This window comes from Oratosquilla oratoria, chromosome 9 (assembly GCF_046742065.1).
Source record: "Oratosquilla oratoria isolate Oo_2021 chromosome 9, ASM4674206v1, whole genome shotgun sequence".
NCBI lineage: Eukaryota > Metazoa > Arthropoda > Malacostraca > Stomatopoda > Squillidae > Oratosquilla > Oratosquilla oratoria.
In genome coordinates, this window is record NC_134785.1 from 77,157,164 (window position 1) to 77,221,014 (window position 63,851).

At 42.2% G+C, this 63,851-nt stretch overlaps 3 protein-coding genes across 4 annotated transcripts; 2 read left to right on the plus strand and 1 right to left on the minus strand.

The window, feature by feature from the left end:
- The first annotated feature begins 24,811 nt into the window (after positions 1-24,811).
- LOC143028617 (uncharacterized) lies at positions 24,812-34,831 on the plus strand. The gene is made up of 5 exons (XM_076190994.1): positions 24,812-24,895; positions 30,680-30,748; positions 31,489-31,590; positions 32,529-32,767; positions 33,667-34,831. The coding sequence occupies exons 1-5, from the start codon at positions 24,869-24,871 to the stop codon at positions 34,262-34,264; spliced, it is 1,035 nt and encodes a 344-aa protein (XP_076047109.1). The 5' UTR covers positions 24,812-24,868; the 3' UTR covers positions 34,265-34,831.
- Positions 34,832-41,104: 6,273 nt separating this feature from the next.
- On the plus strand, positions 41,105-50,340 carry LOC143028618 (uncharacterized). Its single transcript, XM_076190995.1, has 5 exons — positions 41,105-41,158; positions 45,749-45,912; positions 46,774-46,881; positions 47,235-47,488; positions 49,509-50,340. The coding sequence occupies exons 2-5, from the start codon at positions 45,757-45,759 to the stop codon at positions 50,107-50,109; spliced, it is 1,119 nt and encodes a 372-aa protein (XP_076047110.1). The 5' UTR covers positions 41,105-41,158; positions 45,749-45,756; the 3' UTR covers positions 50,110-50,340.
- Positions 50,341-55,875: 5,535 nt separating this feature from the next.
- LOC143028619 (uncharacterized) lies at positions 55,876-60,574 on the minus strand. 2 transcript variants are annotated; one of them, XM_076190997.1, is made up of 5 exons: positions 60,405-60,574; positions 59,429-59,555; positions 58,815-58,922; positions 58,191-58,444; positions 55,876-56,902 (listed from the first exon to the last, which is right to left on the minus strand). In XM_076190997.1, the coding sequence occupies exons 1-5, from the start codon at positions 60,557-60,559 to the stop codon at positions 56,302-56,304; spliced, it is 1,245 nt and encodes a 414-aa protein (XP_076047112.1). In that variant the 5' UTR covers positions 60,560-60,574; the 3' UTR covers positions 55,876-56,301. The 2 variants fall into 2 exon arrangements, with proteins under 2 accessions (XP_076047112.1, XP_076047111.1); XM_076190996.1 differs by having other exon boundaries at positions 59,429-59,607; positions 60,405-60,543.
- Positions 60,575-63,851: the final 3,277 nt, after the last annotated feature.

Here is a 63,851-nt window from a genome sequence, read left to right on the forward strand (position 1 = left end):
AATCTTGTTTGTTTAATTTTGTGACTTATTTCTTGCATGTTCATCCTTTTATTTTTGTCTATTTTTTTTTACAATACAGTACCTGTCTTGCTACATATGTATATATTTTTGTTTGTTTGCTTTTGGGATTTTCCTTTGTTCTGTTAACATTTTTTGCTTTATTTTTGCTTAATCAATATGCATGTTATGTCTGCTTCTTCGTTTATTTTTGTTTCATATTATTGTTTTTGATTACTGATTTCCCTTTGTTTTGTTTGGTATTTAATATCTAATTGCATGTTTTGGTTGCCTGATGTATGTTTCATTTTTGAAGATGAATAATGTTATTTCTTTTAGTTTGTTTGGTATATGTTCTTTACAAGACAGTATTGCTTTGTTGCAAATAAAAGAATCTCATGTATACCAAACTTTTACTCTCCTTGTTTGTATAATTTGTGTACAGACACTTGAATAAGTATACAAAGTTCAAACATAAGCACAAGCACAAACAAAAAAACATATTACAGAAATAATAAAATAAATAAACTAAAATAACTTTTTAAATTTTAACTGTTTACTCAATTTCAAATATTTAGTAATGAATGATGCATTGTGTAGAAGTATTTTAACAACTTTTGATTTTATGAATATGATCATGTGTGTAAAGCATATATTAAATAGTCTTGTTTGCATGCAAAAGTCGTAAAATTACTACTCATTATTTTATAAAGAGAAAGTAAAACTTTTTCGAAATGTTGATCATTTTAGCGAAAGGGTCAGTTTTAAAATTTCCAAAAAACACTATATATAATACAAGTTTAGTATGATTTGAAAGCCGCGCTACGCCACTTCCGATTTATAGTTTGCGGCTCTGTCGATAGATGTCGTGCATTCACTCTGGATGGATGACGTTTTCTTATTAGTAGAAATAGAAGCTTTCCCATCTTTCCTATGTAGCCTTTGGTTGAGACCGTTTGCTGACGTAGTAAGGACCGACTCTAGTGTGACTGCACCTAAAAGAAGGATCATAAAAAAAAAAAAAAAAAAAAAAAAAAAAAAAATCGTGGATTCACCTAACGGGCACCTTATGGGCCTACCCGGGCACCTAACGTGTCCGCCCGGGCACCTATGACCTAACGGGCCCAAACGGGCACCTAAATGGTCCACCCAGGCACTTAATGGGCCCACCCGGGCCCTTAATGGCTCCACCCGGGCACCTAACGGGTCTACCCGGGCACTTAATGGCCCCACCCGAGCACTTAACAGGCCCACCCGGGCACTTAATGGGCCCACCCGAGCACCTAACGGGCCCACCCGGGCATTTAATGGGCCCAACCGGGCACCTTATGGATCCACCCGGACACCTAATGGGTTCACCCGAGCACTTAATGGGCCCACCCGGGCACCTAACGGGTCCACCCGGGCACCTGACGGGCCCACTCGGGCACCTAACGGGCCCACCCGGGCACCTAAAGGGCCCACCCGGGCACCTAACGGGCCCACCCGGGCACCTAACGGGCCCACCCGGGCACTTAATGGGCCCACTCGGGGACCTAACGGGCCCACCCAGGCACTTAATGGGCCCACTCGGACACCTAACGGGTCCACCCGGGCACTTAATGGCCCCAGCCGGGCACCAAACGGGCCCAACCGAGGACTTACTGCGCCCATACAGGGCTCACCTGGGCACCTACATCGGGCACTTAAGAGGTCCAACCGAGGACTTACTGGGCCAAGCTTAGGGCCTAACGGCCACCCTGGGATCTATCGGGTCTGGTCTGGGATCTCATTGGCCCACTCGCGGACGTATCGATACCAATCTGGTGCTTGATAACGGGGCCACATGAGGACCTCGCGGCTCCGTCCGGGGACTTCGAGAGATCCTTCGCGGGCCCTCGCGAGGCAGTGAGTCGCGTTCCTACCTCGAAGGCGGGAATCCTGGGCTCGATCCCCAGGAAGTGTTTTGCAATTGCTTAAGTCGCCTTTTCATGTTTTTCAAAACCCTCTCTGTATCGACAGACACCAGAGATCAAGGACAGAACCTTCAGAAGTGATCGGTCTAATTACACTGATTTCTGACTTTATTCACAACACAACACCTCTCATGCAAACAGGATCAAACGAACATTGTCAGGTACCGAAGCCAGAGTTCCTCTGTAGAAGAACGGCGCCAACGGGAACGTCCCTGACGTCCGCCTGAAGGATGAGTAGTTTCTTCATATCCAGGGACCCGATCATGGGAGTGTCTGCCGAGGTTTCTTTGAAGCCGTCAAACGGCCTTTGTCATTCGATGGGCCACTGGAGGTGCCCCGAGACGGAGGCGAAGAAGTTGTGGCAGGAGCTTCCGTTGTACCCGCAAAGCCACGTGCGACTTGACCTATCACGTGGCCTGGGCGTGACCTCTTTTGGCGAAGTCGACAGGGTAGGAGTGGCTCCAGATCACGATGTCGTCCAGGTCAAGTCCTTCGTCAGGTGGTTCCTTACTCCCTAGAAGGTTTTCGGTCCGTTGCGCTTTCAGAAGGGCACCACCTCGAACCCCCGACGCTTTCAGACAGGAGTGGCGAGGAGCTTACGCCAGGATGCGCTGAGTATCTGCGACCAAATCCGACTAAGCGAATACGAGTCGAGCAAGTATCCGATTATGCCACCTGAGCACTCTCAACTAAGGAGTTAACCCGACAAGTGGTCAAACTTGGAGATGAATATAGCGCCCCCCCCCCAAGTCCGTTGTTTCTTCGCGAGGTATAAGTCGGAGATAGTTCGTTGACTTTTTCGTAATCAACGCAGAGACAGAAGATTCCCCACCACGCCTTCGATACCAAAACTACTGCCGAAGTCCAAGAGCTCAGGCCTGTTGATTCCCTGTTGCAGAAGCCACTCAACCTCCTCCTTCAGGTAAGTCCTCTTCTCTACGTGAAGCCAATAGGCGACAGGTCGAACTCTCGTCTATTCCACCTCAGCCTCAAAGATGAGGTACCAACAAGGAGCGTCTCCGAAGGTTGATGTCCAAGCTTCTTCTGGAAGGTTTAGTAAGGAATCAGAAAGTCTAACTCTTCTAACTAGACACGGGAACAGATCGTTCTTCTCACCAGTAGTTTCTCTGCGCGTGGCTGCTGTGTTCTGACCAGGTTCCTTAATTAAGGACAGTTGACATAACTATACAGACCCCCCCCCCCAACACACACACACACCTTCTTGGACTTTTGCCTCATGAAGATGGTGTTGGGTCTGCGTCAAAAAGCGCGTAGCTACGTCCGGAGCCGTCACTTTTGCCCCATTTCACGCCTTAACCCTTTAAACTCCGATGACAAGATGTCTTGTCATTTGTTCAAATCTAACAAAAAATCATAAAACACCAAAATGTTTGATCAAACACCAGAAAAATATGACGTCAATCCTCGCGCGGTCAAGCCGCATTAGATGATATTCGGATGTACGGGCCGGCGCGAGGCCTACCATATACGGTTTTTCGTATCTACACCACAAGCGGCTGACATGAGTTGAATGGGTTAAGGACTATTGAGTCAGGTGGCAGTGACCTCAGGACCTTGGAAGCGCACTGGCCTCGCATTCACTTAGTTGTGGGTTCGAGTCGCGCACTCCTCTCCTATTCCCAGCAGAGACTGTGACCTGCCTCAACAGTCCCTCGAACGCACGAGGCAAAGGTGACGGCTTCGGACGCAGTTACTCAGCGTTTCCTGTCGTAGTCTTCTCACCAGATTTCCAACTCTCGGAAAGGATCGAGGAAGCTGTCTTTGCTGCCATTTGACCACATGTTTTGATATTTTCCATCTTGTGATCATATTTGTACAATAGCTATCCTGCCCCCCACTCTTCTTTATCGTGTCTCTGTGTTCTCACCTGATAGACTTGGAAGAAAAAAACTGGAACGTGTGACGGCAACACGTTTCTTGTTTTCTTTTCTTTCCAGGGCATGTGACACAACATCCGGTCCTTACTAGGTACCAGGTGCCTCGTCACAGAGGAGGTACCAGGTACCCCATACTGGACTAGGTGCCAAAGTAACAGTAGATCTGCAAATGGAATGGAATTTAGTCACATGAAACCAAGAAACCCGATATTGTGTTCAAGCCTTGGGTGGGACATTTTTTCTATTTACTCGAGTTAGATCGACTTCGGTAGGGCCTAGTAAGCGGTACCAAAACATTTTCGACTCATTTTTTTTACATGAAGAGTACAAGTGTTTTGATCCGCCTTCAAATGGGAAATGGCTACTATTACTACTGCTACTAATACTACTATTCCTACTACTGCTACTAATATTATCAAGATTCATACATACACTTAGGGCTTTTTCCCCCGTACCGTGGAGATAGCCAATGTCAAAAGGTACAGTATATACTTACTCCCACCCGTTTTATCCCCACATACTCCACTCCCATTCACCAGCCCTCCATCCCTTCCTCTCTCTCATCTTGGCACCTCATCAGGGTCATCCCTGCATTTCGCCCACGGACCTGGGTCAGAAGCAATGCAGCAAGACTCAGCACATCCACAGCAAGGCCGCTTCATTTAATAATAATAATAATAATAATAATAATGATAATAATAATAATAATAATAATAATAATAATAATAATAATAATAATAATAATAATAATAATAATAATAATAATAATAATAATAATAATAATAATAATAATAATAATAATAATAACAATGATAATAACAATAATAATAATAATAATAATAATAATAATGATAATAATGATAATGATAATAATAATAATAATAATAGTAATAATAATAATAATGTGGATAGGAGGTAAGGGAACACGGGCTGAGGGAAATACTTTTATTCCTGACTAATAATAATAATAATAATAATAATAATAATAATAATAATAATGATGACAATAATAATAATAATAATAATAATACATACATACATACATACATATACCAAAGGATTTTTCCCCCAAAAGAAAGAGGCACAGAAACCACTCCCACCCATTTCATTTCCCATATATTCCACTCCCCTCCACCTTCCTCCCTCCCTCCCATCTTGGCACCTCCTGGATGACGTGTCATCCCTGCATCCTGTCCACTGCCCTGGGTCAGAAGCAGTGTCGCAAGACACAGCACATCCACAACAAGGCCGCTTCATAATTCGGCGACCCCCCCTCTCCGTCCCCCCACGCAGAAAGAAGAAGACGGGCTGCGTCAATTTTTTTTCTCATACATACTTCCTCACCCCCCACCCCCCACCCACTCCCCCTCATGCATCACCCCTATCTTCTGTCCTCTCCCGTCCTTCCTCTACAGACATTCCTCTCTTTTGTAATGCCTCTTTCACCCCATCCATCCATCTCATCCTAGGACGTCCCCTCATGTTCACTCCTTCTACCCCCGCCTTCCAAACTTCTTTTACCAATCTTTCTTCACTTATTCTTTCCATGTGTCCAAACCATCCCAATACTCTTTCATCAACCCTATCTCCCAGCTCCCTTTCCACGCCTGTTCTCCACCTCCTCATTTCTCACTCTATCTAGTCTAGTAACCCCTATCGTACTTCTCAGACCTTTCATCTCAAACACATTCAAACTCCTTCTCTCTTCCTCTCTCATGTTCCATGTTTCTGCCCCGTACATTGCTGTTGGCACAATCACTCCTTCATATAACCTCCTCTTAGCATCCATTCCCAGATGTCTATTTCTCATTACACTTTTTAATCCACCAAGGCATTTACTTGCTTCTCTCAAACTACATTCTACCTCCACTTCTACTCCTCCCTTTCCTGCCACATTCGCACCGAAGTATCTAAAACTATCCACTTCCTCCAGTTTCTCACCCTTAATGCTCACTTCCAGCCTACTGTCACTCTCTCCCCTTGTACATCTCATCACCTTACTTTTGCCCACATTTATCTTCAGCTTCCTTCTTTCACACACCTCAAACTCTGTCACTAACTTCCTCAATCCCTCCTCTGATCCTGCTACAAGCGCAGTGTCGTCAGCAAACAACAACTGGCTCACCTCCCACTTTTCTCCATTTTCTTTAATCATCTCCAACCCCTGACCCACTACCCTTGCATTCACCTCTCGCACCACCCCATCCATGTATAAGTTGAACAGCCAGGGCGACATAACACACCCCTGACGAAGTCCCACCTTTACCTCAAACCATTCACTCTCTCCATTTCTAATCCTAACGCAAGCTCTACTACTCTCATAAAAACTCTTGACTGCTCTTAACAGCTTTCCTACTATCCCATATATCTGCAGTACCTCCCACAGTGCCTTCCTGTCTACCCTGTCATAAGCCTTTTCCAGATCCATAAAAGACCAAAAAACATCCCTACCTATTCCTATAGCTTTTTCACATATCTGTCTTACCACAAAAATCTGATCTACACATCCCCTACCTGTCCTAAACCCACACTGTTCCTCACCAATTACTCCCTCTGTTCCTCTCCTAATCCTCTCAATCAAGACCCTCCCATAAGCCTTCCCAACTACACTCAACAAGCTGATCCCTCTGTAACTACTACACTCACACTTGTCCCCCTTTCCTTTGTAAAGCGGAACTATACAGGCACTCCTCCAGTCCTCCAGCACTCTACCCTCTCTTAAACAAACATTAAATAACCTCACCAGCCAGTCCACCATAACTGTACCTCCTTTCTTCAGACATTCTGCATGGCATCCATCCAACCCAGGTGCCTTACCTGCTCTCATCATCTTAACAGCTGCTTTCACTTCATCCTTCCCTATTTCTCCTCAATTTTCCTCACTCATCACTCTCATTTTCTTAGCCACTGCAACTACCTTTCCCTCCCTATCCTCCTTCACATTTAGCAACTCCTTAAAATACTCTCCCCACCTTCCTCTCACTGCCTTCTCTTCCATTATCATCTCTCCATCTGCACCTTTTGCCTTTTCTTCTCTACTTGACTCGCCTCCTCTTCTTCTTTTAATTTCCTTCCAAAACATCTTTTTATTTCTTTCAAAATTTTCTGTCATACTCTTTCCGTATTTCACATCTGCTCTCCTCTTTGCTTCCTTTATCTTATGCTTAACTTCCTTTCTCTTTACTTTGTACCTCTCATACGATTCCCTCGTCCTAATTTGTAGCCAATCCATGAATGCCTGCTTCTTCTCTTTTACACCCTTCTTTGCTTCCTCATCCCACCTTCTATTTCCTCCCGCCCTCCTTGTTTCACACACCATCTTTGCACACCTTATGACTCCCTCCTTGAACCATCCCCATTCCTCCTCCACTCGTAGTTCTACTCTATCCTTTACTCTCTCCCACTCCTCTCTCAACTTCTTATTATACTCTGTGGGCTAGTTATATCCCGTATGGCGATATGTGGCAACTCGCATGCCCGGGGCCTTAGGCATGCATACGTGCTTATCGACAGTGTGTGAGTGAGAGATCGTAGAGGGACGCGGAGTTACACATGGGCGTTATATTTGACTATTTTATTCTAGTGTATCTTCTTGTAACTGTATTATCGTTAAGGCTGAATGTACTTAAGAACCTACAGTGTGTATTATTAGCCCTCGACCAACACACACATGGCGCAGTGATATGCCACATTGTCAGTGCATACAGGGCAGTGCAACGCAACGAACTCAGCATTATTCTGGCGTACCGTGACCCACATATCATAATTGCGTGCGACAAGGGCTCACGAAAGTGTGCAGTCCCAGTGACAGAGTTACACGCTCTTACGTAAAACATAAGTGTTCCAAACTAAAAACCGGCATCATATGCATGGGTTCGTTAGTGACTGGCCGTGCTCCGGCGCTTTATTGCGCTCATCCATGTGACGCATTATGCGTGGAGCCTCCTCGTATGGTGTCTAGTGCCTACACGTGTGGTTTATAGTGCCTCCCCGTATAGTGTCGCAGTGCATTGTGAGTGGTGTTTGTGAAAATCTTGCTGCCTCTTTGTCGGTAGGAGACGCTTGTATTTGAACATTGGCGGGACGCGAGCGTTACACTTTCCCTCGCTAACACGCCCGCAGGCCAACTGGGCCCCAGGTAACCGTTCGCTTACGGGTACTCACCCGCGCATTACGGGCCCACACTATTAGCTTTATTCTAGCGAAATGCCTAATACTCGTTCAGGAGCACCCGAGCAGGAGGAGGAAGAGATGCAGCCAGATTTTTCCAATGAGCAACAGGCCGCATCCTTCCCAACGACCACACCAACCGACATGCTTTCCCTTGTGCAATGGATTGAAGAGACGAGGTTAGCAGAAGACGCACGCAGACGACGAGAAGACCAGGCTAGATTTGACGCCCCGCTCAAATTGATAAACCCGCAACGGCAACCCACACACTCTCCCCGAGAGGACCACCCTGCGGCCTCCGATGACAGCCGTTATCGTCAGCCCCCGCTCCCTCCACCCACTCAAAAGGCCAATGCTCAGACGCCACCTCCGCTTAAACCAGATGCCACCTACCAATTGTTCCGCGAATGGAAGCGACGTTGGCAAGATTACGCTACCATGGTCGACCTGTATAGCTTACCCCATGAGAAGCAGCTCATACAATTACGCATGTGTCTCACCCTTGAAACACAACGTGTCCTAGAGCATACCCTGCAAATACCACCTACAACAGACAAGACCGTCGATGAGGTGGTCGCTGCTCTGGAAGTACACATCAAGGGCTTGCGGAACGAGGCAATACGCAGGAGGGGATTGCTTAGCTGCAGGCAGATGGAAGGCGAAACATTTGCAGATTTCCACGTAAGGTTGCGTCGCAGTGCCGAGGAGATCGACATATGCCCGGGTAAATCGCCAATTTGCGAAGAGACTCAGTTGAAGTCGGTGATTATTATGGGCGTTCGGGATGATGAGTTGATTAAGCGACTCATATCCCTGGACGACAAGTGCTCCCTGCAGGACATGGTCAATACATGCCGCTCCTATGAAGCAGCCAGGTGTGCTACGTCTGATATTCGTGCCCATCCTGCACAAGTAAGAACATTAACCCACCACCAAAGAAGGAAGAAGCAGAAAAATTTCCTCCGGCAAACCCCTAAGCAACCGACATCGAAGGCAACGGACCCATGCCAGTGCTGTGCTAGGCACCATGAGCCATGAGCCAGGAGCCAGGAGCATGCCCTGCCGCAACTGTGGTCGGCAGGGACACTTTCCTTCCACGATCAAATGTCCAACTAGCAAGACCCAGTGCCGCCTCTGTTCCCGTATCGGTCACTTCGACACTTATTGCAAGCAGGTGTTCCGGTCTCCGGCGGTGGACATGTTTCGGAACACCCGACAGCCCCACAGCCGTCCTGCCGTCGAGTGATGTCTCCTGGCCCCAGCCCTGCGGTGCCTCAGCACGTCAGCTCCTTATCACACACGGTGGTAAATCGTCATACTTGCAGATGATCCCAGACACCGGTGCGGATATCACTGTGATAGGACCACAGCACTTGAGAAACCTTTCCATTTCAACAAAGAAACTACACGCTTCCCCGCAGACCACCACACTCACAGCCGACGGATCTGAAATGACTCCTGCCCTTGGCACGCTCACGGCTACCTTACTTTAGGTAAGCGGTCGTGCTCTGCTCAGATCCGAGTACACAAGGACATCCAGACCCCACTCCTCTCCTTCAGCCCCTGCAAAGCATTGGCCATCATTCCCAAGGAATTCCCTAAGCCAATATTGGAAGTGAAGCACGTTAAGAAGTGTGTGGAACTCCCATTCTCTGCCTCCACACCACCCTCCGACAAAGGATTACAAAGGTTTACAAAGGCGGAGCATGCCGACAGGAGACCTTTTGATCCATATCTAGGTCGGATGCGAAAAAAAATCATATTAATAATAAAACAATAAATAAAAACTATAATAATGTAAATAACAAATAAGATACATAAATAAATGCATAGGTATAGTTGAATAATAAACAAACAGGTAAATAGTAAATAATTATAAATTGACATATAACTAATAATAAATAAAAATCAGACAGACAAATGATAACAAAACAAAAACAAAATAAATGAAAATCAGACAGACAAATGATAACAAAACAAAAACAAAATAAATGAAAATCAGACAGACAAATAATAACAAAACAAAAACAAATAATATAAGATAAATTATAATCATTACAGCATCTTACTTAGGTATTTATCTAACTGATTCTTAAAGCTTCGAACTGAACTACATTGCACTACCTGTGCAGGAAGTTTATTCCATTAATTTACTACACGGTTGGCAAAGTTGTTTCTACCTACTTCCAAATTGAATCTATTTCCGGATAGTTTGAGACCATTGTTTCTTGTCTGATTCTCATTCAATGTGAAAATTTTGTCACTTTTGATGTTGTCAATTCCCTTTAAAATCTTAAAGACCTGTATCAAGTCACCTCTGAGTCTACGCTTTTTTTTAGGGAAAACAGATTCATGTGTTTTAGTCGATTTTCGTATGATTTATTTTTGATATTTGGAATCAGTTTTGTGGCTCGCCGTTGTACTTTTTCCAGTCTGTCAATGTCTTTAATGAGATTCGGTGACCATACGGAAACAGCATATTCCAAATGTGGACGAACTAACGATTTATATAGCTTGTTAATGAGTGATGGACTTTTGAAATCAAAAGATCGCGCAATCAGTCCCAGAATCTTATTTGCTTTCTCAGAGGCTGAAATACACTGCTTGGATGATTTGAGGTCGTTACTGATAATTACGCCGAGATCTTTTTCACTATCCACTTTTGTTAACGAATTACCAAATAACTTGTAATCGTACTTACTGTTATTTTTACCTATGTGCATTACCTTGCATTTACTTGTGTTAAATTTCATTAGCCACTTTTCAGACCATTGCTGTAATTTATCTAAATCTACTTGAATATCTAATTGGTTTGAGTGATCATTTGCCACTCCACACAGTTTTGTATCATCAGCAAATTTGGAAACAGTAGATTTTAGTCCATGGTCTATATCATTTATATATACTATGAAAAGAAGTGGCCCAAGAACGGAACCCTGAGGAACTCCACTTGCAACACTTTTCCATCCAGAAGTTTTTCCATTTAAAACAACTCTCTGTTTTCGACCATTCAACCAATTACTAGTCCAACCTAATAGGCTACCACTTATTCCATGCAAAGCTAATTTAGTAAGTAGTCTTTCGTGTGGGACGGTATCAAAAGCTTTTGCAAAGTCTAGATATATTAAATCTATATTGTTTCTTTTGTCATAATTCGAGATAACTGTGTTGTAGAATTCGAGTAAGTTAGTCACGCAAGAACGTTTCCGTCTGAAACCATGCTGGCTATCATTTATCAAACGGTTACTTTCTAAATGATGTTCGATAGCATCTCTGATGATAGTTTCCATTATTTTTCCTACGATTGAAGTCAAACTTATAGGCCTATAGTTATTTGGTTTCTTTTTGTCACCTTTTTTGAATATGGGAGTAACGTTAGCTAGCTTCCATTCTCTTGGGACATCTCCGGATATGATGGATTTCTTGAAAATAATTTCTAATGGAACAACAATCTCATTTTTAATTTCCTTTAAGATTGTTGGATGGCAACCGTCAGGCCTGGTGTTTTATTAACATAGAGTTTTTTTATACACCTTTTAATTTTTTCTTTTGTTATATTTACCGTAGTGAGTAAGTTTACCCCAGACTTTTCACAGGTTTCAGTTTGGAATTCACTTTGAGGTGTTTCGTTTATGAATACCGAGCTAAAATAATTGTTTAAGATATTACACATTCCTTCATTTGAATATTGAAGTTGACCGTCAGCAGATAATAGTGGACCAATGTGATTCCTAACAACCTTTTTATCTCTAATGTAACTATAGAATTCTTTGGGATTCTCTTTGGATTTATCAGCGATGTTCATTTCGTATTGTCGTTTTCTTTTCCTTGTTGTCTTTTTTAAATCTCTCTGTATTGATACATAATTTTCATAGTCATTAGATGCACCCGAGCACTTATATTTCTTATAAGCCTGTCTCTTTTTAGCAATACTTTTTTCAGTTTCTTTGTCGAGCCACTTTGGGCGAGCCTGATTTGGGGGACGTCTGTCCTTAAAAGGAATGTAAGTTTGAATCATCTTAGTGAGCGTATTTTGAAATATTTCCCACATCTGATCTACAGGTCTTTCGTTTAATTTTGCCTCCCAATCTGTAAGCTGAAGCTCCTGACGTAGTCCTATGAACTGAGCTTTACTGAAATCGGGTATTTTAGAAACACAAGTATCTATTCTAAAATTGTTTAGGAGTTTGAATCTAACTAAGTTGTGATCGCTATTTGCAACAGATTCACCGACGTGAAGGAGTACTTCTTAAAGGAGTTTAAGGACGTTCCCATTGCCCCCTGGTTCCCATCCTGAACAGCTACACTTTAGACGCAGTGGAGGACCCACGTCTCCAGCGCCTGAAGGAGAAGGTGTCCCCATACATCTTCACAGCGGTATGGCGTGCCGGAAAGGATCTTCGCATCCCGGACGCCCTATCCCGTGCCCCAGTGAGCTACCCAGCGCCGGAAGACTACAGACTCTGCACCGACTCCATTGCATCTCTCCATACGATAGCCACGGTGAGAGCTGTGACAGAGTCCCACGTAGATGAAGCTAGGACTCTGGAGGAGTTACGTGACTCAGCTAGGACCGACCCAGACTACGTCCAATTGCATCACTGCGTGACGTCCGGATTCCCCTCGGACCGCTATGCCCTTCCTAGGCCCTTGCTCCCATACTGGAAAATTCGGGATAACCTCCATGCCGATGGTGACCTCGTCCTCTACGGCATGAGAATTGTGGTCCCTAACGCCCTTCGCCGCCGCATCCTGGCCCGTCTTCATGATAGCCACAAGAGCGTGGAGGCGACAAAACGCCGGGCAGGTCAAACTGTCTTTTGGCCAGGCATCAATTCGGACATTGCAAACACGGTCCAGTCGTGTGAACCCTCCCAGTATCTCCAACCTAGCCAGCAGAAGGAACCCATACTCAGCGACGACCACCCAACAAGGCCCTTTGAGTCGGTCTCAGCGGACTTCTCCGTTGCAGGCAAGTCATTCCTTGTCATCGCTAACAGACTCTCCCGCTGGCCTGTGGTCGTCCCCTGCAAAGGCGATACGACGTCGTCCAACACCATCCGCATGTTCTGTAATTACTTCCGGGAGGTTGGTGTTCCCCTTCGCTTGCGAACAGACGGAGGCCCCCAGTTCACCAGCCAGGAGTTCAGGAGCTTTGCAGCACGATGGGGTGTGCGACACATTGACACATCACCTCACTACCCGCAATCCAAAAGGCCATGCCGAGGCCGCTGTGAAGGCCATCAAGCATCTTATCCTCAAGGTGGCCCCTTCAGGCAACATAGATTGCGAGGAATTCGACCGAGGCCTCCTGGAACTTCGGAATACTCCCAACTTCACTGGTCGTTCCCCAGCTCAGGTGTTATATGGCCACCCCCTCCGCTCCTGCGTTCCGGCCCACCCAGATGCTTTCTCCATGGAGTGGCAGACCAAAGCGGAGGAATGCGACCGCCGCGAAGCTACCCAGGCCAAGGATGCTACAGCTCTGTATGACAGCCATGCACGTGAACTCTCCAGGCTGCACGTCGGCCAGCACGTTCGGCTCCAGGACCCGAAGACCCACCGCTGGGACAAGGTCGGCATTGTCATGCGCGTTGCCAAAGCCAGGACCTATGAAATACGCCTTTTTTCCCCTCATTTAAGCAGTTCACTCTAAGTACCTCCCTACCTTCTGCCCTTTTCCTCTTTCTCCACCTATTCTCCACTCTCAATTTACCTTCCACCAGGAAATGATCTGATATTCCCCCACTCTCTCCCCTTAGAACATGTACATCCTTAACTCTTCCTACCATACTCCTGGTCACCACTATATAGTCCATTAACGCTCTATCTACCACCCTTCCATCCACCACCCTCTCCCATGTGTACCTATGCTTGACTTTCTTCTTAAACACTGTATTTGCTATCATCAACTCTCTTTCAAGACACATCTCCACCATCAATTCTCCACTACGATTTTTGTCTCGAACTCCATACTTCCCAATCACTCCGTCTATTGGTTCATTTCCTACTCTAGCATTTAGGTCTCCCAATACAACTACATTGACATTTCTTCCTAATCCCTCTATGCACTCATTTATATATACCCAAAAAGCCTCCCTTTCCTCTACGCTCTTCTCACTACCAGGACCATACGCACTTACAAAAACCCACATCTCCTCTCCGAGCTTCACCTTCATCCACATCAACTTTGATAAAACGTCCTTCCACTCCACTACCCGCTTACTTATCTCTTCACTTACTAGTATAGCCACCCCTTCTCTCCCACGTCCCCTCTTCACTCCTGAGTACCTCACAGCTAACACTCCCAAACTCACAGTTGCCCTTTCCTTTAATTTTAGTTTTACTCAAAGCCAGCACATCCATATTTCTTCTTACAAGCATACTGCCTATCTCTTCCCTTTTACTCTCATCTGGTTTGGGTCTTTTAATGTACGTGGATGTGGTATCCACGTACATTAAAAGACCCAAACCTTAGGTTAATGGTTGGAAAGCTCCCAGACCCTCTTATGCCTTTACTTTATTTTTTAATAATAATAATGATATAATAATATAATAATAATAATATAATAATAATGATAATAATAATAATAATAATAATAATAATAATAATAATAATTATAATAATAATAATAATGATAATGATAATAATAATAATAATAATAATAATAATAATAATAATAATACATACATACATATACCAAAGGATTTTCCCCCTTACACGGGGGGTAGCCAAAAAGAAAGAGGCACAGAAACCACTCCCACCCATTTCATTTCCCATATATTCCACTCCCCTCCACCCTCCTCCCTCCCTCCCATCTTGGCACCTCCTGGATGACGGGTCATCCCTGCATCCTGTCCACTGCCCTGGGTCAGAAGCAGTGTCACAAGACACAGCACATCCACAGCAAGGCCGCTTCATAAATTCGGCGACCCCTCCCCCTCTCCGTCCCCTCATGCAGAAAAGGAGAAGACGGGGAGAAATCCCTTCGGGCTGCGTCAATTTTTTTTCTCATACATACTTCCTCACCCCCCATCTCCCACCCACTCCCCCTCATGCATCACAGCATCATCCATACACAACCCTTCTCCATTCACCCCTATCTTCTGTCCTCTCCCGTCCTTCCTCTACAGACATTCCTCTCTTTTGTAATGCCCCTTTCACCCCATCCATCCATCTCATCCTAGGACGCCCCCTCATATTCATTTCTTCCACCTCTGCCTTCCACACTTCTTTTACTAATCTTTCTTCACTCATTCTTTCCATGTGTCCAAACCATCCCAATACTCTCTCATCAACCCTATCTCCTTGCTCCCTTTCCACGCCTGTTCTCCTCCTCACCTCCTCATTTTTCACTCTATCTGGTCTAGTAACCCCTACCATACTTCTCAGACATTTAATCTCAAACACATTCAAACTCCTTCTCTCTGCCTCTCTTATGCTCCATGTTTCTGCCCCGTACATTGCTGTTGGCACAATCACTCCTTCATATAACCTCCTCTTAGCATCCATTCCCAGATGTCTATTTCTCATTACACTTTTTAATCCACCAAGACATTTACTCGCTTCTCTCAAACTACATTCTACCTCCACTTCTACTCCTCACTTTCCTGCCACATTTGCACCCAAGTATCTAAAACTATCCACTTCCTCCAGTTGTTCACCCTTTATGCTCATTTTCAGCCTGCTGTCACTCTCTCCCCTTGTACATCTCATCACCTTACTTTTGCCCACATTTATCTTCAGCTTCCTTCTTTCACACACCTTCTCAAACTCTGTCACTAACTTCCTCAATCCCTCCTCTGATCCTGCTACAAGCGCAGTATCGTCAGCAAACAACAACTGGCTCACCTCCCACTTTTCTCCATTTTCTTTAACCATCTCCAACCCCTGACCCATTACCCTTGCATTCACCTCTCGCACCACCCCATCCATGTATAAGTTGAACAGCCAGGGCGACATAACACACCCCTGACGAAGTCCCACCTTTACCTCAAACCACTCACTCTCTCCATTTCTAATCCTAACGCAAGCTCTATTACTCTCGTAAAAACTCTTGACTGCTCTTAACAGCTTTCCTCCCATCCCATATATCTGCATAACCTCCCACAGTGCCTTCCTGTCTACTGTCATAAGCCTTTTCCAGATCCATAAAAGACCAAAAAAACATCCCTACCTATTCCTATAGCTTTCTCACATATCTGTCTTACCACAAAAATCTGATCTACACATCCCCTACCTGTCCTAAAACCACACTGTTCCTCACCAATTACTCCCTCTGTTTCTCTCCTAATCCTCTCAATCAAGACCCTCCCATAAGCCTTCCCAACTCTACTTACCAAGCTGATCCCTCTGTAACTGCTACACTCACACTTGTCCCCATTTCCTTTGTAAAGCGGAACTATACAGGCACTCCTCCAGTCCTCCGGCACTCTACCCTCTCTTAAACAAACATTAAATAACCTCACCAGCCAGTCCACCACAACTGTACCTCCTTTCTTCAGACATTCTGCATGGCATCCATCCAACCCAGGTGCCTTACCTGCTCTCATCATCTTAACAGCTGCTTTCACTTCATCCTTCCCTATTTCTCCTCCATTTTCCTCACCCATCACTCATTTTCTTAGCGCTTCCCACTGCAACTACCTTTCTCTCCATATCCTCCTTCACATTTAGCAATTACCTAAAATACTCTCCCCACCTTCCTCTCACTGCCTTCTCTTCCATTATCATCTCTCCATCTGCACCTTTTACCTTTTCTTCTCTACTTGATTCACCTCCTCTTCCTCTTTTGATTTCCTCCCAAAACATCTTTTTATTTCTTTCAAATTTTTTTTTGTCATACTCTTACCCCATTTCACATCTGCTCTCCTCTTTGCTTCCTTTATCTTATGCTTAACTTCCTTTCTCTTTACTTTGTACCTCTCATACGATTCCCTCGTCCTAATTTGTAGCCAATCCATGAATGCCTGCTTCTTCTCTTCTACACCCTTCTTTGCTTCCTCATCCCACCACTCACTACCCTTCCTTCTATTTCCTCTTGCCCTCCTTGTTCCACACACCATCTTTGCATACCTTATGACTCCCTCCTTGAACCATCCCCATTCCTCCTCCACTCCTAGTTCTACTCTATCCTTTACTCCCTCCCACTCCTCTCTCAGCTTCTTCTTATACTCATGCTCCTTTTTTTTCCTCATTTAAGCAGTTCACTCTAAGTACCTCCCTACCTTCTGCCCTTTTCCTCTTTCTCCACCTATTCTCCACTCTCAATTTACCTTCCACCAGGAAATGATCTGATATTCCCCCACTCTCTCCCCTTAGAACATGTACATCCTTAACTCTTCCTACCATACTCCTGGTCACCACTATATAATCCATTAACGCTCTATCTACCACCCTTCCATCCACCACCCTCTCCCATGTGTACCTATGCTTGACTTTCTTCTTAAACACTGTATTTGCTATCATCAACTCTCTTTCAAGACACACCTCCACCATCAATTCTCCACTACGATTTTTACCTGAACTCCATACTTCCCAATCACTCCGTCTATTGGTTCATTTCCTACTCTAGCATTTAGGTCTCCCAATACAACTACATTGACATTTCTTCCTAATCCCTCTATGCACTCATTTATATATACCCAAAAAGCCTCCCTTTCCTCTACGCTCTTCTCACTACCAGGACCATACGCACTTACAAAAACCCACATCTCCTTTCCGAGCTTCACCTTCATCCACATCAACCTTGATGAAACCTCCTTCCACTCCACTACCCGCTTACTTATCTCTTCACTTACTAGTATAGCCACCCCTTCTCTCCCTCGCCCCCTCTTCACTCCTGAGTACCTCCCAGCTACACTCCCAAACTCACAGTTGCCCTTCGCTTTAATTTTAGTTTCACTCAAAGCCAGCACATCCATCTTTCTTCTTACAAGCATACTGCCTATCTCTTCCCTTTTACTCTCATCTGTACCACATCCACGCACATTAAAAGACCCAAACCTTAGGGTAATTGTTGGAAAACTCCCAGACCCTCTTATGCCTTTACTTTTTTTTAGGAATGTCCCCTTTTGGGGGCTACAGATAGCAGGACTCCTAATCTCCTAATAACAATGATAACAATAATAACAATAATGATAATAATAACAACAATAATAATAATAATAATAATAATAATAATAATAATAATAATAATAATAATAATAATAATAATAATAATAATAATAATAATAATAATAATAATAATAATAATGATAATAATAATAATAATAATAATAATAATGATAATAATAATAATAATAATAATAATAATAACAATAATAATAATAATAGTAGTAATAATAATAATAATAATAATGATGATAATAATAGAAAAATAAATAATAATAATAATAATAATAATAATAATAATAATAAAATAATAATAATAATAATAATAATAATGATAATAATAATAATAATAATAATAATAATGATAATAATAATAATAATGATAATAATAATAATAATGATAATAATAATGATAATAATAATGATAATAACAATAATGATAATAATTATAATAATAACTAATAATAATAACAATAACATCATAATAATAACAACAACAATAATAATAATAATAATGATAATAACAATAATAATGATAACAATAATGATTATAATAACAATAATAATAACAATAATTACAATAAAGATAATAATAATAATAATAATAATAATAATAATAATAATAATAATAATAATAACAATAATAATAATGATAATAACAATAATAATAACAACAATAATAATAATAATATCAATAATAACAATAATAATAATGAAAATGATAATAATAATAGCAATAATAACAACAATAATAATAATAATAATAATAATAATAATAATAATGATAATAATAATAATAATAATAATAGTAATAATACTAATAATAATAATAATAATAATAATAATAATAATAATAATAATAATAATAATAATAATAATAATAATAGCAAATGTGATATACTGTATACACGTAAAGGTGTTTTCCCTTTACAAGGTGAGGGACTGTATCAGTAACTTATGATAATGCTACATACTTACTACAATTATACCAACAAACAAATAAATAAGAAAATGCCTCTGTTGTTAACTTCATTATAGCAATTCCCGTAATGACGTCATATCGCTGCGATCTATTTTGGGGTTCCAAAGTCGCTCAGCACTGAGCCTTTGCCTCCCTCCCTTCCACTCTACCTTACGATCACTGGGCACACACGTGACTTTTCAACCTCTTCCCTTCCTCCCTTGAGATCTTGCGTAACAGGGTTTTGTGGGCATTTATCCAATCAAACCTGTCACGAACACCCACTTTTGAGGGACAAGTTTCAAACGAGGTTGGGTTGATTCGTCCGTTGTATGGACTTTGAATTTCGTGGTACTCCCTCCCATTGCTATACTTTCAAAGTCCGTTTTCTTTCAAAAGTGTGTAGAATGACTGGTGCCTAGGGAGACGAAGCTCCATTGTAATTGGGTTCGATGCAACAAATATGTGGGGTACTAAAGGATGAAGTGATTTATGCCATAAGAAGAGATCATGAGCCATGTTTGAGTGTGAGTCAGAGGCGGAATACGAGTGTCAGTGGACCTGTGAGGAGAATGAGACTAACGCGCGTATGACTGTGGTGGGTGGGAGAATCTGCACTGTACTATGTGGTAAGTGCCAAACACGCAGTATTTTTGGTAGGAGTTTATTGCGTAGGTCTACACACAAGTACAGCAGGAAGTGATCTGTCACAAGCGAATGCTTGGGGTATCATGACGCGCCCGTGCCCTATTTTATGATACATTGTTGCCAGGCGGGAAAAAGATTAGGCAAAACAATACATACAAACATCTCTAGGTATATACATAGGAATATACAGAAACAAGAGAACAATTACATATAATGATGAATATGCATGCAAAATGGCTAAGGGTAACATATATTTAATACCTTAATTCTATGAGACGTACAATTGGCATAGACGCATACGCGTTTGGCGTACGCCTATATAATTGTGTTATATAATTGTGTATAGGGCACTTATATAACGTAATGACTACATAGGCTTACTTATACAAAAACATTTACAATAAATATATGTTGATATTAAGTACTCATGTATAATAAAGAAGTGTTACTTATACAATAAAGGAGATACATATACAATAAATGTATACAATAATTAAGTAAGGAAGGGCTTCCCACAACTATAAACCCAAGGTAATGGGAAGTTTTATTTGTTTATTCATTCATTCGTCTATTCATTTATTGATTAAGAAATGTGTCATGCATACTGCAACGTCGACGATGGTGTCGCCTTTGTTGTTTACGCGAGAGATTCCATTAGAACTGGACGGAACATCTTTGTGTATAGGAGAGCCGGGAAGGGCTGAGAGTGTAAAGATTGTTCTTGCTTGATGGTCGAAGGTTGTAATTCTTGTGTGAATTGTTGGAACGCGAATGGGTCTGATGTTAGTACAGTATACATTTCGAATATTCGGCACGGTCGCCAGAGGGAGTTGGGTTAGGAGTGTGTTAGGTAATGTAGAAAGCATAGGTGTATATTTAGAAAAGGCTGTGTGATAATGGAAGCTGGCAAGTTTGAGAAATAGATGTAGGGTGGGTGGAAGGGACCTGGTGCTGGGTCCACTAGGGGTGTGGAGCGTAAGGTGGATCTTGGAGACTGGGGTGGGGATTATTATGCCGAGGCAGGAGAAGGTATGGAGTAGGTGAGGCGAGTAGGGGAGAAGAGAACTCGGGCTATTGATAATGATCGGGAACAGATAAGCCAGGATTGAAGGTATTGTGTAACGAGTGGGTGAAGTGTACATCATGATACGGTGAAGGGCAGAGCCATATTGTTAATATCGACTCTGAATCAGAAGTAGAGGAAAGCTACTGCAGGACGGAGACCGTTGGCAGTGGTTTTCAAGTTAGACAACTTGTTGAAATGAGGGTTCTACAGTACCTGGGAGAAGGTTAGAATGGCGGATGGGACCACGAAGATGACTTGAGGTCAAGGAACCGGATCATCAGTTGCGTTAGTCACGTAAGGGATACTCCACTAAGGGAAAGATGTGATGGCTTCAGTGGATGTCTGTTCGAGTGTTTGTAAGGTATAATCATACTTTCGGTGATGCGTAATCTTGGTGGGTAGGAGGAGCGGGCAAAGGAATTTCGTCTCGTGGTGTGTGGACTTGATTCACGTTGGAGTCTGGGTCAGGAACGCTTCTGTCTGTTGGGGACGATGTCTGTTGCCTACAAGTCTTCCCATGCTTTAGAAAGGATCAGGTATGGGTGAGTGCGTGGGTTAGCTGGGGTAGTGCTTGTGGGTTAGCTGGGGGAGTGCGTGGGTTAGCTGGGGGAGTACGTGTGGGTTAGCTGGGGGAGTGCTTGTGGGTTAGGTGGGTGAGTGCGTGGGTTAGCTGGGGGAGTGCGTGGGTTAGCTGGGGAAGTGCTTGTGGGTTAGCTGGGGGAGTTCTTGTGGGTTAGCTGGGGGAGTGCGTGGGTTAGCTGGGGTAGTGCTTGTGGGTTAGCTGGGGGTGTGCGTGGGTTAGCTGGGGGAGTACGTGTGGGTTAGCTGGGGGAGTGCGTGGTTAGCTGGGGGAGTGCTTGTGGGTTAGGTGGGTGAGTGCGTGGGTTAGCTGGGGGAGTTCTTGTGGGTTAGCTGGGGGAGTGCGTGGGTTAGCTGGGGGAGTGCGTGGGTTAGCTGGGGGATTGCTTGTGGGTTAGCTGGGAGAGTGCGTGGGTTAGCTGGGGGAGTTCTTGTGGGTTAGCTGGGGGAGTGCGTGGGTTAGCTGGGGGATTGCTTGTGGGTTAGCTGGGGGAGTGCGTGGGTTAGCTGGGGGAGTGCGTGGGTTAGCTGGGGGAGTGCGTGGGTTAGCTGGGGGAGTGCGTGGGTTAGCTGGGGGAGTGTGTGATTAGCCGGGGGAGTGCTTGTGGGTTAGCTGGGGGAGTGCGTGTGGGTTAGCTGGGGGGAAGGGTTACATATCCGAGTGAGGTGCAAAATTGGGTGCCGTTTGGACTGAGCTGTTCTTGTCATTCATCTTCTGTTCCTCGTCCAGTTTCTTCCTCCTCCTCTTCTTTGTTTGGGAGGTCAAGGCTGTGGGGCGATTTGCAATGGTGTTTGCAGCAGTTGTGAGGCTGGCGGCCAGTCCGTTAAGGCGTTATCACATTGGGCTATTTTTCCTCCGACTGTTGGACATTTGCAACCCACGGCTTTCGGGAAGGGATTTGACATGCTGGAGGAAAATAATTTTCCTCCAGCATATGAAAGAACATTCTAAATATTTGAGAAAACAAAACAGTTTGTCGCTGTGATTTTGCAACGGAAAAAGCATTGTTGAATTGTCCTTAGTGTCGTCTAGAATAATATAGGTGAAGTCACAACGTTTGACGAGTATCGTGGTAGTGTGATTTGGGCTTTAGGTTGCGAAATTGACGAATTGTTTTGTTTAGGGCGGATTCTACTTGTACAGATTGATCGATGGGTCTCTATGAATCTTGTATAAAGTGGGACAGATGTTGTATACGCTTTACGGTTCCCGAGATACAAGTAGCTGTACTTCTTTCGCATTTGTTTCATTCCTCGGTTTGGATTCTAAGGTTCCCCATTGACCATCGTTTTGCGTTTCGGTTCGGAAGGTGTTGCTTCCATGGCCGAGATGGTCAAGTGGGAATGTAGCACTTTGTACGGCAAAAATACGATATGCGCTGATAACGGACATTCCGCGGAATGCCACAGGGATTGTCTAAGACTACATGGCTTTCGTCTGGACTTTAGGAAGCGGCGTTGATCATTATTAGTTTAAGGATTTACAAAGGATTACAAAGGAGGAACATGCCGACAGGAGACCTTTTGGTCCATAAGTAGGTCTATTTATTAGTGTTACTCACGGACGCCGGGACGCTCTCTCTCCCGCATTCTCCCATTCTCTGGTTGTTCTGTCATTAAGACATTTTTTCCCTTTGTATTCAAGGCAGAGTGTGCACGTCCGTTCTCTCTATCTACGTCATCAAGACTCAGCATCTTCGGTGTTGAGTGTTGCCAATTAACGGAAACTGCGCTAGATATAGCTCAATAGCGTTCTAAAACTTGTCAAATGTTGTTGCATTGACTGGTGGATTTCCTTGTGCATTATAACTCGACTTGACGTTTAAATTTTCTTATATTTGACTTTTTAAAGAACATTTCAGGAAAGCAATGGACTATGAGTTCGCAATTAAGTTAATAACATAATAATATGGCTATGACTATGTATTTCTTATTTTTAATTTATTTTAGTTATTGTGTATGTTTTACTTTTTCTTTCTTCCTATTATATTTAATTTCCATATATCTGCTTATTACTATTATTATTATTATTATTATTATTATTATTATTATTATTATTATTATTATTATTATTATTATTATTATTATTATTATTATTATTATTATTATTATTATTATTATTATTATTGTTGTTATTATTATTGTTATTACTATTATTATTATTATTATTATTATTATTATTTATTTATTTATTTATTTATTTACTTACCTATTCTTGACAAGTTTGGATGCACGTTTCCTGAAGTTATTTATTAATTTTTACGATTTTCTATTTTACTTTATTATCTATTTATTTACTTATTTATATATTATTTGTTTATTTATCTATCTATTCATTTATTTATTCATTTGAATAAATAAGCTACTCCGGTAGTTGGGACGTTATGTAAGCTTGCGTCAAGGTCATGCCAAGATTAAGACAGCGGGAGAAAATATACTCTTAGATGCTGTTGCAGTGATCTGCACCCAGTCACTAGAAGCTCCGCTCCCAAGAACCTTTCAGTCATGTAGCCAATTCCCATGATTTAATTTCCCTACGATCCAGTTTAAGGAGACAAGGTCCGTTACATAACTTATAAGAAAATAAGAATGGTGGAGGCTGCAAGAGACCCTAAGGCCTACACTAGGCAGTTCCATGCCCATTACCAAACATTCATAAAGTTATCTAATCTTCTCTGAAAATAACCATAATTTCAGCGCTTCCTGTATGGTTACTAAGTCTATTCCATACATTAACCAGACTAAAAGTTGATGCACGATTTTGCACGATATTTTCTTCTCTAGAAGGTAATGTTGGCTTAGTGTAAGGCCTCAATTAAGAACTTAGGTACTGCATCGAGAAAAACATTCCTATTGTATGACCACAGTAATCTAACAAAAAAAATCATAGCTTATCGCTACCAGGAAGATTATATACGTTGACAAGTCGGAAGAGATATGAAATAGGAAATGCCAGAAAAAAATACGACAATAGTATCCGTTTTGTCTACACTATCGTACTGGTTTTCCTTAAGAAGTATTGAGAACAATAGACATATTTCTGTTCACAAAATTACGTGTTGTTGATTTTGATACGTTGATAATAATCAACGCTACGTTGAAGATAATATATATATATATATATATATATATATATATATATATATATATATATATATATATATCTATATATATATATATATATAATCAACGCTACCTTGGCTACATCAGGCCAAAGCGGTGAACTCTGTGAGGAGAAGAATGGATTGGGTATGATTATTTGGTGATTGTCTAAATTAGGAATACTATTTATGATATGTACACGCTATCGTGCTATTATATAATATTTTCCCAGTGAGCATAATAATTAGATTGATGAAGAGTGTATTTAGCGTATTTCTAGCGACTTCCATTCAGCAATATTTCTTTCCGGTACAATTGGCAACGCTCCTCGTACTACTGCCAGCAAAACAGTTATGACGGAGCGACGAAGGGGAAGCCATGGCCACAGACGACATGCTCAGAAAGGTTGGTGGATACCCAGATTCGGACAAATATTTACGTATATTTTACCGGATGGCGAAAAAAGTGATTAACACTTTCAACGTGGAGGGTAAAGGGAGAGCTCTCGACCGATTAAAATCGCCTCACGAGAACTAGACTGAGTGTCTGTTGTCATGCAATCGTACTGCGTAAGGGATACGACGAAGTGTTGATGTATTCGATGATGTTTAACGGTCATTATTTAAAAAAAAAATCCGCAGACCTGGTGTTCATTCTCTACTACTAGCAAGTAGAATTTTATCTAGTTTTCTAGTCAAGTTAGTATGCCAAACTAGGTTATGAAATCTTGCTAGGGAGCTTTGAAACAAAACAAACACCCCGCAGTTTCCTTCAGTTATGTATATTTTGGGTCTCACTAATTGCCGAACAAACCGAACAAACCGAGAAAAGCCGAACAAAACAACAAAACCCAAACAAGGACGGGTTTTGCTCAAATGCACACTTCTATATATATATGGTTGCATTATTTGAACTATTTTCTTTAAAATGTGTGATTTCCATGTAATATGATCAAAGAGAACTTACGTTTTTATCCTCTGCAATTTTGACCCCAGCTACGATTCGTCCAGCCCGCCGTCTATGGATCAAACTACACTCTTTTAAGTTTGTTACTGTTGTGTTATTAGTGCAATAGACTGCATATAGTTGAATTATTTAAACTCTTTTTTTTAAATGTGTGATTTTCATGTAATTTAACACAACAGTAAGAAACTTAAGAGTGTAGTTTGATCCATACCACCAGTGATCATGGACGGCGGGCTGGACGAATCGTAGCTGTAGCTGTGTTCGGTATTTTTGCAGAGGATAAAAACGTAAGTTCTCTTTGATCATATTACATGGAAATCACACATTTTAAAGAAAATAGTTCAAATAATGTAATCATATATATATAGAAGTATGCATTTGAGCAAAACCCGTCCTTGTTTGGGTTTTGTTGTTTTGTTCGGCTTTTCTCGGTTTTGTTCGGTTTGTTCGGCAATTAGTGAGACCGTATATTTTAGTAAATATATAATTCTATATTTTACAATATTCAAAGAACATATATATTTCTAAAATGAATCCATTATATATTTTAAATTTTCTACCACTATTCCCACAACCACCAGTATCTTAGTATAATAACATTCACGACTAAAATACACGCACACAAACATATATATTTATATATATATTATAAAATTTTCAAATTTTACAAAATTAGCTGAAAATAACAAACAGGAGACGGTATATGGGATTGAGGTAAAAAAGGGAAAATATAACAAGATCTTCACTTTAGTTGAAGTTGGATGAATGAGAAATATCCCAAACAAAATGAAAAATGAACGATGTCTAAGGGATAGAAGAGGAAATGCGTTCGGGAAACGAGTGAAAAAAACGCCAGGATCTCACAAAATCCACAAATTATAGAAATATATATTTTTTCCTATTTTCTTCTTAATGATTATATGATAAGTATGTTTAATAATGAGAATAAACATAATTTCATAATTAAACCATTTTCTTTGTTTATGTTACTTAAATACCTATCTTATCTATTTTCCGTTTTCTGTTGATGCATTTTTGTAAGCTGCTTCGATCGAAAGCCGTAATAATGATAAAGAATTAATGAAAAAGCGTCACAAAACCGGTAAATAAATCAAAATACTCCACAATAAATTTATGTGTAAAAGAAACTAAACCTAGAAACTAGGAGAAACGGATTGCGAGAAAAACACTGAAAAAATACACACGTGCATCCATATGCCCAAAGGGATTTTTCCCCATAAGAAAGGGGTGGCCTCATTCTTAGTTCTCTGTCTCCCTCCCACTGACCAGGTCAAAAGCAATGCAACAACACACACATATTATCATCACCATAGTCTAGGATCACGTGCAGGGTTCGTGGCCGACAGCTACTACCCTCCTGGTTGAGAGATTAGGGCTCATATAATGCCCATGGGCAATTCCTTAGACCTTACACACCCGTTCTCATGCTCAAGAGAGACAGTAACGCGGTATAGTTTTAGTGAAGTCCTGAGTAAGACACTAACCACTGCACCAGTAACTTTGTGTGTGTGTGTGCTGCTCTCACGGTCAAATGAAACCAGCCACAAAAACAGTTTAATATTGATTAGTGCGCCAATAATGACGATGAAAAACTGTCCTAACAACTGTCGCGTGTATTCCATCAGCATGACGTCATGTCGCTCACTACAGAAGCGGATGCCTTCTGTCCGGGGGGGGGGGGGGTGATTGAAATCCTAACGCAGTAGCGTTACTATATTTAAAAAGTGAGTGTCACCCGCTAATGAAGGGGTTTATCGAGATGTACTATATCCTCGCCATTACCTAGTGGGTCCTACGATTATTAAGCTTGGCGCAACAAAGTTCAAGTGTCATGAGCAATAGAAAATATTTAGGTCCATTTTTGGCGGGATCTTGAGTTCCCGTTATCAATGATGCTTCAAGAAAATCTTATATTAATTCACATCACCAAATCCAATATCGAAACCGAGAACAAAATGAACGTATAATTGGTCTTCAGCACTTATGAGGCCCGAAACGCGAAAATAATATCCGTGCAAAGACGTTTCCGCGAATTGTGTTAAGCGCGTAGTACTGTACGAGACGATCCAAAGTCAAGAGGATTTACGTAAGAGCTTAATTCATCTAATCAGCGTTGAAAACAAAAAAAATGACAGCGTTAACAAAGTCAATGCATTTAATTGATTCGGGCATAGTCATGATGATGTTTCACATTTTCATTTTACAGCGGATGTTGATTAGATTGTGAAGATTTGTGAAAAGGTTTATTGAACAGTAAATTACTAATTTGTAAGGTTTTGTGGACTATTTCTTTAAAGGCAATTTCTTCATTTTCCTCTCATTTTCCTCGCCTAAGTTTTCTTCAATTTTTTCAGTCATTTCTTATTTTTGTTATTTACCTCTTTTTTTAGGTTTTCACTATTGGTAGTATTATTAATTTTCCTCTTTTCATTTTCACGCTTCACCTCTATTATACAATTCATCATTACCTTAAGTTCGGTTCTTAGTTCTGAGTTTTTTTTTAGGTCGGAAATCTCGATGTTAGCTTGCGTTAAGCAATCCATTAATTCTACAATTTCTTTCCTTAGGTCCATGTGCATGCGTTTGAGTGTGTGATCGCGTGCGTATGTATGTATGTATGCTGGCACCTAATCAGTGCAATCGAGCTAATTGATTACACTTGTTTCAAACTCCTTTCACAACCGCGGCTATTTTCACACACTCCATATCGTAGTGAGGTATTGAGGCTGTTTGGTCCCGCACGGGATAGAGCTGCTTTCGCGTCTATATGTTCTATATCCATGGTAACTAGTACTGCCTCACTCCAATCCCGAGTTTAGACCTCATGGGATTGACTGTAGTTATCCAACGCTTCCAACATGCCTCATGGAGTGAGGCAGTACAAGTTACCATGGATAGAGAGGATATGGACGTGGAAGCTGTTTTTGGTCCCTGTGCAGAGCCGTCGCTCTAACCCGTGCGGGGCTATACAGCCTCAATACCGCACTACGGTATGGGGTGTGTGAAAATAGCTGCGGTTGTGAAAGGAGTTTGAAACAAGTGTAATCAATTAGCTCGATTGCACTGATTAGGTGCCAGCATACATACATACATACATACGCACGCACGCGATCACACACTCAAACGCATGCACATGGACCTAAGGAAAGAAATTGTAGAATTAATGGATTGCTTAACGCAAGCTAACATCGAGATTTCCGGCCTAAAAAAAAACTCAGAACTAAGAACCGAACTTAAGGTATTCGATAAATTGTATTATAGAGGTGAAACGTGAAAATGAAAAGAGGAAAATTAATAATACTACCAATTGTGAAAACCTAAAAAAAAGAGGTAAATAACAAAATATAAGAAATGACTGAAAGAACTGAAGAAAACTTAGGTGAGGAAAGTATCTAAAAGATTAAGTAGAAGACATTAGAAAAAACTAAGTTGGCAAAGAGTGAACATTACAATAAGATATGGATAAAAAGAGAAGAGTGTTGAGGAATTAGAAAAAGAGAAGACACTGAAAGATGAAGTTAAAATGGATGGAGGACTTCCTGAATGGTAGAAAGATGAGAGTAGTACTCAGAAAATTATTCAGGTTGGAAGGAGGTGATTAGTGGAGTTCCGCAAGGATCTGTTTTGGCTCCAATAATGTTTGCTATTTATGTGAATGACATGGATGATGATGTGGAATGTTACATGAACTTCTTTGCAGATGACGCTAAATTGTAAGAAAAGTAAAAACCGAAACTGCGAATCACTACAGGAAGACCTAAATAAGGTTTGGAAGTGGAGACAGAAGTGGGAAGTGGACTTCAGCATTAAGAAGTGTAGCATAATGGAAAAAGTAAAAATAGAATATCAGGACAATATAAAATTGGTACTAAGGAGGTAAAGAAAGTGGGATCTGAAAACTATCTGGGAGTAATTATCTCAGACTACTTGTCCTCTGATAAACAAATAAGCAAAATTGTCGGAGAATCCTATAACTTGCTAAGATGAATAAAAGTGGCATTTACATATTCGGATGAAGAAATTATTAAAAATACATAGTTACACTGATAAGGCCTAGATTAGAATATGCGGTGACATTGTGGTCACCCAATACCAAAAGACTATAAAGAAAATCGAAAGAATCCAGAGAGCAACCACAAAAATAGCTCCAGCACTTTCAAACTTGTCATATGAGGAGAGACTGGCTAAATTGGAGTTACCGACTTTGGAGCAAAGAAGAGAGAGATGTGACCTACTGACCATCTATAAAATCATGAAGGGCACGGAAATACTCGATAGAGAGGACTTGTTAAATTGGGACAAGAGAAACACAAGAGGACATGGAAAGAAACTCAAAAAACATAGTTATAGAAAAGATCTGAAGAAGAACAGTTTTCCACAGAGAGTGGTGGACACTTGGAACAAACTAGTGTGCAAAAACCATTCACGAATTTAAGAGCAAACTAGACACTGCGAGATACAAAGGCGGGACACTACGAACGTAGCTTCCCTTCCCGTAAAATACAACTAGGTAAATACACACACGCGCACACACATTGAAGCTGAGTGTAAAAAATTAACTTCAACACCAGAAAGTGGAAATGTGATGGGTAAACATTAAAATAGTTCGCTAAACGACTTATTCAGTGGGAACTGAAACCATTTTAAAATCGAATGAGGAGAGGGACCTAAGATCATGTATAAGGGTCACCCAACAAACACCTGTTTTATTGGGAAGGAAACATCACAAAAAAAAAAAAAAAAAAAAAACGATGTCTATTCCGGCCAATCTAACCCGACCCAGACGATGGTGTGCAACAATGATTTCCTCTCCAGCCAAAGATGGCGTCAATTATATCGAGAAAATGCGAAGAACAACAAACATACGAGGAGATGTCAGAATGAAATGACTTGGCATCATTTAAAGAGAGAGAGAGAGGGGGGGAACCTGATAACTGTTAATTAAGGGCGAGCGTCATGGGAACAAATTGTATCAAAAGATGAAAGACTAAATGATATCAGGAAAAAAAAAAAATCTGAACACAACACGAAACAACTCTAAAACCATGACCACATCGAGTGTGTGATAGACAAAGTAAAAGAAACAGGATCCTACGAGCGTAACTCGTTTTCTGTATATTACAGTTAAGTCATTACAATTAGGTGTACACACACACACACGCACAATCTCAAAAGTAATCCTGTACATGTTTTTCTTCACAGGTCGAGCACAAGGCGGAGATGTGGAAACTCAAGGGGGACCTGGAAAAGGCCCTACCCAACTCGGTCTGCGTAAGTACAACCTCTGAAGTTGTAACGCGCGCGCGCACACACGCACGCACACACACACACACACACACACACACACACACACACACCACACACACACACACAGTGGACTGGAATCGACAAGAGCGATGGATGAGCAAATAAGGAATGATTTTAGTATCTTTTACCATGAGATGGATCAGGATGGATGACAAGGAGTGGATGGAGACTGGATAGCATTGGATGTGAAATGGGTGAGTAGGATGGAGGTCAGCAACCTGGGGTCAGACTGGGTCAAAATTGGATAACTATGGAAACGCGATTCTTGTTTCCCTCAGCAGAAAAAAAAATATATATACGAGTATAAAGACTCAAATACCGACGACCCCCCCCGAGGGTAATCGAGATGGGTTGGAACTTTCAATGTTTAGGCTGGCTTCCTTTAGCTTAATAAAATCTGCTGGCGCTCCAGGTTATAAACGGATGCAATGAGCTACGGTTGTGGCTTTCAGTACCCTTTGGTTACCAGAGGACTTCCCTCAGGTGAATAAAACAGTCTGTCCGCAGTTAGAATAACAAGTACAAGTTGATCTTTGGTAGTTAAAACATTATGGACATTTTTCAAATGAGACGATTTATTTACTTTTTTTCTTTCTTTTTTTAAGATTTCTTTGAAATACGTGTTTAGATTTATTCGGTTGTCATTTTTTCTATATATATATTTTTACTCATAATATTTTTTTTTTTTTTTTTTTTTAACACAGGTTTACAATCTCGTGTTGCTCTGCGCGCAAACAGACGCCGACACGCACGCCATCTATGTGCCGCGCGACGAAACATCAAACATCATCATCATCAAAGATATTGTAAGTTGGTTGTCTATATTTAAAGACAGATTATTGTCGACCTTGCACATGTAGCGTGTAAGTGATGACGTATATCACTCTTTATTCTTATGATACAAAGGAGATGCAAAACAGCAATAAACCTATTGGTCTATTGAGTGGATGAACTCACGATGATGAGAAGTTAGATCGGGTTCAGACTCCATTGTTTCTGACCCAGGGCAGTGGGCGGGATACAGGGATGACCCGTCATCCATGAGGAGCTAAGATGGGAGGGGGGAAAGGGTGGGGGAGGGGAGTGGGGGTGGGCATATGCCTTTTGACTTTGGCTACCTCCCTGGTAAGTGGGAACACTTGGTATATAAATAGATACATATCTAGGCTATTTCTACAAGTGCCATTTGTATTTTAATTTACAACATGAACAGGTAGATTGTTCTAAACATTTACAAATCTGTCAAAGATTTTTTTTTTATTATTCAATGGTGTTTGATCTCTATGATCTCTCATGACATTCAGTATTCCTTTCAAGTAAAACAAACATATTTTTTACATTTAATTTGCCATGGAGAGTCAGTAAAACCGGTGTGGGCTGGGTGGAGGGTGGGTGTATACCTGGGTGACTACTTTCCTTATAAGGGCGAAGAAGCCTTTTGGTATATAGATAGCTTTTTTATTCTTCTGTTTATTTGCTTATTTATTTTTGTATTCTACTTATTTATTCATATATTCGTTTTACTTATCTATTTTATTTTATTGTTATGGTCACCATTATTATTATCATCGTAATTATTATTCAAATATTATTATTGTGATTATCATTTTATTGTCATTGTTATTATCATTATTATTATTTTATCATCATAATTATTCATTAATTATTTTCATGATTTTTCCATCGGTTGACAATTCGCCACCGTTGACAATTCGCCACCGTTGATCGGACCTTCCGCTTCCAGACTCGGGAGAACCTGTCAGTGCATTGCCCCCCGGAAGAGTCCGCGCTCCTTCGTCGGATCTTCCTGGAGACCTCGGCCATCGACTTCTCCCGCCCCGTCCTCGTCGCCAACCTGCCCGAGGACCTGGTGCCCCTCGTCAAGGAGGTCCTTGCAGCGAGGGGCGGCAGAAATCCCAAGGACTACATCGATTGGATGATCTACTACTTCCCAAGGGACCTTGCCCTCAGTATTCCTAAAATGTAAGTATCCAAGTTAAAAAAAGAAAAAAAAAAAATCCTATTTTCTAAAATAAACAAACTGTGACATTTTGTCAATAGAGCGGTAAAAGTTATTTTACCCGCTCATTGGTTATTTCTAGTCTTTCTAAGTGCGAGAAGATGAGAAAGAAGAGAAAAGTTTAGCTTGTAGATTTTGAATAAGGGCCGAAGTCCGAGCCCCCTACGAAACAGAGACTAGCGTAGCCGGTGGCTCGTACTTGAGAATTTTTTTTCCTGATGAACGCTTATAGTTAGAAAGTGAATATTATAACTAGTTTTTTTTATTTAAAATGATCTGTAACATCTAACGGTAATTTTCATAACTATAGTCAATGAGGTTAGTAGGATTTTACTTTCTAGCTGTGGCCTGGCCACTTATTTTCGACAACAATGTATAATCTGTAATCTTCTTGATATGTTTTACTGGTGATAAACTAGCTATTCATTACAGTCTTCCTCCACTTCTGTAACCATTTCCTGTCCTATTTTATAGTTTATTAATGACTTATTCTTATTTTCGACCTCTTCCAGTTCTTTGAATCATTTTAGGGAAAGTTATTATATAGAGAAATAAATCTAATTCATTTTCCCTTTCAGGCTCCATTCACATATCCTACCCACACCGTCCTGCAACTTTTTACAATCATTCCCATCCTTCAATGTCCACATCGTCAGCAAAATTATCAATATTTATGTCCGTTCCATCCATCATATCATTAACGCAGATCAAGAACATAACTGGTACTAACACCGAGTCCTGTGGAACTCCACTAGTTACATCTTTTCCATCTGATATCGTATACTTCACTAGCGTGTGTATGTGTGTGTGTGTGTGTGTATACAAGTACCTCTTTGTTCATACCTTTCCGGGGCTCTTCCAGGACGTACGAAGACGGGGAGGTCCTGCAGCTGGGCGAAGCGGGTCTCAGGCACCTCTACGACACCTGGTCCTTCAAAGACCTGGCCCCCTTCAGCGTCGTGGAAGCCCTCTGGCGCCACACCCCCTTCCTCGGGTTCTACCTCAAGGAGGACCTCGTAAGAGCCAAGGGCACCGTCACCATCCATGATGCCACACCCTCCAACACCTCCTCCGTCGGGACTCTGTCCTGTGGAGGCGATCCTCTCCCGTCCGGTTTATCCGAAGACCTGAAGACGACGACGACGTTCCCGGCGTCAAACGACGCCGCCCTCGCCGACCTAGGATTCCCAAAGGCACCGCCCGACCTCTTCCCCGCCGCCTGGGTCGGGTTCGGGCGTGCGGGCGTGGCCGGCCAGCTCATGGTGGACCCCGCCCATAGTGGCCGGGGTCTCTCCTCGGCTCTCGTCCTCGCCCTCCTGCCTGCCATGGCCTCGCAGGGATACGAGATCGGGTTCCACGTGGAGAACTCCAACTGGATCTCCAAGGCTTACGCGGGACACGGCGCGCAGACGCTCTTTAGGGATCACTGGATCTATCTGCCCAGCAGAAGCCACCTGTGATAAAAACAAAGACGACGTTCGAGCCGAGTCCCCGAGAAATAACGTTCGAGTTCCAGTGAAAGGATTGACAATAAGATAAATAAAGATTAATAATTATATTAACTAAAAATGCGACTAAGTTGTTGGTGCAAATTATGTCCCATTTGTTCTGTACGTACACCACAGTTACAGAGGTTTGATAATCATGTTAACACACACACACACACACACGTCGTCTTGGGGCACAACGGCCGTTTAATGTAATTTGTGAAATAAGTCTTAAGAAATCAAGCAGACTACACAACTCACAAGGCGTGGGGAGCAAGTGCCTGACATGCAAAGTCTAGCTTGCTATCAAGTGACTTATATATACATATGTGTGTGTATATATACATTTATATATGTATATATATACATTCATATATGTTTATATGTGTGTGTGTGTGTGACTTAGTATGCTGCATTCCAATAAAACGATTTTGTCTTCTACACACACATAGTATCTATGTGTATATGCATACATATATGTCTACATATGTAAATACATTATACGTGTATAAGTAATAAAAATGTACGAGCACACAAAAACATGTCTTTTAAAACAATAGAGTAATAATAAATCTATAATAATAGAGGTGGACGGCCCGATTATCCGATTTTCGAATCGGACTAAAAGCCCCGCCAAACGAACCGGATAATCGCTAATCGTATTTCAATTTTTTCGAATCACGACCACCTCTGGTAGTAAGCAGGAAATTGTGTCGGTACGTCTGCCTGGGACCCCTGTATCTCTGTCTACATTTGCCCTACACAGACGTATCATACTTTTTTGGAATCAGGATGATCCCGCGATTGAAAATCTTAGATGGCAGGGTACCCATCCATGTATTATTATATCTATCTCCTTAGTTTTTTGGCTACAGGGCCTATTAGCACCTCCGTGGGAGTTAGCTAACAGTCCGCATGGAGTGGAGTGCTGTTTTTAAGTTAGTAAATGAATGTGTAAATCCAAGGTCATATAGTAACGGAACCCACCGAAGAAGTTATGTGAAGAAACGACCTGAGAAGTTTGACTCGGATGACATTTAGAAATCCTTACGGGACAATAGAAAGAGTACACGTAAAATCTACTGGAGGTGCACTCAATTGGAATCTGTCAGACTTTTTGTCACAAAAAGAATAAATAAATAAAATAAAACCTTCAACTGTGGTGATTGGTTTGACGACGGCATCATCACCACTAGACAGTGATACTAGTGATACTAGTTTTCGTCATCGCGTCGCGCGCTGGGTACCTAGTGATACTAGTGATACTAGTTTTCGTCATCGCGTCGCGCGCTGGGTACCTTATCAGCCCATAACACTTTCTGTCTCGTGAGGTCGTCCTTTCTGTAATGGATTCGTGATCTCTGACCCCCGTATGAATTGAGCCTTGTTTACGTAAGGCGGGAACTTAGAAGAGGCGTATGTTTCTCACGTGTCCCCATTGGCCATTTCTCCCATACAGAGAGATTTTTAGCAAATCAAAATTAGTTGTAGGAGGAGCTTATATCATTAAGAGCTTTCTTCCTAGCCAACATCTAAGTCAAGTTCAGTCTGCTCGGACACTCAAAAGTATTCAGTTAAAGTTGTCAGAGCTTTAAACTATTATATATCAATCTAGCCTAAAGCTAAGTATAAGTGATTCGTTCAACGATCAGAGGTTACAGTTGGAACTGCAACCAGGATTCATACAAGGTCGGTGTCTATTAATTAAGTCCAGCCTCCCACACCCGCACACCCGTACACAGCACAGTCATTATTTTGAATTTCAAGTAATAATATATCAATAATAAAAGTCACATATTTGAGAAACACTAGTCTCATTCACCACCAAATGTGAAGTAAAAACTATATGTATAAAGTTTGTTCGTGTTCCTTGTGATCTAAACTATCTTGGCCAGCTACCACCTACCCATCTATATATTTATATTTAGTCGTAAACAAGGAGCGCGACACAACAACACCTCTTCGTGACTCTGGTCCGTAGGGGGAGGGAAGACATCCACTCTCCCTACGTCGCGCAGTAGATCCTCGGACACCAAAACCTGACCCAAAACGTTACCAAAACCACGCCAACATCTATTGGTACACGACGGGTCAGGCTATATTGACCGTCACGGTGACTGGAATCCGCTCTGGGCATCAAGGTCATGGCAGAGGAACGGAAAGCGAAGGAGGAGGAGGAGAAAATTTAACTGTTGCATTACTGCGCAGATCAGTCCAGGTCTTGCCTAATTTCAGAGTCGTTATTTATTTGTGATTTGTTTGTTAAGATTTGATATATGTGATTTATTTATAAGATTTTATATATGTATACACACACACACACACACACACACACACACACACACACAAATATATATATATATATATATATATATATATATATATATATATATATATATAATATTATGTATACATACATTCACACCTGATGGCGCGGTTGGTAGAGTTCCCAACAGCCACTACAGTGGTCTGGGTTCGAATCCCACCCAAGGCTGAGATAATTTTAGTATCGCTGCTCTGTGAGTCGTTACTCCAATTCTCGTGGGTGGGGAGTTGGGTGTGTGTGTGTGTGTTAGGCCACATCATTACCCATAGATCGGTCATATATGAGCTCTCTTCCGGGAGGGAAATAGCTGTAGATCACGAGTACAACACGTGCTCCAAGACCATGGTGAATCACACACACACACACATATATATGTATATACGATTCTGTTCATCTCCATGACAGCCTCAAACATGAGACACTGCGTGGTTCTGGTCCGTAGGGGTGTGTATCACGTCCTCCTGGAGATCTTGAGAGTTCGAGGACTTGACGTTCCCTTCGAAGTGCAAAGAGGTAGGATGAAACTAAAATTCCTCCCGGTCTTGCGAAGTTGGTAAGAAGTCATTACAAATGACATCACATGACCCCATCAAAGAATACTACTGTACTTCCCCGGTCATCATCTTCCACATTGTTATTTTACCGTTTTATCTACTATTATTATCATCATTATTGATACCCCCTATGGACCAGCCACGCAGCATTTTCATTTCTACCGTTCCTCCTTAGGCCATTCACGCTGGTTCGTGGCTACCTTAGTAAGACGTCACGAAGGCCGTGTCGTCTTCCAAGGGACAGAACGGTCTTGCAGGGGCCCACCAAGGTTCGAATCGTGAATGAAATCGGCTGGCACTAACTTGAAAGAAAACGTGAGAGGGTCAAGAGACATAATTCCTAAGACGTTTCTAGATTTTATTCACTAAATCTATTTTCCTAGAGAAAGTCTAGGTGTACAAGCTTAGAGTATATATGTACTTTTTCTTTTCTTTAAGCCAAAGACAGCCGGTAAGCGCAAAGCGAAGTGGCTAGGCGCGGAAGAAGCAGAGCCTAAACTCGGAGAACATTCACATTCCTGCATGTTCTGTAGCCCAGTGGTTAAGCTGCCATGTCTTCCTTTAGACAGACTTTATTACTCTCTTTATCATATATCTCGTTTTCATGTACTACTGTTCTTCAGCTTCTTAAGGGCCACTTTTCAACACTGAGTAAAACCACTAAGTATTCACTAACTCCCACTAATTTCCGGTTTATAATCCCACTTGTGGGTTCCCATCTTGGTCCAATGGTCCTCGCGCCGAGCACCCAACGGAATCCCACTTAGAAGCGAGGAGCCAAGACCCAGAGAAAAGACCCGAGCCTCGTCTGAAGGCGATGGAGACCTTCACAAGGCATCTTCTTCGCACAAGTTCTTTGGAGGAGATCCGGAGAACTCCGGGAAGAAGAGTTTGAAATCGTGGACGCACCGCAGGCACTCTGGGTCCGGAACGCAGGTGTTCGTCCCGTCCCGTTTGAGGCAGTGCCCCTTGCACGAGTAGACTACTTGCTTCCTGTACTTGAGGTTCCTCCTCGGGAAGAACCGCGAGAAGGAGGACGAGGTCGTAGGGACACTGGAGACCAGAACAACAAGGGACCGGGGCAGAAGCGCCCGGCACTCGACGAAGCGCCGGTCGCCGGGTAGCGGAGAACAGGTCGTGTTAAGTCGAGGCCCTAAAACGACGAGTTCGACCGGACACGTGACCTTAAGTCCTCCTTGGTCAGGGGTGGCGTAGAAGTGCCCATGGGGCTCCGGGGGTGGAGGGTAACATTCACACCGGATCTCCCCCTCTCGGATCAACGGGGTGCACGTCACTTGCACCAGGTCCTCTACGTCCATATTGGCGGCGTCGGTGTCTGCATCAGCGCCCACATCAGGAATACCTGGTGGAGAAAGGCTGGTCTTTGCCTCCCAGGGGAGAAGCAAGAGGAGAACCCAGAGATATGGAGAGTGTACCCCCATCCTCAGAGCAAACAGGCGCGGGGGCTAGTGAGTACTAGAACCTTACTGGGGCAGGGACCAGCTACAGCACCAGGAGAGGGTCGTGCACTAGCTAATAACTGATCAACAGCTTCCCGGACGTCTGCCAAGTTGAAAGAGGAGGAACTAACTGCGCAGCTGGTGCAGATGGGCCTAGTTTTGCATGTGTGCTCCCGGCCTTGTGGATTGCCTCCTTCTTCTCCTCCTCATCTTCCTCCTCTTTTTTTCTCTACAGGATGGACCATATCGTCTTCCTTCTTCCCTGTTTCTACATCATTTCCACAATATCTTTCCCTGTCCGTGCATTTGAGAGGAAGGAACGAGAGAGAAATAAGAGAGAAGAGAGGTAAGGTGGAAGTGGGCGAAAAGAGAGGTGAGAAGACAGGAAGAGGAGGAGGTGGGAAGGAAGAGGAGGAGGAGGAGGAGTAGGAGGAGAGTAGTGGAGTAGGCAGGGAGGGATGGAGGTAATGAGGCAAATCAGGTTTTAATTTCTTTTCTTCATGTAGGAGTTTACACTAGGCTCGGACCTGTCCTGGACCACCTAGTACCCAAAGGTGCACTCCTCCTGCCGTAGCGACGACGGAGGCGATGTCCCAAGGAGCAGGTCCTCAAGCATGACCTCGAGAAAGAAGAAATTCTTGTTGGTTGGCGTTCGAAACAGGTCCACTCTGGTGAGGCATTTTTTTTTTTTTTTTTTTTTTTTTTTTTTGCAAGACTTGCACGCTGTGAGAGTTACATGGCCGCATATGCAAGGTTCGAATCAAAGACTTGATAAAGGGCAGGCAGGTGCTCTGTTAAAATGGGTTGAAAATAAAATGCGAAACACGTGCAACCTTCTATTCTGTGAGGACGCGACACCTTGCAACCTTTACTGCCTCCCGAGTGTAAAAGAAACTCCATGTAGACACGTTCACATGCACCAGCAGGAAACACTGACAGAGCATAGATTATAAGATCTGAAATACACAATTATCACGTGTGCAACGGAGCAGATAGTCATTTTTCGGTGACCGTTCTTTTACGTCAGTTATCATCCCATCCTTTGAGAAGTTAAACCAACCACTTACACAAGAACATAAGAATGAAGAAGACTGCAAGAGACCATAAGGCCTGCACTAGGCAGTTCCATGTTCATTACCACCTGTCAGTCCCATCCATAATGTTGTCTAACCGTTTTTTAAAACAACCGATAGTTTCAGCGCTCACTACATGGTTACCAAGTCTATTCCTTTCGTTGACCACCCTAATTAGTAAACCAGTTCTAGCCTATTTCCTCAAGTCTGCGAATCCCTGTTGTCTTAATATGATGACATTGTTTGCGACACCCTTGTTAAAGCCTTTGGTCCAGTTGTTGGTGTCGGGAGTCAGGGAGACCTCATTGCCCTGTTGGAAATGTGGGTTGGGGGGTTGGGGGGAGTAGGGGATTGCAACGCGGTGGGGTGGACTGGTTCTTGGGGAGGTAGGGGTGGGGGAAGGAGGAGGTGCTCTCTCTTTGTGCATCTTGACCTCAAATGAAGGTGGCCCCAATGGAGGTAGCTACCTACTTATGCAGTTGTGAGGCGAGTCATTTTTTTTAGTCCCTTTCCCGTGGAACCTTCGCCAGGAGGCTCTGAGTAGCTGCGGCCGAACCCGCCACCTTTACCCTATGTGCTTAGACGCAGCTCGGAGATCTTCCAGTCCCCGCCGTATGTGTGTCTTTCGTGGCTGGAAACTTCCAAGGATCCCGGCTTCCTGCCAGTGCCCCGGCATCATCATCACCCGTCTTCGCCACAGGACAAAACGTGAAAGGACACTAGTAAACGAGAGCTTGAACAACTTGTGTTAAAACAAGGTAGCCCTCTGCATGGCAGGCGAAAGTTCACTTTCTACAAAAACGACCCAAACCAAACGAATTTGAGAGAACTTAGGGATACGTTATTCGTAACTATCTTTCGATGCTGTTCTTGTCCTGGACGGGAAACACGCTCTCGCTGTGTGATTCACCATACTCTGTGTCCCTGATCACGTGTTGGTCTCGTGATCAAAAACAATTACTCTCCCGCATGTGAGCTCAAAGCACATACATCGCAAGTTATGGGTAATGATGTGACCTTGAACACACACAAACACACTGCCTTATTGGTCTACCTGTGTGCTTGCGTGTGCTTGCGTTTATGTACTTGCATGTGTGCGCGAGGGAGAACGTGTGGTTGTATGCATGTGTGCGATATGACTCCTTTCGATAACAACGGTGATCACGGCACCTCCACCTGGCTAGCTTAGATGTTGCTTACGTATTTGTGATGGCAAAATCGACGTCCGCGAGCCATTGGACTGTATGTGCACGCCGTGTGTGTGTGTATCCATCCTTTCAAATATGGACGAATACTGTACTACTTCCTACACACACACACACACACACACGTGACACACACACACGAAGTCTTCTCCCAGCTTATCTGTGAACGACCTTGGGCACAGCATACCTTCCCAGCAAAAATTAGCTCAGTCACATTCCGTCCGCTGTAGGGAACACATCTCACGGCAAGTAACCTACGTCATGATTATCTTTCTCTCTCTCTGTCTTCTTAGGATGGTTACTGATGAAATGCACATGGTGTTCGCATTCTTTGTTGAACGATGTTTAAATTGGTGTACTCTGGCTCAACTGAAATCCGCTTTGAACGCCGAGAACCCGTTACGTAATTCCGCAATTCAGATAACGTAATATTCATTTATCACCTCTATAATAAAATAACTCAGTTATTCAAGACGGTGTAATACCGAAGCTGATACAACACATATATAACGATAATCTATATCTTCCCAGCAATAAAGTATATTAACACATAACATAAGGTGGCGGTTAACGTGTGTAGTATGTACATTCATAACGGTTTCCTCACGTTTAATACAGTTAGCATATATTTCATTCCCTGTACCTGGAACATTGAGCCACTTTCCGGTGAGAAAGTACGAGTGTTGGTAGTATGTAGGTAGCATGTGAAGTTGAATAACCACACTTTGTCAATCCACCCTTCTGTACACATTGACGCACATCTCCAAGGTCATGACCATAAATAAATAACAAGTTGGCAACTCATGCCACTTCCATAGTACTTCCGTTCTGGTGATTTATGTAGCATGTTCATCTCATCGCTTTACCTAATTTAATCCTGAGGCCAAGAGCTTTTTCCACCTTACAAGGGAGGTAGCCAAGTACCACTCCCACCCATTCCATTCCCCTCCACCACCCTTCCCTCCTTCTCATCATGGCTCCTCATGGATGACGGGTCATCCCTGTATCCCGCCCAATGCCCTAGGTTAGAAACAATGTAGCGAGATGATGAAATGTACAAGGGGAGAGGGTGGCAGTGAGTTGAATGTAAGTCTTAAAGGAGAGAGGCTGGAAGAAGTGGATAGATTTAGGTATTTGGGCTTGCATGTGGCAGTTGAGGGAGTGGAGGGTGAGGTAAATTGTAAATTGAAAGAAACAAGGAAATGGCTTGGGGGATTAAAAAGTGTCATGAGTAAGGCATGTGGGAATTGATGCATAATAGATTGTATGAAGGGGTAATTGTGCCAACGGCTTTGTATGGGGCAGAGAGGAAAAAATTAATGTGTTTGAGATGAAATGTCTGACAAGTATGGCAGGGGTTGGATACAGTGAGAAACGAAGAGGTGAGGAGGAAAGTGGGAGTGGAGAAGATAACAGATAGGGCTGATGAAAGAGTATTGGGATGGTTTGGACACATGGAAAGCATGAGAGAAGAAATATTACTTCAAGAGGTATGGAAGGCAGAGGTGGATGGAGTGAGCATTAGGGCGCAACCGAGGATGAGATGGATGAATGGGGAGGTGGTGTTGAGAAAGAGGGGAATGTCTGTTGAGCAAGGGAGAAAGCAGGAAATAGGGATGAGTAGAAAGTGGCAGTTAGGCAAGGAAGGGAGGGACGAGGGATGGTGGGGTGCTTATGTGTGAATTATATTTTGACGCACCTCGAAGGGAATTCTCCCCGTCTTTTCTTGTTCTGCATGAGGAGACGGAGGGGGAGGGTCGCCGATTTAGTGAAGCGGCCTTGCTGTGGGTGTGTTGTGTCTTGCTGTAATTCCGTGGACCCGTTACAGATAAAAGAAAAAATATACCTCACAGTTACCAGACTGCCTTCAGAAATTACCACACCAAAGAAATCACTTTTAGGACAAGCTAATTACAAACATTCTGCGTTTTTCAAATTTCCTAATATTAGTAGTTTATTACACGGCTGTTTCGTTGACTGACCCTAACTCTCAATAAGTATATATTACAATTATAACACAAATTTTCTACAAAAACCCTAACTCTTAATAAGTATATATTACAATTATAACACAAATTTTATACAAAAACAAAATATAACGTTAGTTTGGTGATGATGGGGAAGTAACCACTGCTGTTAATTATTTTTATACTCAACAAACAGGCGAACACACACACAGAATGGCTACTCGTATTGAATAGAGAAGAAACGTGTCGACGGAATAATGAAAATACATCCATCTACTCTTGTGTCAGTAGTCTACGCTGTCTTTTGGCCTGGCCAGCCTACAGATACCTCAGCTGGTTTTGTGAAGTATCATAATTTGACCTATTAGGTTACGTTATATTGGCCTGTTTATCACCAAAAACACTGACTGACATAATCCCGCGAATCGAAAAAATATGCACTTTTTGGTGTGTTTTACGCTCGATTATAATTCCATTTATAATTTTGAAGAAAATCCTGACTTGAGAGGGGAAGTGGGTCCTTTAGCCAAGCAGAAGGCTAAAATCTAAATACTCTATTAAAAAAACATGGTAATGGGCATTGAGCTACTTTATAAATATTGCAACTTTCTCGTTAGTCTAGACGTCTGTTTTTTTTTTTTTTTCCCTCTACTACAAATGTCACCCACGGGTTGTAAACAGTTGTGTTAATCATTACCTTTGAAAATTTAGCAACAAGTTATTTTTTTTCACTTACGAAATATAGGCTCATCTCTTCGATAAATTTATTTTCCCACTGTTGTACCCGGCAACTGCATGACGGACCATAACGAGATTTATTTGCCTATTTAAAAAAGAGCGGATAAACATGTCTGCCGATACTCTAGCGCCATCCTAGCGGTGGGCACAATAAACGAGACGAGATAAAGCGTGTTTATGGCAGCCACAAAACCATAAACTTTTACAATTTTTTTCGACAAGCAGCATTTGCTACTGTAATGTATTTTGTCGTAAACGATAAGCATTACTACCGCCTGTGCGATGTGATGTGCACGTAAATTGCATATTATGTCTGATAGACATGTATATGAAAATTCATCACACGCATACTGTCAATTACACATATTAATTGTGATTTTATATGTGTGTAACTATTGAATGTTTTGTAGATTGTAGTTGGTGTTACTCTAATTATATTCACAATAATAATAATAATAATGGAGGTGCAAAAATTACGAAACCCATAAATGTATAAATATTGTTGGGAAAATTCGTTAACGGTAACGGTGTTATGTCTGCTATAAATGACGCCATTTATCTCTTCAAGTTAATTTTTTTGAGTTGAGTGATTAGCTTCGCGGGGATCATGCTGTCGTAACGCTTCCAGTCCTGAAGCAGAGATGCAAATGATATTTTCACTTTATGCTTTCTTCCTCTGATTGCGAACGTTTTCGTAATAAGCATTCTTTTCATGGTTTTCTCACTTGTCACTCTTTAGTTTCGACATTTTCTTGTTGTTTAAAATGTAATCCTTAATTATATATATTTTCATATTTTATACTCTGTAATGAACTGCCCCCTACAAAATCGGTATAACTAAGATTTTGCAGTTTGTTTTGGTAGATTTGAATGTACAAGCTAAACAGTATAATCTACGTTCAACTTGCGGTACTCCCCAAGGCAGTCGTAGCTCCTCTTGGGGATTGGTGCCACCTGCGTAGAGCCGGTGGCCAGGGCTGGTTGCCGCCGTTTGGCCCCCAACTCTTGGGGTTGGGGGTGGTCCCACGACGTAGACGCTGCGGCTCCAGGACTATATTCATAATCATATCACTCACCGCTCCATTAACACACTGAAAGACAACACATTGCTGCATGCCAGACCCCCTGATATCCACCCTTCTGAATCCTCTCTCCCACGAAAGGACAGAGTCCACCTGGCCAGACTGCGGTGCGGCCACCACCCAGCACTTCTAAGCTACCAGAAGAGGCTGGATGACCCCATTGTGAACAGCTGCCCAGGATGTAACACTTCACCCCATACCATACAACACATAATGGAAGACTGCATTATACACAATACAATCATGCACGCAAACAACACAACATACACTCTATAAAGGATTTGTGGGAAAACCCAGTTTCGCCTGTGGCATTCCTTGGGGAGACGGGACTGCTCGGACAGACAGTCTAGGGAACGACAACAACAACAACAACAATAACGTTCAACTTGCAAGTAAATTAATTTTCCATTATTATAATGCAGTTATATATTCAACTGAAGGGTGTGAATCATAACCAGACTGTACATAAAATATTCCCTGTACATTTCCCATAATACTTTTCACATATTAAGACAAAGCATGTATATAATAAATTCGAACAAAAATTGTCTAGATTCAATCAGAGGCATCACCTCAGGATGCTGCCATACAGGTGGCCCTACATTTACCCATACAAATTTGGTGTCGTAGTATTTTATGGGTGTCCTGCATTATATACTGTATATACGTTCTGTAATTTTTTTTCACAGTGAGAAAAATATTGCTTCACAGAATATACCTGGTATAAGTTAACTTACTATTCGCTATAAAAAAGTGGGATGGTAAATGGTCAAAATTAAACATAGCCGAGTTAATACCGTGAAAGCACCCATCGCATAGGTCATCTTGTATTTATAGACGTCTTGGAAGAGAATTATAGCGGTCCATGTTCCGGTCCAGCAGTTGTCGGTTCTATAATTTGTGTCGTTTCATTATTATCATCAGCAAAGAACGAATGGAATACAATACGCCTTTTGATGCCCTGGAATAACCCAAAAATGTCAATTTTTTTCTTTAAGATCAATTTAACTCAACCAGTATGAAAATTCGTGATGTACTTATCCAACAGGCAGTTCGAACTATGTCTTCGTCTCCCTCCGCTTCATCAGGAGAAAAACCTGTGGACCCACACGAAAACCTCTTCCGTGAGGACGAGTGGCTCCGACTGGTGGAAGATGAGGCCGAGCTTCTCCTCCTGGCCAGTCGCATCAAGGAGGACCTCCCTTTCTCAGCCTCAGTGAGTACAACTCCCTCTTTGTACGATCTCTTGTCTTGATGAAGTCCCCCTCGTCCGAAATCCTGCAAAGACAATTTCCATCCAGAGACCGGGAGAAACAGAAACCCGGTTCGCTAAATCGTGGGTGGGTTTTGTCACGTGTTTGAAACAAATGTGGACATATATATATATATATATATATATATATATATATATATATATATATATATATATATATATATATATATATATATATATATATATATATATATATATATATATATCAACCCCTTAGGAGAGTCTGGTTTCTCATCCTATTCTCTAGGGCAGCGTTTCTCAACCTTTTTACCCTTGCGTAACCCTTAAGATAAATTGCATGTCTCAAGGAACCCCTGAAAAAAACCCTCACATATACCATATCTTTCTCATTTTATTTTCATCGTAATAATAGGTTAGATAGGATGATGTCTATATTACATTATTGCAATAATCAAGAATAAGTCGTGCGTGTTTAATTATATCACATATATGAAATTAAATAAAAAGCAAAAATGCATTAGCTTAGCTAACTTGTTCTCGCGGAACCTTTAGGGACCTTTTGCCGTACCTTAGGGTCCCGAGAACCCTGGTTGTTATCCCATGCTTATGTACTGCTGTTCTTCTTTAGCCTCCTGGAGACCACTTTTCAACACTGAATTTTAATCGTCGTGCATCCACTAACTCGCACTAGTTTCCGGCTTGTGTCCTCTTGGGAGACCCTGTGTCTCCCCCCCCCCCCAGGGTCTCATGCACCCCAGGGTGAGAACCTCCTCCAATCTCTCCGCCCTACAGAACAATAATCCTAATCCTAATCCTCTCCCTCCCCCTCGCGCCGCTTGACAGGTCCACAACTTACTCCGGATGACGGCCACGACGACTTGTCGCCCCTTCTTCTTCTTCGTTCCCCGTCAGCTGGCAACCGCGTCCCGCATCGTTCTCTACAGGGAGAAGGTCAGTTTGGTTCAGGGCAGGTCAGGGATCTGCCTTGTGTTCGAGCAGCAGTCTAGTTAGACGCGTCCAGGGCCCAAGAAATGCTTAAATGAGTCAATGACAGTGGGTTGTCAGCATACCGGTAACACACATACAGGTTTCTGTTAGTTAAATAGATAACGCCTTCCAGTGTCATTTGAGAAGACTTGAGGGAATGACTAGATGCCACTAGATTTTTTTTTTTTTAGGGGGTGGGGGCAGAGTCGCTCTTGGAAAGCATACCTCCCTTAGTGCATTGACTGGCCAAATAAAGAATCGGAACCCTCCATTTCGCTGACTGCTTTAGAAACTAACACTCCCTTGCATCTCGACAGACCCGCGCCTTCTGGGGCGTGAGCTGCCCGCCGGAGGAGTTGGACACCCTTCGTCAGGTTCTCCTTCGGACCAACCTTCTGGATGCGCGCACACCTCGCATCTTGTTTGCGCAGCTCTCAGAGGCGACGCTGGAGATGATCGACGAGGTTCTTCTTGAGAGGACGGGGTGCCGCCCGATGCTCTACACCGGGACGACCCTCTACCACATGAAGGACCACGAAGTGGCCAAGGTTTCACTGCCGCCGCTGCCTGGGTGATTTTTTTTTTCTTCTTTTTCTTTAAGTAAAAGTGTCTTCTAAGTCTTAATGGATATGAAGAAACCTTATGACAGGGTCGATAGGAAGGCATTGTAAAGGTGTTGCAGGTGTACAGGATAGGTAGAAAGTTGTTAAGGTCAGTCAATTTTTTTATGTGAATAGTAGATCTTGCGTTAGGGTTGGGAATGATGTGTGTGAATGGTTTGAGGCGAAGGTAAGGCTGTGCCAGGGATGTGTATTGTCACCATGGTCGTTCAACGTCTACGTGGATGGGGTCGGGAGGTAAATGGGAGGGTGATGGGCAGTGGTTTGAAGAAGATTAGTGAGAATGGAGAGTAGTGGGAGGTGATTCAGTTGTCCTTTGCTGGTGAAACTGCGCTTGTGGTTGAGTCAGAGTAGAATAAGGAAGCTAAGTTGTGGAATTCGGGAGGGCTTGTGAAAGGAGAAAACTGAAACTAAATGTGCACAAAAGGAAAGTAACGAGATATACAAAGGGAGAGAGTGGGAATGAGTTGGTGGCAAGTCTTAAAAGAGGAAGTGGAAAGTCTGAAATGTTTAGGGTTACATGTGGCAGGGAATGGAGGAGTGAAGGTGAAGGCAAATTGTAGAGTAAAGGAAGTAAATGCCTTGGGGGGTGAAAAGTGTCATAAGAAATAGGTATCTAGTGATGAATGCAAAAAGAAGTCTGTATAAAAGTGTAATTGTGCTTGGGAGTTATAAGGATGGATAAAATGACACATTAGGAGGTGAAGAGGAGAGCGGAGGTGGAAATGGAGCTGGCAGAATACTGTGATGGTTTGGTGTTATGGAAAGATTAGTAAAAAGAGTGTGAAGACAAAGTTGCATAGAGTGAACTTGAACAGGGAAGATAAAGGACAAGAAATAAATGTGAGCGGAGATCGGTTGTGAAATTGTGAATGTATGATAAGTTGACAAACCCAGAAGATATTTCTCTTTGTCTTCTCTGTATTACTCGTGTGTGGACGAGGGGGGAGGGTTGCCATGTAATAAAGCTGCAGAAAAAAAAACTTCGGATGTTAGGCCCTGTGTAAGAGGCTGGTAGAAAGAGGGGTAGAAGACGAATGTTACATTTTATAGGTAAGGTGTTTATGAAACAATGTAGCCGAGCGTGTTACCTGAGTCAGCCTTTCTGTCTTGGACTAAAAAAAATCACTACGTCACTGCAAAGCTCACGTAGGATCTTGTACATGTGCGCTCGGGGGATTCTTTTGGAACACGCTGTATAGGAATTAACGGAAGAAAGATATAGAAGAAAAAATTATATTTAATTCAAGACAGAAAAATTTAGTGAAGTGAGAGATAGAAACCTTTCAGTGATGAGAACCAACACTAAGAGGAACAAACAGCCTAGAATTTGACAAAGTTGGATGATTGGCCGTAGCTAGGGATAGAACTCACGAAATAAAACGTCTCAGAAGAACAGGTAAACGCACGCAAATAAAGAAGACTACACCTAAAGAATTTAGTGCAAGATACGTGCTTACACGTGTGAAGAGAATCGGTGCAGCCAAGCATTCGTCTGCAAACAAAACTCATGTCATGTCAGCGATACACTCGAGCTCCCAGCTATTATGTATAAACAAGGCGGAAAGGCAGACTCAGGCAGCACGCTCTTTTCTACCAGCCTCTTACATCCTGCTCTGGAGGTATTGGTGTCTTACTACAACGATTTTGACCCAGACAGCGGGCGGGGTTCAGGGATAGATCTTCATTTACAAAGAGATAATTTAAGAGGGAGGACAAATGGATGTGGGACGGATAAAGGGTGAGCGCATGCTTTGACATGCCACTTTCTTTATGACAGGGAAAAGGCCTTATGGTCTATGTTTGTATGTGTTTTTCCTCCACTTTCACCGGCACTGTCACCTCGTGACAGTGCCAGCGCATCTGTTTCTTTCAGATGGTCATCATAATTGGGAATCAGAGGTGATTATTAATCCTAGTGATGGTGACGACTACTTTCCCCCGACTAACACTCAATTCCTCCATCTTCAGGTCTGGCGACAACTGTAAGGTATGCCTCTTAGGAGAAGTGGGTATTCGAAGGATGTACGACACGTGGAAGCACAAAGGAATCGTTCCCTTCGAACGCGTACAACGTCTGGCCCAGGAACTCCCCGCCCTCGGAGTGTATATCCCCCCGCACAGGGATACACCAGCAGTTTCCTCCAAGAAGGTGGCACTACGCAAGGAATCTCCTGATGAAAACTGTGAGACTCAGGGCTCGATGTCATTGAAAGAGGCGAGGTCAGGTACTGGAATTATCGAAGGTTCTGGCCTGCTTGGCACTCTAGAAGGCCAGCCGTCTGTCGCACTGTACCCTCCGGAGCCTACGGGCTGGATCCCCGTCTCCTGGGTCACCTTCGGCCGTGTGGGTGCCTTGTCAATCCTAATGACAGCGGAGGAGCACCGGGGGAAAGGGTACGCCAAGAAGGTCTTTCTCGAGTGCGCGCGGTACATGAACCACCGCGGCCACGAGGCCTTTGTTCACGTGGATGACGGTAACGAGGCCTCACATTCATTCATGCTCAAGTGCGGGTTTACTCCTTGCGGGAGGGCACTCTGGACCCAGGTCAACCGTCCTCACGTCAGTTGAGCCCGGTGGGTGGCAGCCGTCAAGGGCCAAGTTCCGCCTATTAGGGGAAGTAAAAAATCATCGATTCTCCACATGGTTTGATCACGTTGTGTAAGAATTCCAATCAATGTCACTAACCTTTCCGTATCATAACAACGAAACACGTTCATGAATGCTCGTTCCATGTTATGTATGTGTGTGTGTGTTTGGGTGTCTGCTTATATAAATGTTCTATATAAATTCACAACTTTTAGATATTGATTTTGATTTTTTGTAAATTGTTCTTTTCCGTTTATCCTTGATTTCTCAATGTCCCCGTGAGCACATGGTCTTTTTCGTGTATGTGTGTGTGATCTCACTTATTCAACCCTACTAAGCCACACGGCATCCCAAAAAATTCCAAAATGTGATCCCAATTCCTTGTCACAATGTATTTTCCTTTGAGAAATTTCTCTGAGAAGGAACGTGATGACATTAAGTGCTCATAACATCCATTTTTTACCTACCTGGCTCAAAAGGGTCATCTCTTGGATGCCCGTTGATGAGATTACCAAAAACAAGTGTTCCATCGAGAGCACTCCGAGAACATATCCTTTGTGACCATTTACCTGCCGCCACAGAGATAAGTGGTCATGCAGTAGGCCCTCATGGCTGACGGAGTAACTGGTTCTTTAGCCGATTAAACTTGAGCAACCATAAATGTGTTGTTTCCGTTTGGTCACCTCATCTCACATGAGAAAACATGAATCGACAAGCTGGATGCCAGATATCAGGAGGTTCTCCTGAGTCATGCAACCATCTTGTCCACAAAGAAAGGAGAGAGACCCGAGTAGTCAAAGAATGGGATGATGTTCCACCAGAGGCGATCACAAGAGACAGAAAACAATGACGAAAAGAGGAGGTGGAGTTGCTATGGGTTGTAGTTTACCATCGCTTGTGTGCTTTTGGGCAATCGTTACTTTGTATATGTTTAGGGTATGTCAATGGTATTTATAATCTTGTTAATTGCCCTGTTTTCTGTAAGGAGATGATGGAGGCGTTAGTGTTTTGTCACTCAGGATTTGGTGTAGAAACTGCTATTTAAGTGACAGTAGGTAGTTATTGAGGGGTGTTGTATGAACTAGGCAGTCTGTAAGTATGCGTCATATTGTTAGGGGAACTTCCACTATGTAATGAAATGTACTTTTTAGCTTGGTATGTTGTTTTGGATCGTGTTCCTTTGGTAAATGGTGTAGGGTTTGTTGACTGAAATAGGTATTGGTTAAGATTGTATATATATTCATTCGTTTCAGTTGGGTCTAGTGGGGGCATTGGGAGATCTAGGAGGTTTAAATATGGTTTAGTATTAGTATGTGTGGTTAATTTTGGGGTGGGATAGATAAGGGAGATCCATCTCTTTTCAATAAAGGGAATGGTTTTATGATGTTTCTAGGTTGGAGAGTTTAGTGGTATGTAATGTCGTAGATGTGATGTGGACTACTCCCACACAAAGTTCTATGTGGTGTTGTTTGAACTATAGCGCTTGCCAGGGTTTTTAAGGATTCAACTTTGTCATATTGGGCTCTTAAATACAGTTCTGTTGTTAGTGTGTCTCTTTGGGGTCACATATTTCGGGGAGTTCCGCATTGGTCTTCGAATTCATCGTATACTCTCATGGGACATTTCTTTATTATGGAGTTGTTGTCCAAATCAGTGTCTACTTTATCTTGGCATGGGTCGAGTTGGTTAGCAGAGCTGTGTAGGCTCGGGAATGCAATATCTTTCAGTAGGATCGGGGCTGTAAATAAATAAAAATTGTGGTACTTGGGTCTGTTGATAACGCCGACGGTGTCGGATATTACCTTCTGTGGAGTGGCTAGGTACATGTTCTAGTGTTGCCATTGTAGATTATTCTTGAGTTTGGAGACACCCCTCTTCGCTTCGCTCTCTGGGAGGTATTGCTGGGGGGGGGGGGAGTGGAACAAAGGGAGTTTGGTTTTAGGAGAGTTGTTGCTCCTTCGTCTATGTTTTGTTATTACTGTCAGTATTCGTAATGTATTATGGGTGACTATGCTGGGGATAACACTCCACAGTGTCCTACTTTAAACACTTTAAACAATGTACCACAATGTACCACCTCTTTTCTCCTGCTTTACTTTCATTATTTTCATATAGACTCTTGATAGCTCTTAATACGCTTTCTGGCACTTCATATTCTTCGTGTTCAATCGCTTGGGACTCTGTCAAAAGCCTTCTGTAGATCAATAAAACCAATGCATTTTTCTATATCCTATTCCCAACACTTCTTCATTAACATTTTTAAAGTAAATATATGGTCGGTTGTTCCACACCCTGGTCTAAGATCATTTTGTGCTCAACTAAGTCTCTCGATCGTTTTTCCAAAATTCTTTCATAGATCTTACCTACATGTGATAGGAACGAGATGCCTCTACAGTTTCTGCAGTCCATTTTATCACCTTTTTGTCTATCAAGCACATCACTGCTCTGGCACAATCGTCTGAGACTTGTTTATTTCGCCATGCCAGATTGATCAAGTCCAGCATTTCCAATTTTCTTGATAATTTCCGTTGAGATTTCACCATCTGGGGTTTTTCCGTTTTTCATCGTTTCTACTGCATGCTTCAGTTCTTCTTTTGCAATTTCCCATTCAGTGTCCCCTGTGTCATCTACTTCAGCTTCCCTCATATTTCTTAAATTATGTTATCTTTCAGCTTCACCATGTCTAAGAAAGTTTAGTAATTCCTGGAAACACTCTGTCCATCTTTGGCTAATGTCGTAGGGTTATGCAAGTAAATTCTTATCCTGGTCTTTTATGAAGGATGCCAGCGGCGGCGCCAGGAATTTTTAGTTGGGGAGGCTAAGGGGGGACTGAGCAAATTATCACATATATTATCCTCATTTCAGAAGGGGAGGGGGTTAATGGTTGGGCTTGCACTGATGGCTGACAAATCTAGCCCTGGCAATTAAAAATTCCACTTAATAAAATTATTTCAATGAGTGTTTTAAATTTTCAATTTGCTCATTTCAGTGGGGGGGGGGGGCTAATGGGGGGCTGCCCACTTTTTTTGGGGGGGGGGGAAAGGCCCCCCCCCCAAAGCCCCCCCTGGCGCCGCCACGGAAGGCTGCTGCTATTGTGTTTCCTTTCCCATTCGACTTTGCAAAACTAAATATAAGTTTCCTTGCCCAAGCCATGTCTCTTTCAAGATCCTTTCCAATCTTTACCCAGCTGTTTTTCTTTGCGTTTCTTTTTAATGTTTGTTCTATTTCTCTTTAGGATATATTCTTGCTTATTTTGGACAGTCCTTGTTTTCATCCAAATTCTTGAAGCTTCATTTCTCTGTTTTAATTTTACTTCACCCCACCAAGGGGCATTCTTTATCTTTCTTCTTCCTGCTTTTGTTTGTATAACTTCTGCTACTTTCTTTATACCATCTTTAAACTTATTACACTCTATTTTTATATCCCTTATTTCAAGTCCAACTTAATTTTCGTCTATCTTTTGAGCGAGCTTTGTGGCAACTTCTGGGTTGGTAATTTTGTCAGTCATAAAGCGTTTCCGCATTGGCCCTTTGACACTAGCAAGTTGTTTGAAATTTATTTTTCCTATTACCATTCCATGGTCAGAGTCACATGAGAGTGATGGTATAGTATTATAATTCTATTTGCATTATGTATAGATGTACAACGTAAAAGTGATGCGTCATTGTATGTGTGTGTGTGCGTACGTGTAATGGATGATTCCACAAGAATGGAAACGCCTTAGCATCGTTAAAAAATATTGTTTATCATCAAGTCAGTCATGGATTTTTTGGTGTATTTTTGTTTTACATGATTCCAACAACACCACGTCCATATGTGTTCCGCTTTGTGCTTGATTTTTTTTATATAGTAGCAAGATTATTCAAAACAAAAATCAAATAATCTTTCACCTTCACGGGTTTTAGCTCCAATCTCAAAAGCAGCCAAAACAGGGTTTAATCCACCTCTGTCTATTCCGATGTGCCCATTTAAGTCATCCATGATAATATCTTTGTCATGTCAGTCTCATCTTGTTTTGCCTGATAGAACTCCTTTTCTCCTCTACTGTCCTTCCATTTTTATCTTGCTAACCATGAATCAAATCTTCGTCCTAGGAATTCCAGGTCATTATTTGCAGAAAAAGAAAATTAAGATAATTCTTGAAGACCTTTACAAAGTCCCTCCTAAGTCCACTTCCTTTCTTTGAGGAAAAGGAGGTCGCATACGTTAGGAGGTTCTCATGTGATCCAGTCCTGATAATTGGCGTCCATTGAGTTGCTTGTCGGTTTACGTTTTCCTACATGAGATGAGGTGACCAAACGGAAACAACACATTTGCGGTTGTTCGAAATTAATCGCCGAATGAAACAGTTAATTAGTCATCCATGAGGGTCCGCTGCTAGGTACATCCAAGAGATGAGCTATTGGACCAGGAGAATGTCACGAGCTTTTAATTTCTTCATTTTCCTTCTCGGAAAACTTTCTTAAAGGATCACACTTGGGAACTTATAGGGATGCCGTGGGGCTTAATAGGATTGAACAAGTGAGAGTAAACACACACACACGCACGCACGCCCACGAAAAAAGGTTTTACAATATATTAAATCATACTTCAGAGGTGGAAGTAAGGAGACACCACTAAATTATAGGCCGGTATCAATAACCAATACAATAGTGAAATTATGTGAAAGGATTTTGAAAGAACGATGGACCAAATATCTTGAGGAGATAAGCATTCTGACAGACAGTCAGTCAGTTTGGCTTCAGATCTGGAAGGTCTTGTGTGTCAAACCTTTTAAGTTTTTACTCGAGAGTGGTTGAGTTGTTGCAAGAGAGAGGGAGGGCTGGGTGGACTGCATGTACCTGGACTTAGAGAAGGCTTTTGATAAAATACCTCACAGTCGACTTATGTTGAAATTGGAGCACGTTGGAAGACTGAGAGGCACACTATTCGAATGGATAGTAGTAAAGGAGTTCCACAAGGATGATTGCTTGCACCAATGTTTCTTGCCTATGTCAATGACATGATTGAAGGTTGTTACATATATGAGTATCCTATATATGTAATGTATGAACATAATTATTATTTTGGTGAAAAGACATCAGAGAATGGAGCGTTACGTTTTAGACGTCACACGTAGATAGATACCCAAACGTTTTTGGTCGGCGTCTTAATATTCTATTGAATCATGTTTAGCTTGGTAAGATGCAATATTATTTTTGTGTATTATTCTGTAAACATGCCAATCAGAACTGTTATTATGTTTTTTTTTATATAGATTTATGTATTAGTTCAAGTTATTGTGTAATGTGTTCTCATCGTATTGGTACGAGAAGCGTCACCAAGCGTGAGTGCAAATACGTTTAGTCTGTCTTGGCCAATCAGGTTCAAACTCCATAGACGCTGGTTCTATGGACCAATCAGGGGTGATTTAGGACTGGTGGAATTAGCGCTCTGGGAACGTTAGAGGAGAGAAAGAATTAGGAAGTGCCATAGAAAGGATGTTAAGCTTTGGGCAGGATTTTCGGCTGTATGAAAAAAAGTAAGCCCTTCCTCCCCGTTTATATATTAAATCATCTAATGATATTAATTAGAATCTTGCGTGTGAAGTCTATGGCAGTGGCGCGGGAAGCCTAGACAGTGAATATTTTGGCAATTATTTTTCTTTCACCCCCGTTAAAAATTGTGTTTAAGAACTTGGAATCATGTTTAGGATTTATTTATAATTCCTTAATTTAGTCATATATCTAAAGGATGTGAAGATATACATTTTTCCATATAGATGCATATATATTTGGAAAAACTTAAAAGGTAATATAGCCAAAGCTGGAACAATACATGACCCAAAAATTAAGTATTATAATTGGAAATCAAGGATGCAGATTAAGTTGGAACTTTACTTGAATTTGAGGCTAGGTATGATAAGTTGGAGAGTAGGAGACAGGCTCTAACGAGCGTTGCTCCTTTCCTGTACACTACAATTCGGTAAATACACAGATACACACTCACCATAAAACAAGTATTCATATGCTTCTTCCGTTGTTATAACACGGAGACTTTAGTAACACTGGCAGGAATTCCTACACAACATGATGTAACAATGTGGAGAGTCTCAGTGATTTTTGGTTCCCATGAAAGGCGGAAGATCCAAAGGAGCACTGGAACTTGGCCCTTGGCGGCTGCCACCCACCGGGCTCAACTGGTCTGGGGACGGTTGACCTGGGTCCAGAGCGCCTTCCCGCAGGGGGTCAACCCGCACTTGAGCATGAGTGCATGTGAGGCATCGTTACCGTCAGTCACGTGAACAAAGGCCTCGTAGCCGCGGAGGTTCATGTACCGTGCGCACTCGAGAAAGACTTTCCTGGCATACCCTTTCCCCCGGTGCTCCTCCTCCGTCGTGAGGAGCCCCAAAGAACCCAGATGGCTGAAGGTGATCCAGGAGACAGGGATCCACCCCGTAGGCTCTGGAGGGTATGGTGCGACAGCCAGTTGGGTCTCTTGAGTGTCAAGTATGCCAAACACTTCGAGAACTCCAGTGGCTGTCTTCGTCTCTTCCAATGACTTCGAACCCTGAGTCTCACGGTCTTCTTCAAGAGACTCCTTGCGTGGTACCGTCTTCTCGGAGGGAACTGCTGGTGTATCCCTGTGCGGGGGGAGATACACGCCGAGGGCGGGGAGTTCCTGGGACAGGTGTTGTATGCGTTCGAAGGGAATGAGTCTCTTGTGCCCCCACATGTCGTACATCCTTCGACTGCCCACTTCTCCTAAGAGGCACACCTTACTGTTGTCGCCAGACCTGCGGATGAAGAAACTAAGTGTTAGCCGGAAGAAAGTAGTCATCACCACCATTACCAGAATTAATAATTACTATCACCATTGAAGGTGGGGCTGCACCAGGGTTATGTAATATCACCATGGTTGTTCCACATGTCCATGGATGCGGTGGGACGGGTGGTAAATGTTATGGTGATGAGCATGGATTTAACGAACGTGAAGGAGAGTGGAGGGATATGGAAAGTGAACTAGTTGTTTGCTGATGAAACTGCACTTGTGGTTGTGTCACAGAAAGGTCTAAGTCAGCTAGTGGCGGAGTATGTGAGAAGAGAAAGGTGAAGATAAATGTAGGTAAAAGATTGGTGATGAGATGTACAAGGGGAGAGGGTGACAGTGAGTTGGAGGTTAAGTCTTAACGGAAAGAAACTTGAGGAAGTGGAAAGTTTTAATAATCTAGGGTCACATGTAGCAAGGAATGGAAGGTTAAGAGCGGGGGGTATGTTGTAGAATGAAGCGTCAAAAGAAATATATACATAGAAATTATATCAAATGTAAGACTTATGAAGGGGTGATTGTGCCAACGCCACTGTATGAGACAAAGACTTTGAATTTAAGGGAGAAACGATGGAGAAATTTAAATGTGTTCGAGATGAAATGCTTAAGAATTATGGTGGAGTTACGATAATGGATAGGGTGAGAAATGAGGAGGAGAGGGGGATGGTAAAGGAACTGGCAGATAGAATTGTTCAAAGGATAATGGGATGGTTTGGACACATGGAAAGAATGAGTAAAGAAAATGAACAAAGAGTGTGGAAGGCAGAGGTGGGTGGTGTGAAATTGAGGATAAGACCGAAAATGAAATGGATGGATGCCATGAAGGGGACCTTGAGTAAGAGGGGATTGTCTGTTGAGTAAAGAAGGGAGACGGCAAGATATAGGAGTGGTTGTGAATGTTCTGGAAATTGACGCGGCCAAGGGGATGACCCTTCATCGACACGGAATAATAATAAATAAGTGAAAAACAAACAAACTGAAAAAGTAGGTGTTGGATGAGTGAGGGGTGGGTGCATTAATTGACTGGCCACCTTCCTTATAAGGGGTATAAGTATTTTAATTTATGTATGCATAACAAATATGATGCCAGTCTGGGAACAACAGACTTGATTGTGACAACGATACAGTGAATATGACAGTGCTAGTGTCATTAAATGACAAACAAGATGTTTTGCGCTTTTTCCTCACCAAGGCAACGGGGTGGCAATGAATGACAGAAAAATATACAACCAACAAACTCAACGGTTCTGCCTCACCCAGGCAACGGCGGCTGAGGAGCCTTGGTCGCCTCGTGGTCGTCCATATAGTAGAGGGTCGTCTCAGTGTAGATCGTCGGGTGGATCCCTGTCCTCTCAAGGAGGACCTCATTGATCACCTCCAGCGTCCTCTCTGAGAGATGTACGAACAAGATGCGAGGTGCGTGCACGTCCAGAAGGTTGGTCCGAAGGAGAACCTGACGAAGGGCGTCCAACTCCTCTGGCGGGCAGCTCACGCCCCAGTAGGCGCGGGTCTGTCGAGGTGCAAGGGAGAGGGTGTCAGTTTCTGAAACAGTCAAAGAAATGGAGGGTTCCTATTTTTTATTTGTTCAGTCAATGCACAATATATATATATATATATATATATATATATATATATATATATATATATATATTATATATATATATATATATATATAGGCATTTAGTCATTCCCTCAAGTCTTCTCAAATGACACTGGCAGGCGTTAGTTATTCTAGTAACTTAATCTGTATATGTGTTACCGATATGCTGACGAACCACTGTCATTGACTTATTTGAGCATCTCTTGGGCCCTGGACGCGTCTAATTAGACTGCTGCCCGAACTCAAGGCAGATCCCTGGCCTGCTCTGACCCAAACTGACCTCCTCCCTGTAGAGAACGATACGGGACGCGGTTGCAAGCTGACGGGGAACGAAGAAGAAGAAGGGGCGACAAGTCGTCGTGGCCGTCATCCGGAGTAAGTTGTGGACCTGTCAAGCGGCGCGAGGGAGAGGGAGAGGATTCACATTATTGTGTTCTGTCGGGCTGAGAGATTGGAGGAGGTTCTCACCCTGGGGTGCATGGAACTCCGGGGGAGACACGGGGTCTCCCAAGAGGAGACACAAGCCGGAAACTAGTGCGAGTTAGTGGATGCACGACGATTAAAATTCAGTGTTGAAAAGTGGACTCCAGGAGCCTAAAGAAGAACAGCAGTACATAAGCATGGGATAACACGTGAGAGAATAGGATGAGAACCTCTGACTCTCCTAAGGGGTTAATACACATATATATGTTCACATTTGTTGCAAACACGTGACAAAACCCACCCACGACTTAGGGTACCGGGTTTCTGTCTCTCCCTGTCCCCGGTTGTGGCAGACCTTGAGTATTAGCATTGAAGTGTTCAAACGTGCGAAAGGGAATTATCTTTGTAGGATTTCGGATAAAGGGGACTGCATGAAGATAAGAGATCGTGCAAAAAGAGAGTCGTACTTACTGAGGCTGAGAAAGGGAGGTCCTCCTTGATGCGACTGGCCAGGAGGAGAAGCTCGGCCTCATCTTCTACCAGTCGGAGCCACTCGTCCTCACAGAAGAGGTTTTCGTTTGGGTCCACGGGTTTTTCTCTCGAGGAAGAGGAGGAAGAAGACATTGTGCAAATTGCCGAAGAGGTGTTGACTGAGGGAGGGAGGCAAATGTCATCAGAAATCAGTATCATGGCCGTCCTTGTGATGGATGCATTTCCGATGCAGTGAACCTACCATAACGTTTTCAGGAGCTTTCATGGAAGATCAAGTCAATAATCATTCTTGTCTTAAATATACACTAAGCTTTGTGATCGTTTCGGACAATTTATAGTTTCACCCAACCATAGAATTTGATGTGTGGCTTATATGTTTCTGGTGAGAAATGTTGTGATATGAACGATGTTGTACATCATTTCCGTCGCAAATGCGTACTTTTGAAGTAATTAAGTACTGAAATTATGCACTTATGCCTACATCTCCCGAACGACCTGGGGGGACGTGTGGGAAATCGGGGTTTTTGGGTGGGGAATACTAATAAATGGAGTAATACGCGTTGCAAAACAGGTATAAAATGAACAAAAACACTTAAAAAAAACAACATAAAATTACATTTTAGGACCGCAGTCTCGCCTAACGCGAGCGGTAGCCATGTTTGTTTTTCCCCAACGATTCGAAAAATGTCTCGCTAGATCAGCTACATTTAACGAAGTCCACTCCAGCCGCGCAAGACTTCCTAACCGTAAACTAACGTTACCTCCGTCAGGTTAGGTTAGGTTAGTTTACGGTTACCAACTCTTGCGCGAGCGGCCTCCCTAAATCTAGCGGTTATAGTCACAAATACTTACAATCGTTAGTAAACAAACCTGTTTCTTATACAAAACAGTTAGGTTAAAAGAGCACAGGGAAGAGGTTAGACAGAAAGAAAAAGATAAACATGATTTAGATTACCTGCCGAGAGGAACGATGTCGTGCAACTGAGCGTCATCTTTCTGGGAAGTGAGCGAAGCTGTGAGAGATTGCTTGGCCCAAGGCCGCTCACAGGCAAGCGGTGAGACATTGTAATGAGAGGATTCGTCTAGAATTGATAGGTGGAACATAGGCATACGTCAGTAAGTCAGTTGTTGTTTGCTTATGATAATAATCCTCACCCAGTTGTTTGCTACAAAGGATTACAAAGGCGGAGCGTGCCGACAGGAGACTTTTGGTCCATATCTAGGTCGGATGCGACCAAAAAATAATAATATAATAAATAAAAGCTATAAAAATATAAATAACAAATAAAATACGTAGATAAATGCATAGGTACAGTTAAATAATAAACAGAGGTAAATAGCAAATAATAATAAATTGACATATAATAATAAATGAGAATCAAACAGACAAATGATAACAAAACAAAAACAAATAATATAGAATAAATTATAATCATTACAGCATCTTGCTTAGGTGTTTATCTGCTTGTGATAATCATCCTCACCCTTAAAAAATCTTGTATGAAAGCACACGTTTCCCATCACTTATCTGATAATGTTTGTTATCACCCGAAAGCTCGTTGTCATGTAACCTTCGTCTTCGCATTGCATCGTGGATCTCGATGACATTGTGTTTATATTTAGTAGGACATCACTATGGAGCAGCGATATAACTGTTGGCTCGTTTTTTATTCATGTATATATTTAGTACTTTATTTTATTTTTCTATTTATCTAATTTGATTTATTTTATCTTATCTATCTAGTTGTTCGTTTATCTATTCACTTTTATCTATTTATCTATTTAATCATCATTATTATTATTTCTTATCAGACTTCGTTCTAAGTTAAAGTGTCTCCCATTCTTATGCATTGCTGTTCCTTTGCCTCCTGGAGCCACGCCAATACTATTTTCCCACTAACTTCCACTAGATTTCGGTCCGGGACCCTACTTCGGAATCTCAATGGACCACTAGGGATTCACGGACCACAGCTTGAGGTCCATTGGTCCAACCTATGCGAGTTGAGGAAGACGATTCTGTCTGTTGTGGACCATTACATGAATGCCACGCTGACTTGCACGTCTAATTGGACCAGTGGTTCCCAAACTATTTTCTGTCATCTCCCCCTGCACCCAGTTCAACCATCTAGATTTCCCCCTTCATGTGTATGAGGGAAAGAGTAGTTAAACCATACTATGACTATTTACTAATTTATTTTTCAAATGTACATATATACTGATAGACAGGCATTCTCTCTCTCTCTCTCTCTCAGACATGAGAAAATTCATCTGAGATTTTTTTAGTTAGTAGGTAGTGTAATTATTTCCCCCCTGGTAGGTTCAAATTTCCCCCCAGGGTGAAATTTCCCCCAGTTTGGTAACCACTGGCTTGGACTGTTGCCAAGCGGTTTTGTTCAGATGAGGTGGCGGGAAGGGGGAAGAGAGAGAATCCAAACGGCTACATGTTTTGGACACACATTCGGTCACAACTAAGCGTGCCGATGATGAATATGAGTATATAGTGGATGATTGATATTGTTGCTATTGTTGATATGTTAACAATAACCTCGGTCTTGTATACTCGTAGGTACCTAAATAAACACTTGCATACGTCAGGGAAATAATGACACAAGAACCATAACAATATATACGTGTATTACAATTCCATCACACTACAACTGCTGGAGGAGGAGAAGGAAGAGGGAAAGGTAAAGGAGGCGGCGTGAGATATGCTCTTCTCCAGGCAGTGCCTATTACTGCCCTACACAGCATGGATGTTTGGGTGTGTAAGCGCAGGAGTAGGCCATACGCCAGCAGAAGGCAGGAGCCCCTGGGGCAGGTGTTCCTCCTGGAAAGGTAGAAAAAAGTAGAGGAAAACTTTGGTGGAGGTCATTGCAAAGAAATGAAGAACATGGAACTAAAACGGTAAAATAATAGTAACAATAATATTAACGAGTAAATAAACAAATGAATAAATAAATAGATAAGCAAACACATAAATAAAAGTGAATAAATAAATGAATACATAAATACACAAATAAATAAATGAATGAGCAAATGAATAAAGCAAAATAAACAAATACGTAATTTAACAGATAAATAGATCAATGAATCGATAAATAATAGACAACCAGAATCGTGTATCCACATTAATTTCTGGTGGGAACCAGGTGAATCTATCCAGCTGAGGCCACTTTCCACCACCTAATAAGAGGATCGACTTGTCTCCCTGACCTGGGTGCTGGGCGAGGGGGCTGGCCATGGCGACTCCGACGACCACGAGGACGACCAAGACGAGGAAGAGGGAGACTTTAACAGGAGGGAGCCCTTCCATCGAAATCTTGTTCCTGTGACCATATGAGAGGTCATACTGTTAAGACAGTGCATGCAAATTTTATATATGTATATGTATATTATAGAACAATTCGCTAGTAGATGCGATTTAACTCAAATAATAATCAAATTCGCAAAGCTTCGAACGTGTGTCCCTCTGGGGCGAGTCCCACGCGCTACCATTGTACCATTCTGAGCGTTCAAAATACTCAATGACCTGATACCCAGGAATTAGGCCGACTGAATACTACAGCCCTGAAGCCTGTTTTCTACGAATCCCAACGTCACCCGAGAGTGTGACAAGACCGAAGCTTTTATTCGCTTCGCCGTTGAAGCTATTTTGGAACAAATGGCTAGTAGCAGCGATGCGCGAAGCTTCGAACTCGGGTTCCACGTTACCCTGTCCAACTACGTGGCTACCACCACTCTATCAATGACTATAATGCATATAAACTTACCAGAGCATTGTGAAGCTGTTTCCTCTATCGCGTCCAAGAAGGAACTGATGTCTTCGGCTGCGGGCGCAGCTGTCTTATAGACGCCGAATGTCAACAAAAACTCCAGCAATTCCCGCGTCATCCAAATCATTGACAAAAGAAAAAAAAGAGTGGTCGATGAGAAAGAATAAAAATATGAAGTTGATGAAATAAAGTAAAATAAAGAAATAAGAAAAATTAAGTAGACGCAGTAGTAATGAAAAAGAGCAGCCAACAAAATGTAGTTATCAAAAGAACAATGGTGTGTGAAAAAAGTTGATGAAAATTTAGTTTGGGAAGGATATTGGTAAATTCGATTATTTTTGGGACATCTTGATGATAGAATAAGTAAATAAGGAAATATATACTGAAGACAGTATATGTTGCTCTAGTCTACACGATATCGACGACCTACTTGGTACAAAGGGTTCAAATGCCATTGATTCAGAAAACAATCGACACTATATTATGCCTGTGATGAGAGCGCGACCTGTAAACCCATATTACCTAATAACCTTGAAGTATCACATACACACACACACACACACACACATATATATATATATACATATATATATATGTGTGTGTGTGTGTGTGTATACATATATATATAT

Excerpts from the sequence above, each read along its gene's own strand:
- LOC143028617 (XM_076190994.1), top strand. The coding sequence starts at position 24,869 with ATGGCCACAGACGACATGCTCAGAAAG. Across the intron at positions 31,591-32,528 it reads TCATCATCATCAAAGATATT|ACTCGGGAGAACCTGTCAGT; the intron begins GTAAGTTGGTTG and ends TTCCGCTTCCAG. Across the intron at positions 32,768-33,666 it reads GCCCTCAGTATTCCTAAAAT|GACGTACGAAGACGGGGAGG; the intron begins GTAAGTATCCAA and ends GGGCTCTTCCAG.
- LOC143028618 (XM_076190995.1), top strand. The coding sequence starts at position 45,757 with ATGTCTTCGTCTCCCTCCGCTTCATCAGGAGAAAAACCTGTGGACCCA. Across the intron at positions 45,913-46,773 it reads ACCTCCCTTTCTCAGCCTCA|GTCCACAACTTACTCCGGAT; the intron begins GTGAGTACAACT and ends GCCGCTTGACAG. Across the intron at positions 47,489-49,508 it reads TCACTGCCGCCGCTGCCTGG|GTCTGGCGACAACTGTAAGG; the intron begins GTGATTTTTTTT and ends CTCCATCTTCAG.
- LOC143028619 (XM_076190996.1), bottom strand. The coding sequence starts at position 60,513 with ATGTCTCACCGCTTGCCTGTGAGCGGCCTTGGGCCAAGCAATCTCTCA. Across the intron at positions 58,923-59,428 it reads ACCTCCCTTTCTCAGCCTCA|GTCCACAACTTACTCCGGAT; the intron begins GTAAGTACGACT and ends GCCGCTTGACAG. Across the intron at positions 58,445-58,814 it reads TCGTTCTCTACAGGGAGGAG|ACCCGCGCCTACTGGGGCGT; the intron begins GTCAGTTTGGGT and ends GCACCTCGACAG.